Genomic DNA, 72,089 nt, shown 5'->3' on the forward strand with positions numbered 1-72,089 from the left:
AATGACAGAGAGAGCCGATATCCCATATTCTTCTCTTCAACAAGACCTACAATTGGTCTATAAAAATTAAATAATTAATTTTAATAGAATTAGTTTCTTCTATGATTCTTAAACTTTATCTCAACTCCAAATCGTACTATCCTTTTAAAACTGTACTTCTAAGTCCGATTAAATTTGATTATGATTAGAATTCGGTGCAAATTAATATTAGTCCAAGTTTTAAGTTACAATTTTATCCAACATAGAATTATGTTTTGAAGGACATAAAAGTCGATCAATTTATTGAGGGTATTTTTGTCGTTCAACATTTAGCGTAAAACAATCGTACTTTTATAATAACTAGTCTCACTTTGCGAGTGTACCATATATCAATAGAAATTTAATTATAAAAAGTTACATAAATATCATTTAATAATATATTTTAGTTATTGAACAAAAACTAAAAAAACAAATGTAAGTTCCTAACAGTAATGAATACTGATCCAATTTAGCTTATAAATAAATAAATCCTGCTCCACAAAAGTCCTTATATCATTCATTGTGATTTTTTGAAAACTTTAGGAATATCTTATAAATATATTTTTTTACCTAATACTGAATACAAGTAACAAGTTAATACTATGATAACCAAATTAACTTTATTTTCTTTTTTTGATTCTTATGAAAGCAAAGTAATGTACCATAAGAGTTATATCAACTTTAAAAATAGTTACATGATGATTTTCAAAAGAGTTGAATGGAATTGAATTGTTTTTCTAATTAGTTCATCCAAAGAATTAATGATTTATTCTCAACAATAAAAAAAAATAATTTATTATTTTCGTGTTGGGGCTTATTCGTGATAGCACTCCTTTGCTTCAACAATGTTTTTTTATTCATCGACTTTTTGTTTAATATTTGAAAATTACATTTAATAATTAGAATAAATATTTAATTAAGTATAAACCTCTCACCTCTATTAGTAATAATAATACCTAGAAGCATAAGAGCAATTATCACTTATAGCCATTCGGAAAAAACTAATGACAATCGGTAGCCACAAAATAAACCATACAATTAATAGCCCAAAATCAATTACAAGAGCTAGCCCAAAACCACCGGCACTCTCCCCCCTTCAAATTTCAAACTTTTCAACTCCGTAACCACTAGATGCACCCCAGTTAAAAAAAATCAACTACATTTCCCTATTTTCACTCCTTTTAAGATAGTTTTTAGATAAAAGATAATTGGATCGATACTGATTTGCCTTAAACAAAAGTTGAGAGCAATATGAAGCTTTTGAGTGAACAGCCACCAGTAACATCCCGGAAATATTTTTATAGGGTGGAGAATACGGTGACGCCTCAGGCGGATAATCCAGTTCTGTGTGTGAAAACGGTAACGAACCGGATTCATCTATTTGCAAGGTTGTTTATAATGTCAAAAGCCCCAAGACAGTAAATAAAACGAGAAGAAATAGTCGCCGAATTTAATGGAGGGTCGCCGGTGTTTGAGTTTCCGTCCAGATCTAAAGCCAACGAGATCGAGCACAGTGGGTTAGACTGACTGATTTTGATTTCGATTTCAATATTTGCGGTGAGGTCGAAGTTGGAGCCTGACCACCATTAGTATTAATACTACAACTGCTGAGATTTGACAAATCTTGTATTCAATTCTTGAAACCTTCAACTTAAAGACGAGAAAAAAAATCACTCTAAATCAAGTAGTAGTCCCAAAAGTTTGACCAATGTAGAGGTAGACCCCACGTCTTACATTTTTAGACTATGTATTAGACTGGAGAGCATTTCTTTTGAATATTGATATATTACAAAATATATACAAAATAGACTGTCACTATATAAAAATTATACAAAATAGACTGTCACTATATAATTTATATGCAATAGACTGTCATTGTATAAAATATATACTAAATAGACTGTCACTATACAAAATAGACTGTCACTATACAAAAATATACTAAATAGACTGTCATTATACAATTTATATATAATAGACTGTCACTATACAAAAAATATACAAAATAGACTGTCACTATACAAAAATATACAAAATAGACTGTCATTATACAAAAAATATAAAAAATAGATATTTCGATCTATTAGATATAATATATTTGATCCGGAGGGCCATTTCGTGTCAATAGTGAAAAATATGGGCTATTAAAATTTTGAGGGGTTATAGAAGGTCATTTTCTCGAACGTTAACCTTAGAACTAGAAGCGTCCTACAAGAAAGAACGAATGTAACATATTTAAATGGAAATTGTTGTGAACAAATATAGGACAAAGTGCAGCAATAGCCACTTTTAAGTTCGCTATTTAAAATATATCCACAATTTACAACGTATTTAAAGATTAGCCAATTCACCACTTAATGTCCTGTATTTTTTAGCTGCTAATTTGAAATTCAGAAATAAGTGTCATGAATTTCTGAACTACTAATTTAAAATTTAGGACATAAAATTCGAACTTCTGGATATAATTTTTGAACTTTAGGACACGATGTCTTGAATTTTGAATTTTGAGGTTTAAACTCTAGGACGTCGTGTCCTGAAGTTTGAGCTAAAATGGCTAATCTTTAAATACATTATAAACTGTGAATATATTTTAAACAACATGCTTAAAAATGGCTAGCTCGTGTCATTTCCACACAAATAAAAGGAAAAGAAAATGTAGTACTCCTATTACCCCCAAACAATATTTGTTTTGAAGCCCTAATATTAGATTTTTCTACAAAATTCATATATAGGAAGATTTAATAACTAATATTTTAGTAGATATCAAAGTCCTAAATATTATGATTTTTACCTAATTCAAATAAGGAACAATTTAATAACCAAAACTTTAGTTGATTTATCCTAAATATTAGAAAAATAATTAAATTACGATTTTATCTAATGTGAAGTCTATTTTTAAGGGTAAAAAAGACGGACAACAATTTGCTAAGGGTCTTCGTACTTTTAATATAGTGTATATATATATATATAAGCATGAACACAATATTGAGAGACTAAAATAGACTTAAAATTTCAATAAGCTTATCATAAATCTGGTTATATTGGTAAAAAAACACTAAACTAAATATGAAGGTTTTAATAAATACGGACACTAAATTTCTTAGGTAACAAGAAAATCATCGTTGGGTTATAACATTATTTCAAATAGGTCCCAGTTTGCAATATTTCAAATTTGAAAAACGATGGAGTTTTCCAAAATAGAACTTTATATCCACTCCTAAATTTAATTAGTTTGAAGCCTCCAGATTCCATCACTCTCCGTGACATCCACTTGCTCTAAGAATTTTTTTCTTCTTTTCACTATTTTGTAGACGAGGCGTGATGGTAAAATATCCATCTATATATATTGATTTTATTATATTAACTTATAACTATTGATATTATTATAACTACAATCAGATATTAACCATAACTCTAATAAGTTGGTTATTAAATGTTGAACGATTATTATATCCTTTGAAAGCTAATTTATTTATTCCAAAATATAATTTCATATTGAATAAAATGATAATATTTGAGATTTTTCCTAATACCCAGAAAATAGTTTGACCGTTGAATCACTTGTTGACTACTTATTTTTTTGGGTTTAAAATTAAGCTCCAAAACATGAGCATCCTTCTATGTATCAAAATATTTTGGCCAAATGGATACGCAACCACTTAAACTTGTCCTAACTTTTTGTTTAGATACCTAAACTAAGTTTACTATCTATCAAACACTTAAACTAGATAAGAACTGTACCAATTGAACACAACCTGTTGACATGGCAAGTCATGTGTATCTCACTTAACATGGGCGCGTAATGGCCACAAAAATATAATTTTTTTTTTCTAGCTGTCTTGTTATTCGTATTCACAGTCATTTTCATCTTCAAAGCCAAAATTCTTGTAGGAGAAAATAGAGTTTCACCGGAAAATTTTTGGATGAGCTGTAATCATTTTTTCTTCATGTGTTAAGAGACCCAAATCTGCCTTCATTGTCTTCGCCAAAAAATATTTGAGACACAACAAATGCGGATTCAAATTTAATTAGCCCTCAAATTAGAACTTGACAACTTTAAAATATAGACTATAAAAAGTCATGCTCTCAATGAGCTAGATAATGGCAAGAAAGCTTTTTAGGAACTCACGAGCAAGCTCCAAACGCCAAGTAGATCAAACAAAGCGGACACTGATGCAGCCAAAGCTATGAGCTAGAGAGCTCAAAGATGAGAAATCTGACAAGCTCCCAATTGGTTATGGGTTATGACATTAGCAATGAGCTTGCCTCATTTTTTGGATACAAGATGAGCATGAAGAAGTTTTTAAAAACACCTATGGAAGACGGTGGTTCAGAAACCTTTATTAAAATAAATGTGCGATAGGTCGTAAGCTTAGTTTAAGTGTCTAAATGAAAAGTTGAGACAAGTTTAAGTGTCTCCAAATGTATTTGGCCAAATATTTTTTAACGGAAAGTTCAAGTTCATTCATTATTGTATATATAAATAAGGCTTAGGTAAGATATGGTTACAATGCATAAGTATAAAACTATAAGTACATACTCCCTTAAAAGTTAAAATTATTAATAATTTAAAATATTTAAATACTATTTACAAAAAATATGGTCAAAGAAAATCTTGTTTAAAAACTATTTACAAAAAAAGTAATATGTTTATTTTTTTTTAAACAGAGAGAGTATTTCATACTTCTAACTAAATTAAATTGATCACTTTTGCACAATCAGATGACCATCAATCATTTTAAATTCAAGTACTACAGTAATCTAATAATATTGATTTTTAACGTTTAAATGATTGTTGTATTTTTTCACGTGAATTGCGTTATGAAAATTCTTCTTCCCGGATGTATATGCAATTTTCTCATTAATTGAATTTGTTATTTTATAATTGATTAAATATTTATGTGCCATTATTAACGTGCAACGCACGTTCATAGAAACTAGTCTCTATAAAAATACAAAAAAAGAGATAAAATAGAAAAATAGTTTCTGCACCGAAATACTTTTACAGCTAATTGGATTGGATAATTGACTAATTGAGTGGTATGTATCTAGTAAAACTAACCATATAATTAGATATTTCTATAGGAGCTACTCTCTGTACAAGTTAAGTTACAACACCTCGCCATATTAGGCAAGATTCTTCCGACCGATCTTTTTATGTTATATTTTAGTTATATACTACTAATTTTTTGGGTGATGCACACAAATAACCATCAAAGTGAATAATCTGTAATTTTTGTTCTCGCTTGTCCGTCCTTCGCTTGCTCATGGACGATATTTTTAACTTTTTGACCTTGAATTTCTATCCATGAGGCATGCAGGGTCAAAAATTAAAGGCCACCCAAAAAAAATATCATATTTCAGTAATTTTTTATAATTTTTTACCTATAACAATAACAACTATCATTATAAAGATACGATCTTTCTAAAATTACCTCTATATAGAAGCCTTACATAAATATTTATTTATTTATAACAAAAAATCAATCTACTAATTATATTTTATTGGAGACGAAACTAGAATAAATTTTATAAGTTCAAACGGGAAATTTGGAATGTCAAAAATACTTTTTTCTATTTTAGAGTTTAAATTCTTGTACATACAACTAGTTATGGATCTATTAGAAATATATTACTACCTTTTTAAATTTTAAATTAATAATATATAAATATCTTGAGATTTTTTAATACTTTATTTTATAATATAAGAAAATAAAAGATTAATCTAGGTGAATTTTGTTTATAACGATCAAATAAAAACTAAATATAAAATATTATTACAGGCGCATAATAGCCAATAACATGCAAAAAAAGGTTCAAATGGACGATGTGTTTTAGATAGACCTGATTGTAATCATTGTATGTTAAAGATTAGAGTAGAAATGGCGTGAGCTAGCCACTTTTTAATATGGTATTTAATTTATATCTAGTATTTTTAATATTGAGCAAAAATAGCCACTACTTTATTAAAATTAATACGAAAAGACGTTTTTACCTTTTCTTTATTAGTGCCGTGTAAATATTAAGGACACCGTGTCCTTAACATTTACACTGCACACATGAAGTTAAGGACGCCATGCCCTTAACATTTATACTGCACATATGAAGTTAAGGACATTATGTCCTAAAGTTTAACAACGGAAGGTGCAAATACATGACAGTTTGTCCTTAATATTTATACAACATTCATGAAGTTAAGGACACCATGTCCTTAATATTTACACAATACTCATAAAGTTAAGGACATAATTTCCTTAACATTTACACTACACACATGAAGATAATGACACCATGTCCTTAACATTTACACTGCACATATAAAGATAAGGACATGAGGTCCTAAAGTTTAATAACAGAAGGTGCAAATACAAGTTAAGGACATTATGTTCTTAACATTTACACTGCACATATGAAGTTAAGAACATGATGTCCTAAAGTTTAATAACGGAAAGTGCAAATACAAGACACGTTGTCCTTAATATTTACAGAACATTCATAAAGTTAAGGACACCATGTCCTTAATATTATATAGCACCCATGTCTAGCACATGGGTATTTTAGTCCAGGCGGATAAAAATTTATTAAGCACTGCCTAAAAAGTAAATATATTTTAAACTGTGGCTAAAGAATAAATACATCTCTAATTAGTGACTAACTGTGCACTTCCCCCAAGATTAGAAGTACCATTTTACCATGTTCTTCTCTTTATCTTGGGCCAATCTTGGGCCTCCTCATTTGGGCTATAGTCCGTTTATAAGTGTCACCCAGCCCATTGTCACGCTTGAACCTTAGTTGGCGGTGAAGCGTGAATCTTTTTCTTTCGACTGTTTTCCGCTGTCCCCTCTTTAAACCCTAGTTTTTTTTTCAGTCACTAATCTCTCTCCTCTTGGTTCATATTTGCTCTTGAATTTCTTCAATTTGATCGAAGATGAGGTAAGTTTTACTGCTATTTTATGCTTCGAGTTTGTTCTTTTTAAAGTTTTCATCTTCTCTGCTTGCAATTTTACGGATTAGCTTGAGTTGGATGATCTGGTTTCCCTGAAAACGTAAAACTCCTATAATTTTAGGTTTTTTCTTGTCATTATATTAATTCCTTTAGCAGATTACATATGTTAGACCACGTTCGTTCCTAATATTAGATGGTCTGGTAAAGCAAATTTTCAGACCAGGAAATTGAAGTATTTTATCTATATTTTCTGGACCAAATATGTACAGCTTTTGGGATTCTTGTTTTTTGGCTTTAAAGAAAAATGATTTACTAGCAATGGGATGAAATAGGTCTGAATAGAGTGAATAGATATAGAAGATTCATATACTCTACCTTAGCTAGTTTGGGACCAAGGCATTGTTGTTGTTTTTGTTGTGTTGTTCTTTGTTTGGAGGGTTCCTTTTTTTCCTTTTGGGTCCTTTTTCTTTTGTTTTGATGATTGCTCTGTTTGGACTAGCTTGCGCGCACCTCGATTATTACACTTGGTAGCTGGCTACTTGCTAACTCCCACTAGCATACTGGTAACTCTACCCACAAAGGCTTAGGCAGATGAGAAGAAATCACCTAATCGTTTTTTGCCTCTGCTAGGCTACACCTTTGGGTACAATAAACGAAGACTTCCTTTTTCTTAAAAAAAGTAGAACTTTTCCTTATATTGTGTTTATTGGGTTTCCTGTTGCATGAACTCTTGCCTTTGTAAATAGGGATGGTTGCTTCTCTAGCTCTTTATTATTACTGCTCTTAATTCCTTTTGTTGACTCTGCACTTTATCAAGCTTAAACTTATGTTATCTCATGCAAATCAGTAGTAGAATCCTTTTTTGGCTAGATTAAAAGGCTAACAGGACAGTTGGATTTATATAATGGTAGAAATTAGAAAGAAAAAAAACCTGGTTATTTTCTCATGTTTTGTTGCTGAATTTTGATGTTTCTATATTTTTGCTGATTCTTATGTTAATCAAATATTAGCAAAGTGAAGGTTCCTAATTCGTTTTCCTTTTTTCTTTTGCTCTTTTGCAGTCGGCCAATGGAAGAGGATGCCCCTGTAAGTCAGCTTACTTTGCAAGTGTTTTGCCTATATATAGCTTTCATTATTGATTTCATATTTTTCCCTTGGCTTTTCCCTGTGTCGTTAACTATTATATTTTAGGGCCTGTCTACTGGTTAATTCTTGTTTTCTTTTCTCTCTTCTTTTCACCTTAGTGCCATGTATTCAATTAGATTTTCTTTTGTTGGTACTTGGTAGCCATCATCCTTCCCGTATGCGATACATCTAGTATTTTTTAGAAAGAGAATAGGATTTACACCTCCTCTTTCAGTCGGAACAAGAAATTGTTTGAGATAGTTTGAAGTCATTATTGACAGAGTTTTTTTCAACCTGTCACATTGGCTATTGACATGCCTTAGGTTAAATCATTTGAATCACCACTCTTAAAACAAATGACAAAAACAGTTGGAACTTTAAATAATAATATAACTTCTTTTTGTATTAAAAGGCGGTTTCGGGCCAACTTGCGGACCTTCACTATTACACAAGGTACCTGCTACCTCTCACTAGCACTATTACCTCTCCATAGCACAGTTACAGGTCTCACTAACATGGTTATAGGGTAACTCTGCCACCAAGGCTTAGGCAGATGGGAAGAATCACCTAATATTTTGTCCCTGTTGGTATTGGTATTTAAAAGCTGGTCTCCAAGATTTGTACCCACTTTATTACCCATTAGACCACACCTTTGGGTGCTTCAAATAACAATATAGCTACCAAAAATTATTTGAAGATCCTTTATTGGTGGATATGTAATATGGTGCAGCAATTGGCATGATGGTTATAGCATATAAACTTGAGTTCCTTTCTACAACATCAGGTGCATTAAAAAATGGAGTATGTTATTTCTTCAATGTATTTTCCCTATATATATGCAAAATACAAAGTATAAAAATTTATTGGTTGAAATAGTTGATCTAGAAGACTTTATGTTCTAACCCTGGGTTGCACTCACCTCCATGCAAGTGTTGTCAGTCTTTTCTCGTCTTGCAACATTGGATTTCCTGGAAGCTTGGTTTAAATTTTGTTCTTCTTTAACAGACATCCTATTCTCATTTCTTTTCGTCTTGGTTTGTTCATCCATACACATGACCTTATTGTTCATTTTCCATATGCATAAGTTTTAGCTTCAAAATTGTAATTGGTACATTATCCAGCTTAAGAACATAGTGAGTATATGCCTTTCTATTTTGGTTTTATGGAGGGATGGACCTCGTTGGTCCCCAGTGAATCTGACCTTTGTGTTTGCTAATGGAGCCCCTTTTTTTTGCAGGTGAAAAATGAGGAAGAGGAGTTCAACACTGGCCCACTTTCTGTCCTGATGATGAGTGTTAAGAATAACACACAGGTATCTAATAGACTTTAGCGCCTTTACTGATGTCTTTTTTATGTCATGCTTGTGTAGTATACTAATTATATAAAAATTGACTAAAGCTGATCTAGAGCCTTATTTATGTCGTCCATTTGCTTTCTAAGTCATGTCAGTGTACTTTCTCATTTGTCATAGATCTCAATTTCAGTACTCTAGAACTAAATGCAATCTTGAGTTTTTATGTGAAAGAGCATCAACATTGCAGTTGTCTTACAGATTTCATTCTGGCTGTTTTCTGGTTTGTAGGTGCTCATCAACTGTAGGAACAACAGGAAACTTCTCGGTCGTGTGAGGGCGTTCGATCGTCACTGCAACATGGTGCTTGAAAATGTTAGAGAAATGTGGACTGAGGTTGGTTTTTTCCTGGGTTTTCTTAGTCAATTTGTTTTGGATAATGTGTCTTGGGTCTTGGATTTGTAACTTGCGCCAGAGAGCTCCACTTATCTAAGTTGTGAATGTTTGTTCTTCAGGTTCCCAAGACTGGAAAAGGAAAAAAGAAGGCTCAACCTGTTAACAAAGATAGGTTTATTAGCAAGATGTTCCTTCGGGGAGATTCTGTGATCATTGTCCTCCGGAATCCCAAGTAGAGGTATTGCTGGATCTTTCACGTTTTTATTTATGGCGGTTGGAGTAATTTGAGTTAAATTGCGAGCTGGTTCTTCATTTCATCAGCCCATCTTTGAATTGCAATTCCCTTTTAACCGGCTATTATGCAATCAAGTGTTTGGTACACAAAATGTGAATGCTAAGGAAGTTTTTTGAATTCATTTTTGTGAAATTTATCAACAATTTAAAATGAAATTTGGAACTTCAGAAATGATTTAACGCTATCGTTTGATAAGTGTCATTTTGTAAATGAAATGCTGAGTGAGCTGTCATCTGGGGTAATAATACCATGGTAGGAAGATTAATGGTAGGAAATGACAGCAAGAGAAATTTCAGTTTTTTTTCAAGCTAGGAGTATGGAGACAAAGGTTTTTGGTATTTGGTGAACGTTGAAAATGGTTCATAAATGAGATAATGGTCTTACAAAAATGAGGAATCATTTGTGTAATTTTGGATACGGAAGATGGGAAGCTCAATGGTAGGGACTAGGAAACAATTCTAGGATGAAAATCTGCATGGTGTATTACTAAAAGAGCTCGCCTCATGCAGAAAATGCCCCCTGCTAGTGCGGAATAAGGAATTAGAGAATCGTGTACACACTATTTTCCTTACATTTATATGAAGCTATTTCCGTGAGCATCCTGAAATGAATAATTTCCTATGTGTTTGTGCTTTTCTACTTGAGATACGTTTTGTGAGCGTTACAAATTCATGATTTGTTTTCCGGATGGCCCAATATTGGGCACATCGGTGTTCTGACATCCTTTCATTTTCGTGTATTTATCTGTTTTCCCTGATTTCTTTGTAATGCTAATTACACTTGTGCAATGTAGCTGAACCGGGTTTGTGAGTGATTTGGAGCAAAATTTGTGAAGCAGCTAGGAGGTTCGTATTCAGGAATTTACCTTGGTAGAACATCGACTTGATTACTGGATTGTGCTGTAAGACTTGAAATAGGATTTTGCTGTTCTGCTACGTACTGTTATCTACTTCAGGGACCCCTTGTAAACATTGGAGTTTAAAGTGGTTTCTTTTATGTTGAATGTTATGATCGGCTAATGTGTAGGATACCTACCTTTCATAACTCCAGATACAGTGGTAGGATATACTTAACCATGCTCGAGTTTTGGTACATGCATCGGCAGGAACATGAACTAGGCGAGTTTGAAATGGTGGTAAAGATAACCAAATGCATGAATACGATAAATAAAGCTTAATTTTTCACCCATACCCGTTAAACTGCGTTCTATTCATGGTTGCAAGACAGTGCAGTGGTGGTTTGAATTTATGCATAAGATTCAGTAAAAATATTTATATTAACTCTCTGTTTCCGAAAGACCCTCGTGGTCTTGTGAAAACAACCTCTCTACTCCTTCGAGGTAGGGGTAAGGTTTACGTACACACTACCTTTTTCAAATCCCACTTGTGAGATTTTATTGGGTCATTGTTCTCTGTAGAATTAAAACATAAAAAACTTTGCAGGAGTTAATCGGAGTTTCATATTGTGAATCGAATGATTTCTTACCAACTATGACTATACGTGAATTCGTGTATTATTACATAACTGTTAAAAAGTTAGATAATTGCGTGTATAAGTAGTACATGAATAAGTGCATCTAAACTAAAAATGCTCTTAGATTAGATAATTTATACAGTGATAATTCATGTGTTATTACTTATTGCCTAACAATTTCATATTGTTCATTGTATAACAATTTTTGAATCATTATTACTGCATTAAACAATTCTTGCATAACTAAAATAAATCAAACGGCCCCGCACCTGACAGTATCTCCTAACCATATTACTGATAACATTAGAACTATAAATAATTTTAAGCATTGCTAATAAATTGAACACTCCCATATGGTCCCTCCGCAGTAACGGTAGGTTTAGTACAAATTCTTGTTACACTCTCATTGATGAGTTCGAAGGTGATGATAAGGATTTCACTTGAATCTGACATTGACAACTCCACCTACCAAGATAAAAATCTTCTTATGTAAAGGCTTCCACAATAGATTTCCTTGTAGATCATGTTTAAGTGATATTGGCATGAATGTGAATGCAACCTATCCTGTGTTCAAAAATGAAGATGAAACCTGTCCTATTGCAAATGACTTCTGGGAAAAAATTGGGCCTATTGTGAATGCCTTCTGGGAAAAATTGGGCTACACAAATCTCATTACCATTGATCCTAACAATTGGATCCTCATTATAAATGTACCCAATGTCGCTCTTGACAATAATTATCTCACCTGGGAGGATCTTTTTCTTTTATTTTAGGGAGCATCTGTTTCAACTTCCGTTTCATGTGCACTAAAAAGGAAGGAAGACTGGTTTGACTATAGTAATGCCAAGCATACGAGCAAAGGACTCTACCTACTCCATACTGACGAATGAAAGAAGCTCATCGCGGATGATAGGACAAGCGATAGCGGTTCTATTCTTGCTCTTCCTATTCCATACCATAAACAGACACCTTTGATTCATCGACATTGGCGCTAGAGACTCTACCCCCACCCAAACAATAATAATCAGAATAATACTATCATCCCTATCTTAAGACTGTTTTCCAAAATGCCATGAAATTCAAATTTATCATAGCTAGGGAACCTAATGGAAACATGAAAAAAGCTCATCATAGTAAATGGCTTAAACCAACTGCTGGATGGAATAAGGATGGTGATTTTGAAGCGCGTAAACTCTGATCTAGACTTGGTGAAGTCATCCTCAGAGCAGTTCGGGAGACTTGGTGGTTAGCTTTAATGTTACACATATTGCTACGCCTATCCAAACAGAAATTTTAGCTTTGCAACATGGCCTTCAACTTGCATGGACCTTCAACTATGGCCTTTGGGAATAGAAACTGATTCAACAGAGGTGTTTCAATGTCTTGAATATGATTATCCAACGTACAACGTTATTGTCACGATCCTAAATTCCCTCCGTAGGATGTCGTGATGGCACCTAGTCTCTAAGATTAGGTAAGCCTATCAATGCGGAATAATAATAAATATCTGAAATAAATAAACTACAATTCAAACAATTTCAACTCTCAAAACCCGGTAGAAATAAGTCACAAGTTTCTAAGAATTTATTCCCAATGTCACTATATGTCAAGGTCTAAATAAAATATAAGGAAGCAACATAAAATGATAGAAGGGGACTCCGGAGTCTGCGGATACTGGCAGATATACTTCGAAGTCTCCATGCGTAGGTAACTCACGGACGTCTAGGCTGGTAAAAATGTACCTGGATCTGTACAAAAAGATGTGCAGAAGCGTAGTATGAGTACACCACAGCGGTGCCCAGTAAGTGCCAAGCCTAACCTCGGTAGAGTAGTGACGAGGTCAGGTGAGGCCCTATTGGAATATAATAATGGCATGATAAAATATTTATCAATGTAGTAAAATAAAATGATATTGGAAATGAATCAAATAGTATGTCACATTTAATGACACCAAATAATTGCAAATAATATCTCGTGGAATCAAAACAGAATTTCCTTCAACTTTATGAAAATCACAACAATTAATCGAAAGCAACTATGGCCATAAATCAATATCAACAAGGGCATTGCTGAGGTACCGCCTCGTAGTCCCAAGTTATAAATAATTTCACAATATCTCATTTCCTTATATCACCGCGGGAGCCTTCACAATTTATTTTAAAAAAAATATTTTTTTCCGAAATAGCATCCCGCGTTTTAGCCACCCTTATCACACCGCATGACTTCTAGTAGTCACCCCTACTAGCCACGCGTATCAAGCCACCCTTATCTCAAAGCATGCGTTTCAACACCCAGACCTTATACCACCGCATGCGTATCAATATCACAATATATCACAATTTGTACCTCAAGTGCTCAAATAATTTAACTTGCCAAAATAATTCAACAACAATATTTTTCCACAATAAAGAGCTCACGACTCATGCCAAAATAAATCATCAATAATATTTTGCCATAATAAAGAGCTCACGGCTCATGTCAAAATAATTCATCAATAATATTTTTCCACAATAAAAAGCTCACGGCTCATGTCAAAATAATTCAACAATAATATTTTTCCACAATAAAGAGCTCACGGCTCATGTCAAAATAATTCAACAATAATATTCTTCCACAATAAAGAGCTCACGGCTCCCTCACAATGAGTATAAAAATATTCAGGAGTAAATAATTTAGGAAAATAATATTTCAAAATCTTTACTACGTTGCTTCAATATCAAGTTTAAAAATGTCAAATACTTCATATTAATAATATTTAATTTAAAGAAAATCAACCTTCAAATAATGCACAGAATAAAAGAAACCAAGTTTCAATTAAAAAGGTAAAACAATTAGTAAGAAAAGATTAAACAAATTTGAAGTATATATCTCAGATCAATGATGAAGAATATAACAAGATAAAATAATTTAATAAATGCGCAACAGTGATCTACACAATTTAAAAATATAATCTTTCTCAATTTAGCCCGTGTACACACTCGTCACCTCGTGCACACGACTTTCAACATATTTCAATAACCACATCAATACCAATCCTAGGGAAAATTTCCCCAACACAAGGTTAGACAAGTCACTTACCTCGACTTGCTCCAATTTAATCAAGTATTATACTTTTTCCTTGATTTTCCGACTCCGATCGACTCGTATCTAGTCATAATTAATTCGATACAGTCAACAAAAATTATAGTAATCAATTTCATAAGAAAATATTACATTTTCATTAAAATCCGAAATTAGCTCAAAATTTTCCCGTGGGACCCACATCTCAAAATCCGGCGAAACTTATAAAATCCGATAACCCATTCAATTACGAGTCCACCCATACCAATTTCACCAAAATCCGATAACAACTCGACCTCCAAATCTTAAATTTTTGTTTTTGGAACATTTTGCAAAAATCTTGATTTTTCTTCCATAAATTCACGGATTCATGATGTAAATGAGTATGGAATCATGAAATATAATCAATATAGGATAAGGAACACTTACCCCAATGTTTTCCCATGAAAATCGCCCAAAAATCGCCCAAGAACCGTGCTCCAAAAATTCAAAACGAAATGAATGAAATGACCATTTTTGGTCCTTAAGTTTCTGCCAATCCGTCACTAAAAGTCCATTTTTCGTTACTAAAAGTCCACCAAAAATTGCTCTACCAGCCTTCCTTCAATTGATCATAACTTCATGTACAAATGTCCAAATAATAAATGGTTTAACTTTCTGGAAACTATAATCCAATGACTACAACTTTCATGTTTTGAAAATATTCTGATTCCTTATGAATTGCGAGATATAAGCTTCCAAAGTTGGCTCTACGCACGAAATTTTTGCAACAGAAATTTCCAGCACTCTTTGTCCGAAATCCATTCCGTTTACCTTCCGAAATCTACCCGAGACCCTCGGGACCTTAACCAATTATTCCAACATGTCCCAAAATACCATACAAACTTAGTCGAGGCTTCAAACTACATCAAACAACATCAAAACGACGAATCGCACCTCAAATCAAAATCAATGAATTTTGAACTTTCAAATTCTATATCTTGTGTCGAAACACATCAAATCAATTCGGAATGACTTCAAATTTTGCACACAAGTCATAAATGACATAACTGAGCTATGAAAATTTTTAGAATCGGATTTCGACCCCGATATCAAAAAGTCAACCCATCGGTCAAACTTTCCAAAAATTCAACTTTCGGCATTTTAAGCCTAATTCCACTACGGATTTCCAAATAAAATTCCAATCACGCTCCTAAGTCCAAAATCACCATACGGAGCTGTTGGAATCATCAAAATTCTATTCTGGGGTCGTTTGCACATAATTTGACATCCGGTCACTATTTGAACTTAAACTTTTAATTTTTTATCAAAATTTCATATCTCGGGCTAGGGACCTCGGAATTTGATTCCGGGCATACGACGAAGTCCCAAATACGATAGGGACCTACCAAAACTATCAAAACACTGATCCGAGTTCGTTTGCTCAAAATGTTGACCAAAGTCAACTCAGTTGAGTTTTAAAGCTCTAATTCACATTTTAATTCATTTTTCACCTCAAAAATTTTCGAATTTTTTTACGGACTGCACACGCAAGTCGAGTAATGGTAAATAGTGCTTAGATCACATAATTAATTATTAAATTTAAAGATGATATTTTGGGTCATCACATTCTCCACCTCTAAAACAAACGTTCGTCCTCGAACTGAGTTAGAAAAAGTACCTAAGCTGGTGAATAAGTGTGGATAACAGCTGCGCATATCATGCTCGGTCTCCCAAGTCGCCTCCTCGATCGGATGACCCCTCCACTGAACCTTCACGGAAGCAATGTTTTTTGACCTCAGCTTTCGAACATGCCTATCCAAAATAGCTATTAGTTCCTCAACATAAGATAGATTCTTGTCCAACTGAACCGAACTGAAGTCTAACACATGAGACGGATCGCCATGATATTTTTGAAGCATGGAAACATGGAATACCGGATGACCAGCAAAGAGACTAGGTGGTCGTGCAAGTTTGTAAGCCACCTCTCCAACTCTCTCAAGAATCTCAAAAGGCCCAATATACCTAGGGCTCAAATTGCCCTTCTTCCCGAACCTCATCACACCCTTCATAGGCAAAACCCGGAGCAATACCCGCTCACCAACCATGAATGCAACATCACGAACCTTCCGATTCGCATAACTCTTCTGTCTAGATTGGGCTGTACGAAATCAATCCTGAATCAACTTAACCTTTTCCAAGGCATCCTGAACCAAGTCTGTACCCAATAGCCTAGCCTCACCCGGTTCGAACCAACCCACTAAGGACTGGCACCACCTACCATACAAGGCCTTATACGGAGCTATCTGAATGCTTGACTAACAACTGTTGTTGTAAGCAAACTACGCAAGTGGTAAGAACTGATCCCAAGCACCCCCAAAATCTATCACACACGCACGAAGCATATCCTCCAGTATCTGAATAGTGCGTTCGGACTGCCCGTCCGTCTGAGGGTGAAATGTTGTACTCAACTCTACCCGAGTACCCAACTCACGTTGTACTGCCCTCAGAACCGTGATGTAAACTGCGTACCCCGGTCAGAGATGATAGATACCGGTATGCCGTGAAATCTGACAATCTCGCGAATATAGATTCGAGCCAACTGCTTGGAAGAGTAGGTAGTCATCATAGGATTGCAATGAGCTGATTTGGTCAATCTATCCATAATCACCCAAGCTGCATTGAACTTTTTTTGAGTTCGTGAGAGCCCAACAACGAAATCCATAGTGATCCTCTCCCATTTCCATTCTGGAATCACTAACTTCTGAAGCAATCCACTCGGTCGTTGATGCTCATATTTCACTTGTTGACAATTTAGACACCGAGCTACATAATCCACTATGTCTTTCTTCATCTTTCTCTACCAATAATGTTGTCTCAAGTCCTGCTACATCTTCGCAGCACCCGAATGTATGGAGTACCGCAAATTGTGAGCCTCCTGGAGAATCAATTCACGAAAACCATCTATATTAGGCACACATAGCCTGCCCTGCATTTGTAATACATCTTTATCTCCAATTGTGACTTCCTTGGCATCGTCGTGCTGAACTGTGTCCTTAAAGACAAACAGATGGGGGTCATCATACTGACGCTCCCTGATACGATCATAAAGAGAAGACTGAGAAACCACACAAGCCAAAACTCGACTCGGTTTGGAAACATTCAATCTGACAAAATTGGTTGGCCAAGGCCTAAATATCCAAGGCCAAAGGCCTCTTTGATACCGGTAAATATGCTAAGATGCCCAAACTCTCCGCCTTATGACTCAAGGCATCGGCCACTACATTGGCCTTCCCAAGATGATAGAGAATGGTGATATAATAATCCTTAAGTAGCTCCAACCATCTCCGCTGCTGCAAATTAAGATCCTTCTGTTTAAACAGATATTGTAGATTTTGGTGATCGGTGTAGACCTTACAATGGACACCGTACAAATAATGGAGCCAAATTCTTCAAGGCATGAACAATAGCTGCTAACTCAAGGTCGTGGACCGGTTTTTTTTTTAATTTTATTTTTTATGTACCTTTACCTGTCTAGACGCGTAGGCAATCACCCTACCGTCTTGCATCAACATCGCGCCGAGACTAATACGCGATGCATCACAATATACAGTATAAGACCTTGAACATGTAAGTAATACCAACGCTTGTGTCGGAGTCAAAGTGATCTTGAGCTTCTGAAAGCTTAACTCACACTCGTCTGACCCTGTAAATGGGGCACCCTCTTGGATCAATTTGGTCTTAATAGTTGTTCATAATCAATTACAGAATCGTCATTTAACCTCATGTTAACAAAAATCTCGTTGCAAACCTTCACAATACTGATAACTAGATGCGAGGCATGAAGACTTCATAATTATTTACCCGAATTAACGAGTCACATTTAATGCCACCTAGGCGGGCACCTACCTCGTAGGTTAAAAATTAATAATTACAACACGAATTTGACAACTATGCACAGAGAATTTTATATAAGAATTTTTAAATAAGCCTAACAGGCACGACTCCCTATTAGTACTATAATACAAATTTAATTTCACAAGGGAGAACTTAAACACAAGAATTTTTCTCACAAGGATCTCGTCCTTATATAACTTCCACCGCAGCTCGTAGCACGGTTTAAACATATCAATTTATATAAAAATGTGAGGATCTCGTCCTCAGTTCTGAATCACAAGTAATATGCACATCGCGCCAATTGAAAATTTCTATTTTCTCCTTTTAAATAATTTCGGTTACACCAAATCACAACACATAATGAACCCCACACCGGTAGGGCATATAATTCATAATTAGCAATTAATTATTCGGAATTTACATCAAAATTTACCGAAATGAGTAACAGAAAGTCACATTTAGCCTCGCAGCTCTTATTAGTGACCAACACGAAATGATAGGCGTACTTATCTCCATAAAATCTCCCAACAGGGGTAAACACATGAGTAAATTATAGAATTATGAAGCTCACTCATAAGTGGAGCACAATAGGAAGACTCGTTTCGATATTGAGAACTGAATCAACTTAAGGAAATTATTCTTTTATATTAAATCGAGGTCGTACCTGTAACGATACCATCTGATGTAGCGACCTTCGCCATACCGTAAAATAAATATATCAACGGCTGGGTCTCCACCTCTAGGACGCCTTCTACCCGTCTGTCCTCTACCCCTAACTGGTCGTGTGGGTGGTGTAGTAACTTCAATGGGGCACGTAGCTTGAGTGCTTTGATGAAATATGTCTCTCCCAAGTTTGGGACAATTTTCTCATGATGTGCCTAGTATCACCGTATTCATAACAACCCTTTTACGGGTTTGGCTGCTCATATTGAGTCTATGCCAGATAACTGGAATAACCATTGTAGGAACTCATGTCAGTGGTGCATTAAAAGAACTTACTGGAGCACCCCGAGTAATCTGATGTGCGGACTGGGCTGACTGACTGCCTGAGCCCCCGCCATAATGATTTGTACTTGCAAAGTAGAATCCACTGAATCCCCCAGAACCTCCAGATGTCTTGGTCTCCTTAGTTTCCTTTTTCCTCACCCCGAACACATTCTAATATCTTGGTAATTTGTACAACTAGCAGCAATGAAGTATCAGCTTGTAGCTCCCGAGTCGTACAAAATTTTATGATCATAATTGAGTTCTTTAATGAGTCTATGGAATCACCCTCTGGGTGTAGGAAGCAAAGTAGGAGTATGACGGGCTAATTTATTGAACTTGATAGCATATTCTGACATCGTCAATGGTGACATGACGCAACCGTTCAAACCCTATGCGCCACGCATTATAGAGAGTCCAGAAAACAAACTCTTTCAAAAGCGTTTCTGAGAACTGAGCCAAGTGGGTGGTGTTGCATTGGCTGGTCTGCCCTTTTCATAGGCTTGCCACGGACATTGGTGGAGAATTATCTCTCCCAAGGCAAATTTCTTCTTTTGTTATGCTGACTCAACACTGTTGAGCTGACCAATTTCTTAACAAACTCTTCGATTCTTCTTTGGGGTAACCCTTACCCATATTTATACACAACAATCACAAAAGTAGAGCTCCATACAGACAAATCTTATCACGAACTACATAGTCCAAACTCTCGTCAACAAGTGTACTTACTCCGAAGCACCCCCAAAATCCGCAACAGTGACGTCCACGCTGAGTAGAACTTCTATAAATTTAGAGTTGTTTCTATAACTCCTTTGGTATTGAAGTATATGATTATTAAGGAGGCAGACATACCGCAAGTCCCAACCTTATCCTCTACGAAATCTCAGGCCTTAAACATGTGTAAATTTTAGGGAACCTTTCAGTACCACATATATACATTTCAGGCCCAAAACTGATATAATACATGACTCCACAATCCACCCATTGATAGTGGACGGCATGAAGTCATAGGTCACAACGTCCGATGATCCACAATAATAACCTTCACAGCTCGTATAAATCAACCATACGTCAATGTCCGTTGCACCCCGCACATGATTCACTAGGTGATCTCTCAATACGCCCACATCTTCAGTCGGAACCACACGTTAAGGCAATGTTTGAGCATCTCTGGCTCCCTCGTAGTCCATCTGCGGCATCACAAACCGTCGACGCACAACTGATGCCGAGTGCGCAATGTCATACACGAGTGGATACAAAGGAATATAAGATATATGTTTCAAGCTACATCAATGCCGCACGATTAGGAGACAAAGAAGTGAATATTTCCTAACAGTTCCATAGCCTCTCGAAGATAAGTACAGACGTCTCTGTACCGATCTGCAAGACTCTACTAAACCCGCTTGTGACTCATGACACCTATGAACCTAGTGCTCTGATACCAACTTGTCATAACCCCAAATTCCCTCCGTAGGATGTCGTGATGGCACCTAGTCTCTAAGACTAGATAAGCCTATCAATGCGGAATAATAATAAATATATGAAATAAATAAACTACAATTCAAACAATTTCAACTCCCAAACCCCGGTAGAAATAAGTCACAAGCTTCTAAGAATTTATTCTCAATGTCACTATATGTCAAGGGCTAAATAAAATATAAGGAAGCAACATAAAATGATAGAAGGGGACTCCGGAGTCTACAGACGCTGGCAGATATACCTTGAAGTCTCCGTGCGCAGGTAACTCACTGACGTCTAGGCTGGTAAAAATATACCTGGATCTGCACAAAAAGATGTGCAGAAGCGTAGTATGAGTACACCACAGCGGTACCCAGTAAGTGCCAAGCCTAACCTCGGTAGAGTAGTGACGAGGTCAGGTGAGGCCCTATTGGAATATAATAATGGCATGGTAAAATGTTTATCAATGTAGTAAAATAAAATGACATTGGAAATGAATCAAATAGTATGTCACATTTAATGACACCAAATAATTGCAAATAATATCTCGTGGAATCAAAACAGAATTTCCTTCAACTTTATGAAAATCACAACAATTAATCGAAAGCAACTATGGCCATAAATCAATATCAACAAGGGCACTACCGAGGTACCGCCTCGTAGTCCCAAGTTATAAATAATTTCACAATATCTCATTTTCTTATATCACCGCGGGAGCCTTCACAATTTATTTTTAAAAAAACTTTTTTTTTTTCGAAATAGCATCCCGCGTTTTAGCCACCCTTATCACACCGCATGACTTCTAGTAGTCACCCCTACTAGCCACGCATATCAAGCCACCCTTATCTCAAAGCATGCGTTTCAACACCCAGACCTTATACCACCGCATGCGTATCAATATCACAATATATCACAATTTGCACCTCAAGTGCTCAAATAATTTAACTTGTCAAAATAATTCAACAACAATATTTTTCCATAATAAAGAGCTCACGGCTCATGCCAAAATAAATCATCAATAATAGTTTGCCACAATAAAGAGCTCACGGCTCATGTCAAAATAATTCATCAATAATATTTTTCCACAATAAAGAGCTCACGGCTCATGTCAAAATAATTCAACAATAATATTTTTCCACAATAAAGAGCTCACGGCTCATGTCAAAATAATTCAACAATAATATTCTTCCACAATAAAGAGCTCACGGCTCCCTCACAATGAGTATAAAAATATTTAGGAGTAAATAATTTAGAAAAATAATATTTCAAAATCTTTACTACGTTGCTTCAATATCAAGTTTAAAAATGTCAAATACTTCATATTAATAATATTTAATTTAAAGAAAATCAACCTTCAAATAATACACAGAATAAAAGAAACCAAGTTTCAACTAAACAGGTAAAACAATTAGTAAGAAAAGATCAAACAAATTTGAAGTATATATCTCAGATCAATGATGAAGAATATAACAAGATAAAATAATTTAATAAATGCGCAACAGTGATCTACACAATTTAAAAATATAATCTTTCGCAATTTAGCCCGTGTACACACTCGTCACCTCGTGCACACGACTTTCAACACATTTCAATAATCACGTCAATACCAATCCTAGGGGAAATTTTCCCCCCACAAGGTTAGACAAGTCACTTACCTCGACTTGTTCCAATTTAATCAAGTATTATGTTTTTTCCTCGATTTTCTGACCCCGATCGACTCGTATCTAGTCATAATTAATTCGATACAGTCAACAAAAATTATAGTAATCAATTTCATAAGAAAATATTACATTTTCATTAAAATCCAAAATTAGCTCAAAATTTGCCTGTGGGGCCCACATCTCGGAATCCGGCGAAACTTATAAAGTCCGACAACCCATTCAATTACGAGTCCACCCATACCAATTTTACCAAAATCCGATAACAACTCGACCTCCAAATCTTAAATTTTCGTTTTTAGAACATTTTGCAAAAATCTTGATTTTTCTTCCATAAATTCACGGATTCATGATGTAAATGAGTATGGAATCATGAAATATAATCAATATAGGATAAGGAACACTTACCCCAATGTTTTCCCGTGAAAATCGCCCAAAAATCGCCCAAGAACCGTGCTCCAAAAATCCAAAACGAAATGAATGAAATGACCATTTTTGGTCCTTAAGTTTCTGCCAATCCGTCACTAAAAGTCCATTTTTCGTCACTAAAAGTCCACCAAAAACTGCTCTACCAGCCTTCCTTCAATTGATCATAATTTCATGTACAAATATCCAAATGATAAATGGTTTAACTTTCTGGAAACTATAATCCAATGACTACAACTTTCATGTTTTAAAAATATTTTGATTCCTTATGAATTGCGAGATATAAGCTTCCAAAGTCGGCTCCACGCATCAGAAATTTCTGGCAAAACTGCTCTACCAGCTTTCATTCGATCCGTTATAACTTTCTGTACAAATATCCAAATAATGAATGGTTTAACTTTATGAAAACTATAATCAAACGACTACAACTTTCATGTTTTGAAAATGTTCTGACTACTTATGCATTATGATATATAAGCTTCCAAAGTTGGCTTCACGCACGAAATTTCTGCAACAGGAATTTCCAGCACTCCTTGTCCGAAATCCATTCCGTTTACCTTCCGAAATCTATCCGAGACCCTCGGGACCTTAACCAATTATTCCAACATGTCCCAAAATACCATACGAACTTAGTCGAGGCTTCAAACTACATCAAAACGACGAATCGCACCTCAAATCAAAATCAATGAATTTTGAACTTTCAAATTCTATATCTTGTGTCGAAATACATCAAATCAATTCGGAATGACTTCTAATTTTGCACACAAGTCATAAATGATATAAGTGAGCTATGAAAATATTTAGAATCGGATTTCGACCCCGATATCAAAAAGTCAACCCCTCGGTCAAACTTCCCAAAAATTCAACTTTCTGCATTTCAAGCCTAATTCCACTACGGACTTCCAAATAAAATTTCGATCGCGCTCCTAACTCCAAAATCATCATACGGAGCTGTTGGAATCATCAAAATTCTATTCTGGGGTTGTTTGCACATAATTTGACATCCGGTCACTATTTGAACTTAAACTTTTAATTTTTTATCAAAATTCCATCTCTCGGGCTAGGGACCTCGGAATTTGATTTCGGGCATACGCCGAAGTCCCAAATCACGATAGGGACCTACCAAAACTATCAAAATACTGATCCGAGTTCATTTGCTTAAAATGTTGACCAACTTCAACTCAGTTGAGTTTTAAAGCTCTAATTCACATTTTAATTCATTTTTCACCTGAAAACTTTTCGAAATTTTTTTACGGACTGCACACGCAAGTCGAGTAATGGTAAATAGTGCTTAGATCACATAATTAATTATTAAATTTAAAGATGACATTTTGGGTCATCACAGTTATTATATGTAAATGTAGGTAACTGATGTTCCAGCGGAGAAGGTGGTGGTCAGCATAGCTTTAGGCAAGCAAACCAAGTGTCCCATGATTTGGCAAAGGAAGCTTGTAAGCAGCCCAGTCTAAATCAAGCTTTGAGGTTTGCACTTCCTCCCCATTTTGTGGAAACCCAATTTCTACAAGACAAAGGTGGAACATATTGTGTTAGGTTTATTTTGAATAATGTACTAAGTTGGCTGATTGGAGCATTCCGAGAGTCACCGTGACTTTGGGTACTGCAGGCGTATCGAGGTTGAGGAGGTCGTGGGAGCTATGCGTAAGATGAGTAGGGGCAGAGCGACCGGGCCAGACGAGATTTCGGTAAAATTTTGGAAGTGTGTGGGGAGAGCAGGTTTGGAGTGGTTGACTAGGTTGTTTAATGTTATTTTTAAGGCGAAGAAGATGCCGAATGAGTGGAGGTGGAGTACGGTGGTTCCATTGTATAAGAACAAAGGTGATATCCGGAGTTGTAACAATTATAGGGGTATCAAATTACTGAGTCATACCATGAAAGTGTGGGAGAGGGTGGTTGAAGCGAGGGTGAGGATGACAATGTCTGTATCCGACAACTAGTTCAGGTTTATGCCGGGTCGTTCGACTACAGAAGCTATACACCTTATTAGAAGGTTGGTGGAACTGTACAGAGAGAGGAAAAAGGATCTGCACATGGTGTTTATTGACCTAGAGAAAGCATATGACAAGGTTTCTAAAGAAGTTCTCTGGAGATGCCTGGAGGTAAAAGGTGTGTCGGTTCCCTATATTATGGCGATTAAGGACATGTATGATGGGGCTAAGACTTAGGTTAGGACAGTAGGAGGCGACTCTGAGTATTTTCCGATTGTAATGGGGTTACACCAAGGTTCTGCGCTAAGTCCGTTCTTATTCGCCCTGGTGAAGGACGCATTAACACACCATATTCAAAGGGATGTGCCATGGTGTATGCTATTTGCCGATGACATAGTTCTGATTGATGAGTCGCGAGCCGGTGTTAACGAGAGGCTGGAGGTTTGGAGACAGGCTATTGAGTCTAAGGGTTTCAAGCTGAGCAGGAAGAAGACGAAATACCTGGAGTGTAAGTTCAGCGCTGAGCCAGGGGAAGTGGGCGTGGATGTGAGGCTTGATTCACAGGTCATCCCGAGTAGAGGCAGCTTCAAGTACCTTGGTTCGGTTATCCAGGGGGGAAGGGAGATCGACAAAGATGTCACCCACCATATTAGGGTAGGATGGATGAAGTGGAGGTTAGCATCTGGAGTCCTGTGTGACAAGAGAGTGCCACCGATACTCAAAGGTAAGTTCTATAAAGCGGTGGTTAGACCAGCCATGATGTATGGGGCTGAGTGTTGGCCCGTTAAAAACTCACATATCCAGAAGATGAAAGTAGCATAAATGAGGATATTACGGTGGATGTGCGGGCACACTATGATAGATAAGATTAGGAATGATGATATTCGGGAGAAGGTGCACGTGGCTCCCATTGATGACAAGATGCGGGAAGCGAGGCTTAGATGGTTCAGACATGTTCAGAGGAGAAGCCCAGATGCTCCGGTACGGAGGTGTGAGCGGCTGGTTGTGGAGGGCACAAGAAGAGGTAGAGGGCGACCTAAGAAGTATTGGGGAGAGGTGATCAGGCAGGATATGGCGAGGCTCTAGATTTTCGAAGACATGACACTTGATAGGAAGATGTGGAGGTCGAGTATTAGGGTTATAGGTTAGGAGATAGTTGAGTCGTGCCTTACTTCGTACTATTGTGGGACTAGCCATGTAGGGTTTTTGTCTAAGATAGCTAGCGACAATGTTGTGTCTTACTATTTCGCTTTTCAGTGCAGGTCCTATTTACTAGCTATCGCTTTTGCTTTGCATCTTTCTTCTAGATTTCATGGTGTTTTTATTTTTCTTATGATTGTTGTGATAATATTAATATTGTCTCCCTTTGCTTTGCATCTTTCTTCTGGATTTCATGGTGTTCCTATTTTTCCTATGATTACTGTTGTGATACTAATATTGTCTCCTTTTTGTCCTTTTGTCTTTTTATTTTTTGAGCCGAGGGTCTTTCGGAAACAACCTCTCTACTCCTTCGAGGTAGGGGTAAGGTCTGCGTACACACTACCCTCCCCAGACCCCATTAATGAGATTTTACTGGGTTGTTGTTGTTGTTGTTGTTACTAAGTTGGCTGAATTTGGAAACTAACAAGGCTACGAAATGCAATATGGCTATTGGTTACTAGTATTAATAACATTAGTAATCCAATTTCTCAAAAAACAACAAAAAAGGCAGTACTCTGCACTGCCCCGACAGTATTAGTTTTTTGTTTCAAGAGGTTAACATCCGCTCTGTGCTATCAGAAGCTAGATGCATTTCCTTTTAGCATGTATTAAAAGTTATAACGCCAATACTAATAGAGATTATAGGTTGTAAAGTTTAGTTAAGACGAACTCATTTGGTTGTCACAATCCCCTCATTTGATTTCACTTGAATTCTTCAAGGAGAGCTTTGCCTCAATGAATTACTGTCAACTGTGTTTCTAGTACACTTCGCAAACAGCCCCAATAACGACAATCAAGTCCCACTTTAAGTGAAAAAATAGGAACCTGTTTATTCTTACGATAATAATGGAGGTTGCTCGTCTACATCAAGTGTTGAAAAAAGGACAATAGAATTACAAAATTGACAGGAATATAACATGAACAACTATTAAACTATTCAAAGAACTAGGGGGCTCAGTCTACTGCTGCCTGCACTTTTGCTGAACTAAATGAGCATAGGAGTCATCTTTCGCCGCGGTGTATTTCGCCCCTGACCGAGTTAAAATACCATAAACAATATCCAAATACACTCTCTCTATTAAGCTGAAGAAGCATCTTCTTTGTGGTCACCAAAAATACGTTGCCTAAAGTCTTGCACCATCATAGGCAGTCCTTTCCTGAGAGCCACTTTTGGTTCCCAACCAAGTAACTCTTTAGCCCTTGAGATATCAGGCTTCCTCTTGTGTGGGTCATCCTCTGTGTTTGGTCTGAACTCAATCTGAGCATTTGGATCAATGGTTTCCTGGACCACCTGCACCATAAATGATACGTGTCACCAAAATGTGGTAAACTGACAATAGGATTTTTAGGTGATCTGGTAATGTGAAAAAGATTTAATATTGTCAATTTATACAAGTTAAACTCTTGATAATACCTACTTAGTTCAATCATTTTGATTAGCTGATAAAGTCTAGTTTGATAAGACCTAACCAAGCTGTAAAATGTCAATGCGAAGAAAATATATCGTAAATCTGGAGAATCCAAGACTCAACAAGAGGACTTGGATGGTTGGAAAATATGTCATGCATACTTTAGCAAGTTCAAGCATTGTGAATTCGCCAGGGTTTCCGAGGTTGAATGGTCCAACGTGTTCTCCTTCCATCAAGCGCATAAGGCCCTCAACCTTCACAAGTAACCAAAATAAAACAAACTTTAGATTCATACTCTTAAAAAATTAAAACTCAAGATTATAACCCACGGTTTTTCACTTTTACTACATAATTGGTCTCAAGAAACAACCGACTCCTACTATATCTTGTAACTCTATACACACTAAAACTTACCAACGTCCAACTTTGACAAGTTAAGAAATCTATACTCTACGCTAAGCGAATCTCAATCAACCTCAAGTTTGCTAAGGAGTTGAACACTACAAAGAGTGGGGACAAGTAAAGGTACAAGAGAATAAAAGAAATAGTTTCAACATATATGCACTAATAGCAAAAATTATTTTACATCATCAGGTTAAAATGACAACTAACTGTATATAATAACTCTAATTTGATAATCTAGCAAATAAAGTAAATCCTTTTTGAGAAAAACTTACAATAAAGGTAAATATATGATAATATAAAAATTATTTACATTGTCAGTTAAATCCCGTCTTCTCAACAAAAAAATTATTTAACTTCTCCAAAACAGTTAAATCTAAAACAATTGCTGGTCCCAGCTCTGGCTTCTAGTTGAACATGGCATGTGCTTCCACACTACAATTTTTATCCTTGTAACAGGCCCGGGACCCTTTAGGTCCAAGATATTAAAAATGGTTTCTTTTCATGTCGTATAATGTATGGTGCATTCTAACAAAAGAACTTTTCACGTTGATATATTGAAAACAATGTTTATTTAGCAAAACCAGTTTGCATCTAGATGGCAACGTCAATTATTAAGGAATCTTCCATTTGAAAGCCACTTTGAGAAGCAAGCAGTGAGGCATTAATACTGGAAAGGTAACAACATAATTAAATAAGCAAAAAGTAGGAAAAACAGAAAAAAGTAGAGTGCATTACCAGATCTGAAACAAATTGGAAACTTCTTGTCTGCTTCCCATCTCCATAAACCGTCAAAGGCTCCTTCCTTAAGGCCTGTACGCAATGTGAAATTATGGTTTACAAGAATGCAAATATCATATTTGCTTTTTTGCTTGCAATTTAAGAATCCATTAAAGTTCAACATTAGATTTTTATATTTGGGTAGGTGGAGAAGTTCACCTGAGCGACAAAGTTGCTGACAACGCGACCATCATCAATGCACATACGAGGTCCATAGGTGTTAAAGATCCTAGCAATCCTCACCTGCAACCACATGCATACATCAACATAATTTTAGAATAGCAAGACAAGTTTGATTAACATACACTTTAAATTTTTTTTCACAATCAACTCATCTAAAAGCCAATTACATGTAACTTTTTATATCAAACATGGACTGGTAACCTACAAAATATGGTAATCGACCAAGTATGTGTGCAATAGAGAAATACTACATCTGTCTCCAGAGATGTGGTTAAACTTTTATATTTTTGCTTATTTCTGAGCATTTTTTTGTCCATGTAATGCCAGAAAAATTACAGTTACATTATCTATGGAGTCTAAACTATCAATAAGTGTAAACTTCAATTATAAAAGATAACTTAGTTAAACTTCATTTTAACCTCGAATATGGATTGAAAATGGAAGGAAAGTACGAACCTCGACGCCAGCACCTCTGTGGTAGTCCATGGTCAACGTTTCAGCCGTTCGCTTTCCCTCATCGTAGCAACTTCGGACACCTGTTATTCACCTTTCTTGGTCAGTACACCCCACTACTCACACATTTGTAACCATTCCAGATTTACATTAGAATATACACACAAAAAAGAGAGACTAAAAAGGGACCGATACACAAAACATTCCTTGTTCATCCGGGATCCGAAGAAGGACCGCACAATCTGGCTAATTTCACGGCTTAAACTCGTGACTTATAGGTCACACGGAGACAACTTGACCGTTGCTCCAAGTCTGCAAGACAACTTGGCTTTAAGAGACTATTATCCTAAATTATCATATCAGCGGGGAATTCATGTTATAATTCAACTGCATTATTTATTTTTTTATGATGGTGATGTTCGAGCCAATTTGTTCATATACCAGGTACTATCTCCCAAAAGCACTTTATCGGATAATTCTACCCACTAAAACTTAGGCCTATGAGAAATTATCTAATGATTTTTGCTTTAGTTGAATTTGAATTTGAGACCTGTTGATTCTCTGGCTTTATCAACTAAATCACACTCTTTGGGCGTAATTCCACTACACCATTCTGTACGAATCTTAACAACTGCTAGTCCAATTACATTTTTTTCCCACTTCCTTTATGGTAAAACTATTCATGTTTCATATTTTAAAATTTTGAAAAAAAGAAGAGAGAAAGACAAAAATATAGTATATAATTACTTACTAATTTATTTTATTCTAGGACAAATCCTAATAATAAAAGACAGAGAGAGAAGATTCAAGAGAAAAGGGCGCGCCAATTAAATGAAAAAGGAAAAGATAGTTGGAATGAAGCGGCCGGACCCGCAAATCACGGTTGAACAGTTGACAAAATTTAATTTCCCGACCGGATCTAAGGAAAGAGAAGTTCATTAGTTGTCATCGTCGTTGAACACGTGGCTCCACATTCATACGACGCACGACTCGGTTCCTTAAAAAAGTCTGCCAACGCTCACGTTAGTCACAACCCTTGAGACCCAACACTAACGTGAGCCGTACCCCTTCATGTTCATTGTTGTGTCCCAGACACATTACCAGATTTCATTTCACCAGCAAAAATAGCTATCATTATTGTAATAAAAAACAAATATAAAAAAACGAAATTCGTTTAAAATAAAAAAGAAACTTACCGATGGGATTAACATTGCCCCAGTATGTCTCTTTCTGTGGATGTTCTAATGGATCACCGTACACCTCGCTGGTGCTCGTTAGCAAAAACCGCGCACCGACTCTTTTAGCTAATCCCAGCATGTTCAATGTCCCCACCACATTAGTCTTGTAAAATTACTTCGTCAAGGATTAACATAATTTTAATCCAACATTAATAATATTACAACGTATAAAAAATTGAATTAGAAACCATAACACAACACAAATTAATATTATGAATAGTAATGACGAAAATAAAAAGGATATAATAGTCTTGACGGGGTTATGCTTGTAATGAACAGGGGAAGCAGGGCAAGCAAGGTGATAGATCTGGTCAACTTCAAGCAAAAGTGGCTCAACGACGTCGTGTCGAATGAGCTCAAACCTAGGGTTACCGAAATGGTGCATAACATTCTCTTTCCGACCGGTGAAAAAGTTATCAACGACGATCACGCTATCACCTCTAGCAATCAAACGGTCCACAAGGTGGCTACCTACAAAACCGGCACCACCGGTCACTACGATCCTCAAACCCTTACGTTGCAAGCCCAACGGGATCTTCCCGCCCGAATTGAACGACCCGAATCCGGGTCGGTTCTGGTAGATCATACGGTGAGCCACCTGAGACTGAGTCGACTCGGAGGGTAAGTAGGAGTCGTAGATCGCGTAATTTAAGCTGCCCGAACGAGACGAGGGCAAAAGGGCGAAGATTAAAGAGGCGATAGCAATGCCTACAAATAGGAAAACGATGCGTTGTTCGCGTAACAAGTAACGAACGGGTCGAATTACACTCAACCATGGCTTGTCTGGTTTCGGAGTGTAAACGTCGGGAACCGGCTGTGATTCCGGTCCCCGGTAGATCAATTCAGAAGCCATAGTTATATTATGGGTATTTTTATTGACCTCCCTTTCTTCTCTCAAAAACTTTTCTGTACTTTTTTTTTTGTATATGCAGAAAGAGAGAAAAAAGCTGGCCTTTGGATAGTTTGTGGAAATTGGAAATAAATATAGCTGGGACAAGAGGATTTTTCGCCGGGAATTCTCACTCACACTATGGGCTGGCGCGTGGAGCTGGTTTTTGAAGTTACTCTGACTTTTTTATGTTGTTTTTATTAATAGGGTCACTGTTTCGTACTGTTTTTAATAGCCACCTTTTCGTACGTTATGGTGTATTGTGTAATTGTTTTTTTTTTTTTTTCGTGAGGAGTGGGATTCAATTTTGAATAAATCCACCAAAGATGGCTTTACTTTTCTGAGATTTGGATTCATTTGTTTTCTATTTTTTTTTTACTAATCTCGACAAAGTTAAGACTATTAATTTCATGGAGAAAAATATTTTTCAAAATTACAAGTATAATACAATAAAAATATGATCATTTAACTGAAAATAAAATGTGTGTCCTAGCGGTTAATAAAGTGATTAAAAATTATGAAAGATCATGATTCATATTTCAACGGAGACCAAAAAAAAATATTAGGTGGCTTGCCAACAAAATTATCTATGTTGATAGCAAGTATTCGACGAAAGTTATCAGAGCGTGTTTAAGTTTGCTTGGATAACAGTGTTGTCAAAAAGAATTTTTGATCATATAGTCCGAATTTTTTAAGGTAGAAGATGAACTATAAACATGTAGAAAAAACTTTCCGAAAATCTTTTTTTGGGAGGGGGATTCTTAAAAAGACGTGTGTGGTTGGTTATTCGTTTCTACGAAATCAATCCCACCAAACATTTCTCAGTTTCAATTTTTTGTAATCAACAGATTTGGTGTATGTTCACAAGTTATGGTACCTCATTTTCTGTAATTGAAGAATGTTTAGTTCATAAATAAAGTTTGAAAAAAGGGGAATGAGCAAATGAATTGGTATTGGTAATTATTTTTGGCTACATTGAAAAATAAATTACTTAAAATCTCTTGTAAGCTACATTGTTGGTTTGAAAAAACTTCATATACTTGAGCGGGACATCCCAAATTATCAGAACTGCTTCATGTTACATAAATGAAGTACTATAAATTACTAAGTTTCAATTTTAATTTTGTTATCAAAGTAAGTAGCAACGTGGTACCATTGACACTCCAGCCCATTTACAGCACACGTATATGGCTTTTCCCAAATGAAAGAATAATCTTTGTATATGTATATGAATGAAGTTGAATGTCGGAAGTTCATTGATTATAGATTTAGGACTATGTCATTGCGGCCCAGTTGAATTTTCAAAATCAGTATTAAAATCTGTTTTAGGTCAACTAACTTCAATTAAAATAATTAAAACCCACATTTATTTTATGTTTCCAGATTCCGGTGCACCATTCAGTATTTTAGATCCAACTTATAAGAGGTGCAAATACTCATTTAATTAGGGATCCATGTACAATGCATCTTCTTAAATGTAGTTAATAGAGGCACCTTTACCTGGGTTTTAGACCAAATCACTTAATTATGATTAATTATATATACTTTATTAAATTATTTAATCATGATTATAGTTTTCCCGGTGGAAATATCTATAGAAAAAAGAGGAATGACCTGTAAAAAGTGGATCTAACTCTTGTGAATACGGTAATATATCTTAAAAATAATTCCACTGCATGGTTACTTTCTTCTGAATGAAGGTGCCTTGCTTTACTAAAGGGTACTTAATATTAAGCAGGAAAACAATAAACATAGGAAGTAATTAAGGAGGAATGTACTCTGCTTTACTAAATGCGTAATAAAAAATTAGACGTTGTGGATATTTTGTTAGCTAATAAATGGATTATGATATTAATTAATTCCTAACCTTAGTTTTTTACTAGTTTCGTGACTATACCTACAGGTAGTAATTTCAGATAAGCTAAGTCAACCTTTCTAAGTGTCATCTGCAGTAGCGTTCGTTAGATCTAATTATGGTTCCTACGTTCATATTTCTTTGGTGTTTTAAAGTATATCCCATTGTTAATCCTCCCTTTTTAAATAGACATTCGTAGCTTTTGTAAAAATAAAATATTCGATTTAAGTGATCTCCTTGACTTGTTAAAGCACACTTATTAAATTTCACGTATTGTATGACAGGTTCGAGGAAATTTCAACATTATTTTTATAATATTTTTAGTGTTTAAACAATTATAGGCTAGCACCGTCTGTTCTTCAGTCAGAGAAAGATCATCAATACTTTTGGCCAAACAACTGTACAACTAGTAACATTAATTATATACTGAGATGTGAGAAGTAATTAGTTTATGCCAAATTGCAAAGAGACAAGCAAGGTTACTAGAATAAGTAAAATAAAGAAAGCTCGCCAAAAATGGGCCTTATTCTCTCTTTCACATGTCCCAAAAATAATGGAGTACTACTACTCAATATATAGTGAATACTAATGAAATAAACAGCTAACAGCTGTATGAGAGTTAGACAAAAGAAGAGTACTTAGGTTTTACCTGACGGAACTACCAGCTATGTCTATTTATAAGTAATTTATTATAAAAATTGATTAATTCATAAAATATTATTAATATTAGTCAAATATTAACAATATTAGCCAATTAGCAATTTGTAGCCAAAAAAGGTTAATTTTTTGTTTTCTTTTGAGTGAGTGTTATTAGAATATATTGGGGTACATCTTAAACAGTTTGAATATCAGTTTTGGAATGATTTGGTGGAGTTTCGAGGTGGTTTGAATTGAAAATTCGAAATAGAAGATGAACATGAAAAAAAATAATGTGTCACATTTTTGTATCACATGTATTTAATTAGTATCAAATATGTATCACATGTATACCTGTATGTGATACATGCGTGATACATGTTTGAATACATGTGTAGCAGAAGAATTTTTTGAACTCGATTTTAACTACGAATTTTGATATCAAATCAGTCCAAATCACCTCCAATCTTTCTCAAATTTTATATATTGACTCATATATATGTTTTCAATGAATTTCAACCATACACATTGAAAAAGGTCATTTTTTGTTTAGATTTTTGGAATCTTGTATATATATATATATATATATATATATATATATATATATATATCTTGTATTTTATCATCTTGTTTGCTATCTCATCCATAAAATTTTCTTTCTGTCTTGCATGTAATGTTGCTAATCACGCTTAAAAATATGGAAGAAGATATTTACGTGTAATTCTTGTAGAGAAAGAACTTTATTTATTTGAGTTTTCAATTTTTATATATGCTTGACTAGTTTTGGTAAGTCTATGATCAATGATAGTGACATAGCCAGGAATTTCACGAAGGGTGTTCAACCTTTGGATAAGTAAATAAATTTTTTTATGAATGGGTGCACCGAATTTTTTAATAATAAAATACACAATATTTAGCTAAATCATAAAAACGCTTTAACATAATTAACTATTGTATAAATCAAAACCGATATAAAGGAATCAACAAAAAAAATATTACTACTGAAAGCATAATTTAAATATATTATTACAATTGTACTCGACGAGGTCTCATCTCTTGAAATATTTTTATAATAACCTCATTAGAAATAGTACGAAATACTTTTTTTTCTACATAAGGCACTATGCAACCGTCCAAAAATTAATCATCCATTTGATTCCATAAGTCATTCTTGATAAACTTCATTGCAGAAAAAACTCTTTCAACGGTTGCAGTGGCAACTGGCAGAAGCAAAGCAAGTTTCACTAAGCAGAATACAAGAGGATAATTAATATTCTTCTTTGTCTCAATTAGTTTTTTTGAAAGTTCACTAAGTCCACCTAAATTGGAGAACCTTTGATCAATATCACGTACATCAACAATATAATTAGCAAGTTGATTCTCAAGGACACCCAAATTAAATTCATCAAAGTCATAAGGATATAATTTAGCCATTCTCACTATCTTCCTGATGTCAAAACTAGAAAATGAATCAACTGGATTCAAGAAAGCTACTCCATGAAATAAATTACTTGTCACCTTATTGAAACGGTCGTTAAGTTCTTGAAGTTGCCAATCAATAATCTTATAAAACATATCCACACGATAATGATGTAAAGTAGTATGATCAACAAGTTTACGTTGTGATCTTCCAGAGTTAGCATATGGCTCATCAAAATTGGGTATTAGAATATCATGCCTGATACAAAATGTAAATACCTTATTTTAAGTGGATCCCATCCATCAACTCTTAACTCTTGAAGCCTTTGTTTTGCTACTTCAATAAGTATCATGACATTAGCAATATCTTGCTCCTTTTTCTGAAGCGATTAAGATCAAATGTGATTCCCAAAATATCTTTCATAAAATGAAACATGAAAGCAACCTCAAATTCAAATTATGTCTCAAATTCGTATATACATCCACCAAATTTTTTCTTATTTAAAAAAAAAAAAACAAATATATGTTCAGGAATGATGAATCGGGTCATCTAAGTATCAGTTATTTTATTCTAGTTGTAAATTATTTAAGAGATTTAGAAATATTTAGTAAATTTTCAATCTCTAAAGACTCTAACAATAAAATTTAGATTATAAATTGAGCCAAAAAAAAAAAAAAGAAAGACAGAAGAGTCTAACCTGAAATTGAATCAGATTCAGAGTTAGAGTGCAAGATTTCACGGGCATCCGACAATAACGCAGCAGGCTAGCAAGGCAAAAAGTAAGGGATGGTCTTTTGTTTCTCTCCTCTGTGTTTTTTCTTTCTATTTTGACAAAGTTAGGTTTAGGTCTAGTACAGAGCTTTTAGAATTTTTTATTAAGTAACTTTCAATTAAATAATGATCTTTAATATTTGTTTATTGAAAAATTAAAAAAGAAAAAGAAAGTCAAAGTTTGGTTGGGATTTGAAAAAGAACGACACTTCTACTTTGGAAAGGAATACGTGTCTAAAGGTTACACTTATATTACTTCTTGACAGTATAATAATATAAAATAAATGGGCTGTACCAAAAGCTTGCATTGAGATTCAAACCTACAATCATCAGAATATTTTGCACACCCTTCACCATTGCGCTATCTCACCCGATTGTGTCAGGGGTGTGCAAGCTATTGTATATATTAAAATAGAACAATATTTTACTTATATGCGTAATGTAATTTTCCGACGAAGGGTGTGTGTCTTACTACCCTTAGAGCACTGTAGCTACGCCACTGATCAATGGCTAAAGGTTGATAAGTTAGAATTTATTTGGGACATTTATATAATATTCCCTTTAACTAATCTGCAATAAGAAATTAACAAGGAAAGTGATGTGTGACTTGCAATTACCTTAAAACAGCACAAGATCGCTTAGTTGTTATTAATGAATATAATGTGTCTGCCGCCCAAAATGGAAGCCCGAAAGCTACTCAAAGGCGAACATTTGGTGGAAAAAGAATATGAACATTGACATTTGGTGGAAAAAGAATATGAACATTGAGTAATTTGAACGCTCATTTTTCTTGAAAAAATCAAAACATATATGTACATCCATCCCCAATTCCCCATTTCTTCACCCACCCCAACCATATTATATTCTGATACTCCTGGTTATTACCTTCATAACATTGATTGAAGTTGCAACCTCCTAGTTACCTTAAAAACCACCTTCGGGCGAAGCTATAGTCGTCTAATAGTTTGTTTGACCAAGTTTTTTTTTCCCGACCAAAAGTGATTCTTTTTTAGCTAAAATTATTTGTTTCTAAAGTTAATGTGTTTGGCCAAGTTTTCAGAACGAAAAAAGATGTTTTTGAGTAGAAGTAAACAACAATAACAACAATAAAAAACTCAGTTTGATCCCATAAATGAGATATGGGGAGGGTAATGTGTACGCAGACGGACCTCATAGAGATAGAGAGGTTATTTTCGATAGACTCTCGGCTCAAGGAACAATGAAGAAAAAGCAACCAAGCAGCAGAGAATATTCGCAATAATGTAACATGGTAACGGACGTGAATGCCATGGCATACATAATAAAAAACCATAAATAGGAAATCACAAAAATAATCCTAGTACTACTGAGTAGAAGTAAAAGTAGTTTTAGAGAAGCAGAAAAAATAGCTTATTCCCAAAAGTACTTTTGAGAAAAAATGCACTTAAAAGTACTTTTTAAAAGCTTGGCAAAATACTAATTACTGTTCAAAAGTAATGTCAAATGAAATACAAACTACTTCTCACCATAAATAATTTTTTAAAAAGAATTTTTGAGAGTTTGTTTAGCCGGATGCCAAAAACTATTTTTTAAGTACCTTTGTTCAAAAGTCCTTTCCGAAAAAATAATTTTATAAAGTAGTAGTTTGTGTTTGGCCAATTCATTAGTAGTGCTTTTTGCAACCAAATTGTGTTTGCCAATCATTCCAAAAAGTACTTTTGAGTATCAAATTACAAAAAATGACTGTAAAGGTTCAATTTGCAAGTAGTATTATTTAAATAAGATAAATAAATTCGAATATTTATTTTAATAAAAATATAATTTAAAGGTTTCAATCAATATAAAATATAGTAATTTCAAAGCGATAATATTACAGTATCTAATATACTTGTTGTTTACATAATGATTTAAATATATTAAAATATATCACTCAATATAAATTAAAAATCTACTATTATAAATCACTATATAAATGAAGATATCTATTTATAGTAGAGAGAATATTCCAAAGAGAAATAGGAGAACGAGAATAAAAAAGAGAAGAAATGTATGGTAAAAAGAGAAAAAGAAAATAGAAATGTTAAATTATGAGGGATAATTTGAAAAATATAAATTTAATGTAAGGATATTTTGTCACGCCCCAGACCTGGGGAGGCGAGACCGGCACCCGATGCCTCATTTGAACGAACGTACCAAACTGAGACGAAGGGACTCTCAACATATAATGTGATACTTTGGCCGGCAATGCCACATTGCACAATAATTTGTGAAATAAAATATAAAACTGAACGGAGACTAGTTCCAATTGAAAATCAGTATAAAGATAGGTCGGCAAACCCGTCATAACCACTACATGTGACAAACCAAAAGAATATACATACAAGGCCTACAAGGCCAACATACTGCACTGACTGACAGGATATGTCTACAAGCCTCTACTAATGGTTGTACTGTGGTCGGAACAGGGCCCCGACCTACCTATATAATCTCTATGTATATATACAGTATGTACTCAAAACCTTAGACCCGACAACTCCGAATGAAGTGAAACTTACCGATCAAGCTAAACTCGGACAATACCTACTGAGTAGGTCTACCCGCCTGTCTATATGAACCAGCAAGCATGAAATACAGCGTCCTCCGTAAAAGGGATGGCAATACGAAATAATATGCAGAGTATGTAAGGAAATAAAATAACCGAAACTGAAACTGAATTGATAATATAATAATTGAAAGTAACCGGGAGCCAAATATGATCTGAAGATATGCTTACCTGCTAATACTGACTCAACTTTCTCAATATAGTAAGTAAATAACCGGCCGACCCTATAAGGCTCGGGACGTGTAACTTCTTTATCGTATTAGGCTCGCTCATAAGTTCTCGGTCATATTAGGATCGGTAACGCGGCCATTCTGGACTCGCTCATAGGCGCTCAGCTACAGTAGATTCGATATATAATTTACCATCTGATTTGAGGTTGCCTAATTAGGGCCTACACCAATTATAGCTCGGTGGTAGTAAAAATACTAATACTCTCTATATATAGAGACCTTCTACTCTCTTGAATAAAATAGACAATACTTAACTGAATATAAAGTACATAAATTCCGGAATACGAGCTTCTCTTTATGTCTCGTTATCAAACGCATGTTGTTACTAGATCATGATAAAATGAAGGAAAGATTTAGCCTTAACATACCTTATCCATGAGATAAAACCGTTGCACAAGTCCTCGCACCTCTTACAGATGGTAATCTATATTATACAAAGGATTGGTATCAATATCGACTTCATATTCTATAGGGAAGTTCATTTAGTCATCTTATCAAACAACTTACGTGCATAACTTCATAGGGTCGTTTATAGTTCGAATTTAACATGTTTTAGCAATAATCTTCATCTTCACTTCTCCTCATTCCAAAAATGCTATCCATATCTTTACAATTTCATTTTGTATCTTAAGTCATGTAAAAACATTCCACACAACATAGCTCAACTTCAAGTTTCATAGTTACTAGCTTCTTCAAAATCCTCCAACAAAATTCGACCCAGCACTTGTACAAACTTAAGATTAGATTAAAGAAGATGAAACTTACCTCAAATATACCAAGAAACCTCTGTTCTTTAACTTACCTCAATACCAAGTCACTTCCTAAATCATCACAACGAGAAGAAAAGGGAGCTAATGGTAACCACGATATTCTTTACGTCGAACTTACATAATTTATCATTGGATTCACTCTAGGATCACAGGGGAACTCTTGGAGAGCATCTAGGAGGGTTTAGGAACTATTCTGGTCGAGAAAATGAGTTAAAACTAGTTTTGACTTAAATGCGAGCTGGACTTTTCCACCGACTGGGGGTCCCAAGAGAGATGCTTGTGCAGTCTCGCGAAAACGCAAATATCTTTCTACTCTGACATCGTATCGATGTACGATTTTCATGGGTGGATCACCCGGTAATTCTTATTATATTAAGAGAAAAGTTCTGCTACATTTAACCTAATTTTCAGCGCATTTATGAACGTAACTTGTGATGACCTTTGCCAACTTTTGTTTTACAACTTGCTTGAGTTCAAGGCTTATCATACGACTATTATATAATTTAAATACCTTAAAATACGACCTCTTTAGGATACTAAATGCTCCTAGTTTTACCTCAAAAGTATGGGTTGTGACATCTTTGATTCGTTTAGCCTCCAACCCTCATGATACTTCCTTAACACTTATTTTAACCTATCATTATCTTCGTAAAGGTCCTTAAACTCTCCAAGTCATAATGATTCACTTAAGACATTTCAAAATTTTCAGTCATTTGCCTTATTTTTGGTCCACCTTTTCCACTGTCATTTAAAAAACAATATTGCTCTTGCTTGTTTATTCATTCATTTGCTTATTTTGAACTTCCATTATACTTTCATGTGCCTAAACTCCTCCCAAATGTGTTCACTTTGCGTGACATATGCATACTTTTTAAAGATGTTCTCCTTCTTGGTATATAAACACATTCATTAATTCATTATCACAAAGAATTCACTTGTTGAAGAAACTTTCTTAATGTGGAATAATATAAATTATACCACTCTATTTTCAGTTCAAATACACCCCTAAAAACACACCGATTGAGTTGAGAGTTATCTCACTTGGTAAGTTTTCTACCTTTTATGATTGAGGTGAAGGTTTCAAATCCCATCAATAACGTAATATTCTTTTTTTTTTTTCCTTTCCCCACTTCTGCTATAATAAAAATAATTTTATAAAAAAAGTGCTAATGAAATTAAATAAATACATTAATGGGACTTTCAAACCTTCATGGCAAGTTAAATACATTATAAGAAAAATTTTGAAGACTCGAGGTAACTTTTTATTTCAACATTGTTTCAGGAAAGTCAATGGAATAGCGGGCTACTTAGCCAATTTGGGTGAACACACAAAGCAGAGTTCATTCTTCACACAGGATTTGGCTCTCCTTTTGGTAGCTAAAAACTTTTTGAAGAATGACATTAATGGTTGGTCAAGCTTAAGGATTAAAGCACAGGCAAGACACTTTTCTTTTGATTATGGATAATTGTGATACAATAGTAAGTCAGCTTAACTTTTTTGGTACAATATCTTAGAGTACAAAATGTGAAGGAGTTGTACTCCTCAACATTACTCATCATCAAGCATTGGAAGCTAAGGTTTACGTCCTTTTTCGTGTATTCTTCATTTGTTATATATATTAGTAGGGGTTCAGCCTAACCCCACACTGATAAGGTAACTTTTTTTATAAAAAAAAATAAAATAAAAAAGAAGACGAACTTGGACTTACGTTGTTACACCCTGCACCTTTCCCCTCAGTTAGAAGAAATTGATAAGGCATTTTTGCACAACCAAACGGCCGCAACACATTTTGGGGACAATGAGATAAGTACATTTCGCTGGATTTTGCCAGCTGTCCCACCGGCACAGTGGCCGTTGCGGGGCGACCCATTTGACACTTGGGCGGTGGAATTCCTAGACCTGATATAAAAAGGCAGTATATCTTTCTTGTGATGACCCAAAATATCATCTTTAATTTAAACAATTATTTATGTGTTCTAAAACTTTAAATAAAACCATTCAGCTTTCCTCGACTTGCGTGCAAGGTTCAAAAAAAAATTCGAAAAGTTTTTATATGAAAAATTTATTAAAATGTGAAATAGAGCTTTAAAACTCAACTGAGTTGACTTCGGTCAACATTCTAAGCAAACGGATACGGATCAGTATTATGATAATTTCAATAGGTCCATATTATGATTTGGGACTTGGGCGTATGCCCAGAATTGAATTCGGAGGTCCCTAACTCAAATTATCGCCATTTAACGAAAACTAGAAATCTAAAGGCTAAAGGTTTCCAAAGTTTGACCACGGATTTGACTTTATTGACATCGGACTCGGATTAAGATTCTGAAAATTTAAATAGCTCCGTTATGTCATTTATGACTTGTGTGCCAAATTTGAAGTCATTCCGGATTCGTTTAATATGTTTTGGCAGGAGTTTTGTAAAGTGAAAAGTTTAAAAAATCAAAAGTTCGAATCGAGGTGTGAATTGTAATTTCGATGTTGTTTGACATGAATTGAAACCCCGAGTAAGTCCGTATTATATTTCTGAACTTGTTAGAATATTCGGACGAGGTCTCGAGTGGCTCGGATGAGTTTCGGACGAGCCATTGAGCAATTGGAACCTGTTGCCCACTGCTGGTTCTGGTGCGTCGCACCTGCAACATTTTGTGCGCAGGTGCGTGGTCGCTCCTGCGGAATTCCAGTCGCTTATGTGACATTGTACAGCCCTTCCGAGCTCCACTTCTGCGGAGAAATGAGCGCAGGTGCGAAACCGCTTCCGCGATGGGTGATCCGCTTCTGCGAGGCAGACCGCTTCTGCGGTCACTGGAGCGCTTCTGCGATGTCGCAGGTGCGACATTTCTGGGCGCAGATGCGGCCATTGGACATGCTGCCCTGTTTTGCAAATGCGAGCTTTGTCTCGCAAATGCGAGTCCGCATGTGCGAAAATATAGTCTGCATGTGCGAAAATGCTGGGCGGAATACATCAAATCGGGTTTTTGCCATTTTTACTCATTTTTTTGTTTTGAGTCTCGGATTTAGGCGATTCTAAAGGAATTTTTCACGATTTCGACTTGGGTAAGTATTCTATATCCGAAAGTGATTACATTTCATAAATCCATGTCAATATTCATCGTTTATTTCGGACTTAGATGGAAGAAATTGGGATTTTTATAAAATTTTTCAAAAATGTAAAATGAAGATTTGAAAGTCAATGTGATGTCGGAAGACGATAATTTTTGTATGGTTGAACTCGTATCGGAACGGGTGTTCGGTTTTCTTAAGTTTTTCTGGGATTCGAGATGTGGATCCCACTGTCAATTTTTAAAATGAATTTCGAATTTTAATCCGAAAAATTAGTAAATTCATATGGAATCAATTCCTACGATTTGTATTGAGTATATTGAATTGTTTATCACTAGATTTGAGAATTTCGGACACGAATTCGCGAGGCAAAGGTTTATTGAAATCTTGAGTTGGTTGCAAAGCGAGGTAAGTGTCGTGGTTAACCTTGACTTGAGGGAGTAGGATTTATTTGTCTATTTACTACGTGATATAATGTGCGGGTACAACGTATATGTGAGGTGACGAGTACTTATGCGTTGTGGTTGAGTCAAAGCATGCTGGAGGAATTTATTTTATTTTGAATAATTGTTTAATTAATTAAGATATTCCTGCTTAAGTTTATTATTGATTATTTAATCATTATTCATGAAATTTTTATTGATTTAATTATTGTTGAATATGGTGAGAAAGAGTGTAAAAACACGAAGGGTGATGCCGTGCCATTTTTATTATTTATACTATCATTGTCATGGTGAGAAAGAGTGTAAAAGCACGAAGGGTAATGCCGTGCAGAAGAGAGTTAAAGCACGAAGAGTGATGCCGTGTCATTTTCAAAGAGTGTAAAAGCACGAAGGGTGATGTCGTGCCAGAAGAGAGTTAAAGCACAAAGGGTGATGTCGTACCAATTATTATTATTATTATTTATTTATCAAATTATAGGAGGAATGAGAGTAAAAGCACGAATGGTGGTGCCGTGCCATTTTCATAATATCCGTTGCTCATTTTATTGTTGATGAATTAATTGGCTGCTACGTGATATTTCTCCTGCTAAAATTTTTATATCATTACCCTTCGCATGTTCCCTCCCAAATTTATAAATTATTATTTATTGTGTTATTGTTGTTTCGTATTTGTATATACTTGTACAGGTTATTTACGTACGTGTCTTGTCATAGTCTCGTCACTACTTCATCGAGGTTAGGCTCAACACTTATGGAGTACATGAGGTCGGTTGTACTCATACTACATTCTGCACTTCTTGTGCAGATTTTGGAGTTGGTCCCAATGACGTACCATAGACTTGCTCGGATTTAGCTACCTAAAGGAGACTTGATGTATAACTGCACAACGTCCACAGTTATGAAGTCCCCTTCTATCTTATCTTAGCTGTATATTTTCTTTCAAACAACTTGAATTTTATTCAGACCATTATTCTATTATCCTAGTAGCTCGTGCATTTATGACACTAGATTTGGGGATGTATTTTGATGATTCGGTTGTTGTGGTCTTCCGCACTTTATTTCAGTAATTGACTTCGCTTAAATTGATTTGTTAAAAATGGTTAAGATTTTTCTAACGTTGGCTTGCCTAGCAAGTGAAATGTTAGGCGTCATCACGGTCCCGAAGGTGGAAATTTTGGGTCGTGACAAGTTGGTATCAGAGCACCATGTTACTTAGGTCTCACGAGTCACGAGCAATCTTAGTAGAGTCTGAAGGATCGGTACAGAGATGTCTGTATTTATCTTTCAGAGGCTATGATGTTTAGGAACAATATTACTTCTTTCTTATTCTGTCGTGCGTTTTTATTCTATCATCGATGATTGAACCATTCTATTCTTATTCTTTCGCAGATGGTGAGAACACGTAATACATCTACCGACGGATAAGGACCAGAGCCCCCGGTGGAAACTATGACCAAGGGTAGAGGTCGAGGCCGAGGTCATGCTAGAGGCAGAGGTAGAGCTCAGTATAGGGATCGAGCAGAAGCACTTATTGTAGAACCTCTACTGGATTTGGGAGCGGAGGTTCCAGCTCAGACTGTACATGTTGGACCAGTTCAGGTCCCGGAAGGATTCATAGCTACTCCAGTGCTTCAGGATGCTCTAGTCTGTTTGGTGAGTCTTATGAAGGGCGTGGCCCAGAATGGTACATTTCCAGTGGCACCAGCCGTCTCACAGGCTTGGGGGAGGTGCACAGACTCCTAGTACTCCCGCTCCGAAACAGATGGCTCCCCAGTATCATGCTCCAGCAGCCCCACCAGTTGGGGTAGTTTAGTTAGTTGTTGCGGCGCAGGCCGGTGATAGGCCCGCCATGTCTTCCGAGGCTTTATTGAGGTTGGACAAGTTTACTAAGCTCTTTCTAGTTCACTTTAGTGGTACACCTTCTGAGGACCCACATGATTATCTTGACCGCTGCCATGAGGTATTGCGGAACATGGGTATAGTTGAGACTAATGGGGTCGATTTTGCTGTATTTCAGATGACGGGTTCCGCCAAGAGGTGGTGGAGAGATTATACGTTGACCAAACTAGTTGGATCGCCTGCATTGACCTGGGAGCAGTTCAAATGGCTATTTCTAGAGAAGTTCCTCCTTATCACATTGAGAGAGGATTATCGCAGGCAATTTAACCGTCTACACCAGGGCAGTATGACTGTTACTCAGTACGAGACCCGTTTTGTGGATTTAGCCCATCATGCTCTCCTTTTACTTCCTACTGAGGGAGAGAGAGTGAGAAGGTTTATTAAGGGACTCACTCACCCTATGAGGCTTCAGATGGCCAAGGATACCAGAAGTGAGATTTTCTTTCAGGCGGCTGCTAATGTTGTGAGGAGGATCGAGATGGTTCTTGCACATGAGAGAGGGCAGGGGTCTGACAAGAGGCCTCGTCAGTTCGGTGGGTTCAGTGGTGCCTCGTCTGGAGGAAAGGGTAATTTTGGTAGAGGCCATCCTCCCAGGCCGTTTCATTCAGCGCTCCAGGCATCCCACAGTGCTTCAGGTGGTCACGGCCCTCATATGTCTCATTTTGACCAGCTAGCTTATAGTGCACCACCAGCTCCTATTAATGCACCTCTGATACGGAGTCATCAGAGTGGTTATCCAGGTCGACATGGCCAGTTCCAAGGTCAGCTGTCACAATAGCCGAGGGTCTGTTATACTTGTGGTGATCTGAGACACATTGCTAGATTTTACCCTCAGACATTGGGCAACTCACAGCAGCAGGGTTCTCGTGCCATAGTTCCGGCATCGATTGCTTCACCGCCTGCCCAGCTAGCTAGGGGCAGAGGTCAAACAACTAGAGGTGGAGGTCAGGCCGTTGGAGGTGGAGGCCAGCCAGTTAGAGGCCGTTCCAGGGACGCGATTCATAGTGGTAGAGCCGAGCCCCAATTTTATGCTTTTCCAGCTAGGCCCGAGGCTGAGCCATTCGATGCAGATATCACATGTATTGTTCCAGTTTTCCATAGAGATGCTTCAGTTCTATTTGATCCAGGATCTACTTATTCATATATGTCCTCCTATTTTGCTTCATATCTGGTTATGTCTCGTGATTCTCTGAGTGCTTCTGTGTGTGTGTCCACACCGGTGGGAGATTCTGTTGTGGTAAATCATGTATATCGTTCGTGTGTTGTTACTATTGGAAGTCTCGAGACTTGCGTAGATCATCTACTACTTTACATGGTAGATTTTGATGTCATCTTCGGTACGGATTGGCTGTCACCTTATCATGCTATATTGGATTGTTATGCCAAAACGGTGGCCTTAGCCATGTCGGGGTTACCTTGACTAGAGTGGAAAGGGACTCTTGGCCATTCTATCGGCAAGATTATCTCTTATGTGAAAGCTCGGCGTATGTTTGAGAAGGGGTGTCTACCTTATTTGGCTTATATTCGCGATCCCAGCGAGGAAGTTTCTTCTATGGATTCAGTTCCAGTTGTCCGTGAATTTCTAGATGTATTTCCTGTAGATCTGCCGGGAATACCACCCGACAGAGATATTGACTTCTGTATTGATTTAGCTCCGGACACTCAACCCATTTCTATTCCACCATACCGTATGGCCCCGCCGGAGTTGAAAGAATTGAAGGAGCAGTTACAAGACTCGCTTGATCAGGTATTCATTAGGCCTAGTGTTTCGCACTGGGGTGCACCGATATTATTTGTAAAGAAGAAAGATGGTTCAATGCTGATGTGTATAGATTATCGATAGTTGAACAAGGTCACTATCAAGAACAAGTATCTGTTGCCAAGAATTGATGACTTATTCGATCAGTTTCAGGGTGCCAAGGTATTTTCAAAGATTGATTTGAGGTCTGGTTACCATCAGTTGAATATTAGGGCATCCGATGTCTCTAAGACAGCCTTTCTGACTCGGTATGGGCATTACGAATTTCTAGTGATGTCATTTGGGCGGACAAATGCCTCAGCAACATTTATGGATTTGATGAACCGGGTGTTTAAGCCCTATTTGGATTCTTTTGTGGTTGTATTTATTGATGATATCTTGATTTACTCCTGCAATCGAGAGGAGCATGAGCAAAATCTTCGAATTGTGCTTCAGACTTTGAAGAATTATCAGTTATATGCCAAATTTTCAAAATGCGAATTTTGGTTAGACTCAGTTGCCTTTTTGGGTCATGTTGTATCACCAGAAGGCGTAAAAGTGAAACCTAAGAAGATTGAGGCAGTTCAGAATTGGACTAGACCTACTTCAGCTACAGAGATCCGGAGTTTCATGGGTTTGGAAAGTTATTATTGCCGGTTTATGGAGGGGTTTTCATCCATAGCATCCCCACTAACCAAATTGACCCAGAAATGTGCCCCATTCAGATGGTCAGACGAGTGTGAGTTTAGATTTCAGAAGCCCAAGACCACTTTGACTACAATGCCAGTGTTGGTATTACCCATAAATTCAGGATCTTATACGGTATATTCTTATGCATCTCGCATTGGGCTTGGTGCAGTAGTGATGTAAGATGGCAGGGTGATTGCATATGCGTCGCGGCAGTTAAAAGTTCACGAGAAGAATTATATTGTTCATGACTTAGAATTGGCAGTTATTGTTCATGCGCAGAAGATTTGGAGGCATTACCTTTACGGCGTCTTGTGTGAGGTATTTACTGATCATCGTAGCTTACAATATCTGTTCAAACAAAAGGATCTCAATTTGAGGCAGATAATATGGTTGGATTTGTTGAAGGACTATAATATCACTATTTTATATCACCCCGGAAAGGCCAATATGGTGGCCGATGCTTTGAGTATAAAGGCTGTGAGTATGAACAGTCTTGCTTATATTCCGGTTGGTGAGAGGCTGTTAGCTGAAGATGTTCAGACTTTGGCCAATCAGTTCATAAGGTTAGATATTTCAGAGCCCAGTCGGGTTCTAGCTTGCCCAGTCACTCGATCTTCCTTGTATGAGCGTATCAGGGAGCGACAGTATGATGATCCTCATTTATTTGTCCTTAAGGACACGATGCGTCACGGTGATGCCAAACATGTTGTTATGGGGGAAGATGGAGTTCTACGGATGCAGGGTCGTATTTGTGTGCCTAATGTGGATGGACTTCGTGAATTAATTCTTGAGGAGGTGCACAGTTCCCGGTATTCTATTCATCCAGGTGCTGCCAAAATGTATCAAGATTTGCTTCAACATTATTGGTGAAGGATAATGAATAAGGATGTAGTTGCATATGTAGCTCGGTGTCTAAATTGTCAGCAAGTCAAGTACGAGCATCAGAAACCTGATGGTTTGCTTCAGAAGTTAGAAATTCCTGAGTGGAAGTGGGAGTGTATCACTATGGATTCTGTTATTGGGCTTTCACGAACTCAGAGAAAGTTCGATGCAGCATGGGTCATTGTGGACAGGTTGACCAAGTCTGCACATTTCATTCCAGTAACAGTTACCTATTCTTCATAGTGGTTAGTGGAGATTTAAATCAGCGAGATTGTTCGCCTTCATAGTGTGCCTGTGTTTATCATTTCTGATCGAGGTACGCAGTTCACTTCGCACTTCTGGAGGGCTGTACATCGTGAGTTAGGTACGCGGGTTGAGTTGGGTACAATATTTCATCCACAGACAGACGGACAGTCCGAGTGCACTATTCAAATATTAGAAGATATGCTTCGCACTTGTGTTATAGACTTTGGAGGTTCTTGAGATCAGTTCTTGCCACTTGCGGAGTTTGCCTATAATAACAGCTACTAGTCGAGCATTCAGATGGCTCCATATGAGGCATTATATGGAAGACGGTGTCGTTCGCCAGTTGGCTGGTTTGAACTGGGAGAGGCTCGGTTGTTGGGTACCGATTTGGTACAGGATATCGTGGATAAGGTCAAGATTATTCAGGATCGACTTCGCACAGCTCAGTCTAGGCAAAAGAGTTATGTTGACCGTAAAGTTCGTGATGTTGCCTTCATGGTTGGAGAAAGAGTATTGCTCCGGGTTTCACCTATGAAAGGTGTAATGAGGTTTGGAAAGAAGGGCAAGTTGAGCCCTAGGTATATTGAACCCTTTGAAATTCTTGAAAGGGTGGGTGAAGTAGCCTACAAGCTTGCGTTACCACCTAGTTTATCAGCGGTCCATCCGGTGTTTCATGTGTCTATGCTCCGAAAATATCATGGTGATCCGTCTCATGTGTTAGATTTCAACTCAGTCCAATTGGACAAGGATTTGACTTATGAGGAGGAGCCGGTAGCTATTCTAACCCGGCAGGTCCGACAGTTGAGGTCTAAGAGTTATCCTTCAGTTCGGGTGCAATGGAGAGGTCAGTCGATTGAGACAGCTACCTGGGAGTCCGAGTCGGACATGCAGAGTAAATATCCACACCTTTTCACCAGCTCAGGTACTTTTCTAATTTCGTTCGAGGACGAACGTTTGTTTTAGAGGTGGAGAATGTGATGACCAAAAAATATCATCTTTAATTTAAACAACCATTTATATGTTCTAAGACCTCAAATAACACCATTCAGCTTTCTTCGACTTGCGTGCGCGATTCAAATATTTTTTCGAAAAGTTTTGATATGAAACATTTATTAAAATGTGAAATAGAGCCTTAAAACTCAACTGAGATGACTTAGGTCAATATTGAGCAAACGGACCCGGATCCATATTTTGACAGTTTCAGTAGGTCCGTATTATGATTTGGGACTTGGGCGTATTCCCAGAATTGAATTCGGAGGTCCCTAACTCAAATTATCGTCATTTAATGAAAACTAGAAATCTATAGGCTAAAGGTTTTTAAAGTTTGACCACAGATTTGACTTTATTGATATCGGACTCGGATTGAGATTCTGAAATTTGAATAGCTCTGTTATGTCATTTATGACTTGTGTGTCAAATTTGAAGTCATTCCGGATTCGTTTAATATATTTTGGCACGAGTTTTGCAAAGTAAAATGTTTGAAAAATCAAAAGTTTGAATCGAGGTGTGAATTATAATTTCGATATTGTTTAACGTAAATTGAAACCCCGAATAAGTCCGTATTATGTGTCTGGACTTGTTAGAATATTCTGACGAGGTCCCGAGTGGCTCGGATGAGTTTCGGACGAGCCACCGAGCAATTGGAACCTGCTGCCCACTGCTGGTTCTGGTGCGTCGCACCTGCGACATTCCAGTCGCTTATGCAACATTGGACAGCCCTTCCGAGGTCCGCTTCTGCGGAGAAATGAGCGCAGATGCGCAATAACTTCCGCGATGGGCGATCCGCTTATGCGAGGCAGACCGCTTCTGCTGACACTGGAGCGCTTCTACGATGTCGCAGGTGCGACATTTCTGGGCGCAGATGTGGCCATTGGACATGCTGCCCTGTTTTGCAAATGCGAGCTTTGTCTCGCAAATGCGAGTCCGCATGTGCGAAAATATAGTCTGCATGTGCAAAAATGCTGGGCAGAATACATCAAATCAATTTTTTGCCATTTTTACTCATTTTTGAGTTTTGAGTCTCGGATTTAGGCGATTCTAAAGGAATTTTTCACGATTTCGACTTGGGTAAGTATTCTCTATCCGAAAGTGATTACATTTCATAAATCCTTGTCAATATTCATTATTTATTTCGGATTTAGATGGAAGAAATTGGGATTTTTATAAAATTATTCAAAAATATAAAATGAAGATTTGAAAGCCAATGTGATGTCGGAAGACGATAATTTTTATATGGTTGAACTCTTATCGGAACGGGCGTTCGATTTTCGTGAGTTTTTTTGGGATTCGAGATGTGGATCCCACTGTCAATTTTTAAAATAAATTTTTAATTTTAATCCGAAAAATTAGTAAATTCATATGGAATCAATTCCTACGATTTGTATTGAGTATATTGAATTGTTTATGACTAGATTTGAGAATTTCGGACACGAATTCGCGAGGCAAAGGTTTATTGAAATCTTGAGTTGGTTGCAAAGCGAGGTAAGTGTCGTGGTTAACCTTGACTTGAGGGAGTAGGATTTATTTGTCTATTTGCTACGTGATATAATGTGCGGGTACAACGTATATGTGAGGTGACGAGTACTTATGCGTTGTGGTTGAGTCAAAGCATGCTGGAGGAATTTATTTCATTTTGAATAATTATTTAATTAATTAAGATATTCATGCTTAAGTTTATTATTGATTATTTGATCATTATTCATGAAATTTTTATTGATTTAATTATTTTTGAATATGGTGAGAAAGAGTGTAAAAGCACGAAGGGTGATGCCGTGCCATTTTTATTATTTATACTATCATTGTCATGGTGAGAAAGAGTGTAAAAGCACGAAGGGTGATGCCGTGCAGAAGAGAGTTAAAGCACGAAGAGTGATGCCGTGTCATTTTCAAAGAGTGTAAAAGCACGAAGAGTGATGTCGTGCCAGAAGAGAGTTAAAGCACGAAGGGTGATGTCGTGCCAATTATTATTATTATTATTATTTATTTATCAAATTATGGGAGGAATGAGAGTAAAAGCATAAATGGTGGTGCCGTGCCATTTTTATAATATCCGTTGCTCATTTTATTGTTGATGAATTAATTGGCTGCTACGTGATATTTCTCCGGCTGAAATTTTTATTTCATTCCCCTTCGCATGTTCCCTTCCAAACTTATAAATTATTATTTATTGTGTTATTGTTGTTTCGTATTTGTATATACTTGTACAGGTTATTTAAGTACGTGTCTTGTCATAGTCTCGTCACTAGTTCATCGAGGTTAGGCTCAACACATACGGAGTACATGAGGTCGGTTGTACTCATACTACATCCTGCACTTCTTGTGCAGATTTTGGAGTTGGTCCCAACGACGTACCATAGACTTGCTCGGATTCAGCTACCTAGAGGAGACTTGATGTATAACTGCACAACGTCCACAGTTATGAAGTCCCCTTCTATCTTATCTTAGCTGTGCATTTTCTTTCAAACAGCTTAAATTTTATTCAGACCATTATTCGTATTATCCTAGTAGCTCGTGCATTTATGACACCAGATTCGAGGATGTATTTTGATGATTCGGTTGTTGTGGTCTTTGATGTTTGGCATATTTCGATATGTGTTGATGTTACTTTACCCATGTTTTAACCGCTTTTTGATGCTATTTGATCTTTAAAATGCCCAACATGGTTTAATTATTAGTTTTATGACTAATTGAGTTGTGTGTGATGAATTAGGGTGTTTGGAGTACAAAAATATAAAGAAAAGGTGCTCTAGGTAGAGGAAGAGGGGTTGGATTTCGTGCACCCTTAGCAGTGAAGTCGGCCCATAGCATCCGCCATAGCATCCGCACCTAGGCAAAGCTGAGAAGGAGGAACAAAGGGTGGATGCGACGCATCCACCCTAACATGCGAAGCTGAGAAGTGGAGGACGAGGTGGATGCGACACATCCACCCCAGCATCAATCCCTGTAGCCAAGTCGGATTAGGAATAGGAGAACTTTGGCCCACGACTTTTGTACGCAATATATAAGCTAAAAACGCCTCTTTTAGGGCATCTAACATATTGGGAAGGGGAAAAAGCCACGACAAAGCTGTGGAGGCCGGAATTCATCAAGTTCCATCTTTCTCCCACCAAACTTAGTAATTTTTATGTTTCTTTATATGATTTGTTGTTTGGCTACCATGTCTATATGGAGCTAAACTTCACGTTCTAGGGTTGTGGTTCTTTCATGACTATTGTTATTCGGATATTGATTTTGACTTCTTGATTTATCATATTAGTTTATTTATTCAATCTTGCGCTTAATTATTTAATTGCTTGATCACCAATTGAATATTATCTACGAATCTAGAATTGAACTCGAAAGTGGGAATTCTATATTGCATATAGGATTGAGTAGGGCAAGTTCTTGAACTCGGGCATCGGGGAACGGATTCGTGGTTAGGATAGACATATACCTAATTGCCTTGCTTGGTTGATTTACAGGAATTATAAATGCGTTCTTGTTGATTCTAACTCCATAGACATATAGGCGTTAGGTTAGCTTGAACAGGCGAGTAAGAACTCGACAGATTCTTATGAGCAATATTAATCCTGTCAACCAATAAGCTAGATAAATTAGTCGGTCAATTCAATTTAAGAATACAATATGATTGTTAGATAGCCCATAACCCTAGATCGTTTTCATTACATTGATATCATAAAAATCTGCTCTTTCTCTGTTCAAAGTTTATTATTTATATTTTTTTATTTAATTAGTTTAGAATAAAATATTTTTAGGTTTAATTCTTGTTTAGATAATTAGGATAGTCTAATTTAGTTAATAGTTAATCATAAGTCCTCGTGGGTTCGACATCCGACTTTTAGTCACTTTATTACTTGACGACCGCGTATACTTGCGTGAGTGTGTTTGGTCGCAACAAGTTTTTGGCGCCGTTGCCGGGGACTTAGAAATTTGCTATTTTTCTAGATTAGACATTTTTTTTATCTATTCATGTTTTTTTATTATTTTATTTTAGTTAGTATTTTTTATTTATTTTAGCATGGCATCTTGGAATAAAAATTGTTCGAATGATGGTTATTCTTATTTTGATGATCCTTGTCCATATTGTGGAGGACCCCACTGGTGGAAAAATTGTCAGAATGTTCCCAGGAGCGAGTTGTGCGCACAATCTCAATCCTTTGAGTGGAATATTTATAATATGTGTGGTGGTCAAGATGGCCATTGGGATGGTTGTCCTAATTTTGTTCATCCTTCTCTGAGCCCTTATTATGATCTTTCTAATGATATTTCTGAGTTTGATAGGGGCAATGAAGTGCAGGATATGGAGCCTGATGCATATATTAGGGATATTCTGAGGCAAGTAGCAGAGCAACAGGATGAACTCAAAAAAGATATGAAAAGAATGAGGGCAGCAATCACAAGAATGAAGGCCAATATGGAAGAATTGAATGAAGAGAGCGAGTACCAGCAAGAGAAAATTTTTGAAAAAGAGGAGATTTTGAGCCAAACTTGGCTGGCAGAACAGGCTGAAAAGTTAGAAATATATGAAGCTCAACATGAGGAACTTACTGATGGGATGAGACACTTTATAGAGGGAAGATCTAAACTGGGACAAGGGATCTATAAATTTGTCACTACTATTCACGACTTGCAAGATAAATTAAATGCAAAGGTTGTTGCGTCTATCGCCCAACAAAATAGTAATGAGTTGTCAGAAGCTGAAAAGGAGCTTATACGCCAAATTGAGGAGCTAAAAGTGGAGAGCCAATCATTCGAGCATATTTCTGTTGATGATGCCCATGTTGAGAAAAGTACACTAGAGCCATGCGAGGTAGCAGATAATGTTATATTTGAAGACTCTAATGTGTGCACATATGAGGATATAAATAGTAATACAATTCTAAAGTTGGGGCGTGTTGGTCCTCATTCTAAACATTTTTCGACATTGTATTTGGATGATGACATGGAAATCGAGTCATCTAAGCCTTTGGAGGAGTCAATGGAAGAGGAACATGATGCCTATATTTTTGAATTTGTCATGCCAAAAAGCAAAAAATACATTCCTCATCTAAAGGCCGAGAAGTGTAGAGTGAAAAATTTATTACTTGGCCTGGTTATCTTTGTAGCCCCACCACTGGAGCATAGCCGCAAACTGGATGCCATGTTAGGGGCTCAATTCATAAGTTCGAGGTGGAGGCAAAAAGTGGTTCACGTCGTGCCGCTACGTTAAATCAGGCGCTTGTTGGGAGGCAACCCAGCGTTACTGCTTTCTTTTATTTTTGTTTACTTTTTATTTTATTTTATTTTTATTATTTTGTAGTATTTATTTTTGTTTTGTAGGATTATGAGCATAGGAAGCAAAGCCATTAGAAGAGTGCAAAAGCGAGCTAGATGGTGAGGACTAAGTGTGGGGTGCCCACACAAAGGACGATGCCTGGGGAAGTCTGAGTACCTCGTGAGCCGCTATTGCTTCGGCCTTTGGCCTACCAGGGAGTCTCGTTTACCCTCTTATTATTTATAATGTGCATTGAGGACATTGCAAAATTTTAAGTGTGGGGTGAGGAGATCGTTTGGATGAGTTTCTGTGCTATTTTAGCTTAGTTGTAGTACTCATTCTTAAGTGTAGTAGCTTTTGTGAAAAAAAAAGAAAAAGTAGAAAAATTGGACTTTTCCCGACGATTGATCTCCTAGACAGTTTTCTTGAGGGATTAAAGTCTAAACAAAAATTCAAAATATGTCTTTTAGCTTTCTTTAGGTAGTAATAATCCCCTGTGATTTTTCTTTGTGCCTCGGTTCTTTTCCATGGGATGTAGTTTGAACCGGGTAGTTTTTTTCTTTCCGAGTAGATTAGGAATTTAGGGAATAAAAGGAGCAAGAATGATGAACCTAGGCGCCCTTGACTTGTTTGATAGTAACATATTTATACTTTCGCATGTGTAGTATCTTCTGTATGATTTGAATTTATTGATGATGCCTTGTTAAATTGGATAGCATGTTTTGTGGCGCCTATGTCTCGTTTACATGACTTATGTTCACCTTGTGTTTAATACTTAATATCTCGTGGCTCCGTGAATACTTGCATTGCTTGAGAGTCGGAATGTGATCGTCCTTAGTGAGTCATGTGCCATGTGTGGTGAGGTTTTTTGTGTTGTCCATGTATTGTACTTGTGTCTAGAACTTGCCCGGTATGTGAGTTGAAGCAAAATTTTAGGTGATGCTCGGTTTGAAAAATGATTTTAGGATTTCTTTGATCTTTTTGAGCTTATTGCTTATCACAAATAAAATCTATCCCTAGTTAACCCTTTTGAGCCTGTAGACCTTTTATTTGGTACCCACATTACAAGCCTATACCCTTTTTATTCTTAATTAATATTGTTTTGATCCTTTTACCTCTTAAAGCACTTTAATTGTTAGATGAGCGCTAAAAGAAGTAAGAAGGGACTAAGTGTGGGGTGACTTTTGAGTGGAACCAATGAAAAAAAGAAGGGTGCACTTATTTTGTAAAATAATACACCACTAGCGGAAATTGAAAGAAAAAAAAAAAGAAAGAAAAATATAAATGAATAAATTGTTATCTTGTTCTTGCTAGTGGGTATGAACTATAGTGCTTAAAGAAAAAGGGACTGTTTTGGGGGTGATATTGTTTGTGAAATTGAAGTGGGGTTGAAGAAAAAAATGCTTAAAGTAATTTTGTGATGTATTAAAGTGCTTAGGAGGGTGAGTCACTATTCCTTAAATATATCCTACCCGTCCCTTAGCCCACATTACAACCATGAAAAGGTCCTAATTGATTTTAGATCGAGCGAGCTTACATTAGTAGAGATTTACATTAAGGGCAAGCCTATGGTACCAATTGCATGCATGTGACTTCTTTGTGAGAGTGAGCGATTTTCTTTGATATATGTGAGTCATTAAAATATATTTGATCATGAGATTCGAATGTGTGGATTGAACTCGCTCTCTTGTTCTTGTTGTGAGGGCACATGGTTTCACGAGGGATAGGTAACGTTATTAGACTTCTCTATGATGTTGGTTGTTCAAGCCATGAGTGCATTGTGACATTGAGTCGGTTTTTGAGGTTAGGATTGTTGTGAGCATGTTGTCTTTGTTCGAATATTTTTAAAGAATGGCATAAGTAAAGGGAAGGGTATGTGATGCATAGCCTAGAGCCTAATTGTTGCAAATAACCACGGTCATAGGTGCAGTGTGCTTTGAATGATAAGAGCTTAATTTTGTTTCGTCTACTATAGGATGGTTTGTTCGAGGACGAACAAAGGTTTAAGTGTGGGGTAGTGATGTTTGGCATATTTCGATATGTGTTGATATTACTTTACCCATGTTTTAACCGCTTTTTGATGCTATTTGATCTTTAAAATGCCCAACATGGTTTAATTATTAGTTTTATGACTAATTGAGTTGTGTGTGATGAATTAGGGTGTTTGGAGTACAAAAATATAAAGAAAAGGTGCTCTAGGTAGAGGAAGAGGGGTTGGATTTCGTGCACCCTTAGCAGTGAAGTCGGCCCATAGCATCCGCCATAGCATCCGCACCTAGGCAAAGCTGAGAAGGAGGAACAAAGGGTGGATGCGACGCATCCACCCTAGCATGCGAAGCTGAGAAGTGGAGGACGAGGTGGATGCGACGCATCCACCCCAGCATCAATCCCTGTAGCCAAGTCGGATTAGGAATAGGAGAACTTTGGCCCACGACTTTTGTACGCAATATATAAGCTAAAAACGCCTCTTTTAGGGCATCTAACATATTGGCAAGGGAAAAAAAGCCATGACAAAGCTGTGGAGGCCGAAATTCATCAAGTTCCATCTTTCTCCCACCAAACTTAGTAATTTTTATGTTTTTTTATATGATTTGTTGTTTGGCTACCATGTCTATATGGAGCTAAACTTCACGTTCTAGGGTTGTGGTTCTTTCATGACTATTGTTATTCGGATATTGATTTTGACTTCTTGATTTATCATATTAGTTTATTTATTCAATCTTGCGCTTAATTATTTAATTGCTTGATCACCAATTGAATATTATCTACGAATCTAGAATTGAACTCGAAAGTGGGAATTCTATATTGCATATAGGATTGAGTAGGGCAAGTTCTTGAACTCGGGCATCGGGGAACGGATTCGTGGTTAGGATAGACATATACCTAATTGCCTTGCTTGGTTGATTTACAGGAATTATAAATGCGTTCTTGTTGATTCTAACTCCATAGACATATAGGCGTTAGGTTAGCTTGAACAGGCGAGTAAGAACTCGACAGATTCTTATGAGCAATATTAATCCTGTCAACCAATAAGCTAGATAAATTAGTCGGTCAATTCAATTTAAGAATACAATATGATTGTTAGATAGCCCATAACCCTAGATTGTTTTTATTACATTGATATCATAAAAATTTACTCTTTCTTTGTTCAAAGTTTATTATTTATATTTTTTTATTTAATTAGTTTAGAATAAAATATTTTTAGGTTTAATTCTTGTTTAGATAATTAGGATAGTCTAATTTAGTTAATAGTTAATCATAAGTTCTCGTGGGTTCGACATCCGACTTTTAGTCACTTTATTACTTGACGACCGCGTATACTTGCGTGAGTATGTTTGGTCGCAACAGTCTTCCGCACTTTATTTCAGTAATTGACTTCCGCTTAAATTAATTTTTTTAAAAATGGTTAATATTTTTCTAACGTTGGCTTGCCTAGCAAGTGAAATGTTAGGCGCCATCACGGTCCCAAAGGTGGAAATTTTGGGTCGTGACATTTCTTCTCTTTCATTCTAGGAGATATCGCCAACTTTAGCTCACCCAAAATGCTCCTAAGCTCTCTGTAAGAACTCTCAAATGATTCAAGGTTTAACCAAAGGCGAGCCTAGTGAAAGCTAACGAAAAGAGTCTCGCGATCATCACTGAATCAGGTGTCTTCTTGTTATACTGATACTTTCATATCCATGTATTTATTTTGATTAACCGACTTTATGGCCTACACTCTTTTGTTGTCTCAAGGCCTGTCACCTCTCGTCTTTTTCTTCAATTGACTATAGACTCTGTAATACTGTCATCTTTTTGATCTACCGTTGTCATTCATGTATCACATCTTACTCATAATACTTTATTAACTCTTTTCTTATTTCTCTGCAAACATTTCTGTCTATCACTTTATTCTAAAAACTCGAACAAGACATTCTTTTTCTTTTAGCTCCCCTTTTCTCCATCCATTGGCTCTTCAAGTTGCCTAACATTCTTTCTTTACTAGGGACGGAAGTCATACTAAGATAATATTTATCCCTTCCAGGCTTCCAGTGCCTATATTTGTAGTACTTATATCTACTTGTACTATTTTAGAGTTGCACCATCTGGGCATCCACATTTGATCGTGTGTATGTAAATGTGGGTTATGACTCTATTGGCAACAATCGCATATATATATATATATATATATATATATATATATATATATATATATATATTAAATGTTCAAAGTTATTTTCTAATCAGTTGTGAACATTTCTTTCTTTTAAGATCTTGATATCATACTTAGAGACTTAGTTGGCCCAAGGTCGCTTCGTCCGGGCCTTCGAGCGTCGTGTGCCGATCACACCCGAGGGAGGAGGGGGTGTGATATACGTTATCTTAATTAAGTCCACACCTTTATTTATTTAATAATGGCTGAGTTTCCAAATATTACACAGGAAGATATTTATACTCTACTTGCCAATGAATTTGGATATTTGCCTATCTTAACTAGACAAAAGAAAAGGGAAACTAGAAAAGGAAGATGGGAGGAAGTACTGATGGAGAATTGACATGGCTAACTTCTTGGTGGGAACCATGCACTTCCTAAGAAACTCACATGGGAAGGGGCTTCTCTTTTGCTTCTCTTTTAGTATTAATTTTGTTTGTTTTGTATTTTCCTGATATTTAGGTGCTCCTAACACATGGAATTTTGCTATTTCAATTTTGTTAAAAAAAAAATGGTAGGTGAATTTGATGCATTATATGTCAAATCTACTCACTGCAAAATACATAAATTCTTGGTAATTTTAGAAAATTTGCTGTCAATAAAGTGTATTGTCACGTGTTTGCCAGATTCACTCAAGAAAAAAAATCTAATTATAAATAGGACGAATTTATAGGGAGACTATGGGGACGTGGACCCATAGTCTCTTTGTAAAATTAGATATTTAATGTACATATTTTTATAATTAGTATCGTATTTGTTGACACTCATACTCCAAAAAAGCTGAATATATATATATATATTTTTTTTTTAATAATACACCCATTTACTAAAAATCCTAAACAGTTGCCTCGTTCTACTTCTATTTTAGTACTCCAAAATTATCTCACTTACCAAAAAAAAAAAAAAAAAAAAAAACCCTCTACTAAACCATTTCACCTTTTCTCGTGCCCCAAAAAGAAATAATACAACCGGCGGAGCTAACATTGATGGTGCACGTTCTACCTAACTTAATCATTTCGGTTCATATCATACTCATTATGTTCACTTTTACTTGATATGTATATTAAAAATATATTTTTATTTTTACTTGTTATTTTACGCATATCAAAAAAAGATAAAAAAAATTTCTTGTTATACCCACAATATTTATTACTCATTTTAAATCATTTTCTCAAATCAAATAAAATATGCATCAATTAATATGGGTATCATGATAAATTATGCACTTCATTTATTATTTTTTAAGGGGCGTAAAAAGTCAAAACGTGCCAAGTAAAAGTGAACGGAGGGAGTATTTATCTTAAAAATTTATTTAATATATACAAATTATTAATTTAAAATCCATTAATTTAAAAAGTATTACAATTTTGAATTCATAAATTTGAATCCTAGTTCCACATTTGATAATAAAAACACTATGCAAAAAATAATACTCGATATAAGTATCAGTGATTGACTTCTCGAATTCTGTATTAACTCGAGATGTTTTATGCACCGTACTACCTGTACGGTAAGAAGCGCTATGTACTGCAACAAAGTAACAACTATTATTATTATGCCACAACACAAACAAGTTGGAATCAATACAACCTATCCTAAACTAACCAAAAAGCGAACCCTCCGTAGTATATAACAGCATGTGAGTTTTAAGACTAAAGAATCTTCCAAGAGTAGAGTGCTGACTTTTCTTCAAAGTTGACGAGATCTGGGCATGTCCTCTGCCAAACTTAACAAGATTGATGCAGTTCAGCAGTTGAACCAGTGATGAAGCCACATCGCCTCAACAATAAATATTTTTTGTCATAAAACTGTAATGTATATATAAATCAATTATTTTTAATTTATCGTAATGAATATTCTAGTTACATATATCACTGGTTCGAATATATTTTATTAGCGACTCATGTCTATCTCGAGCACCAACAATGTCATATCACCAACTCCAAGAAAGTAATGACCAAAAAAAAATTAATTAAGAATATTGTAGTATTCAAATTCCATTGTAACTAGGATCAATTACATATATTACAATATGGCCATATCTTCTTACTAATACCACATATTTTTGAAAAAACTATCATATTTAATAAATAGTTTCCTCCTTTGGTAAACTATACAAAAATAGGAATAATTTTCTAAGGAGAGAAAAACGCAGATGTGACGTCGCCATCGATTATGGAAGTTAGTCCAACAGGTTAGGAAGGATTAGACCAAGCTTCCGGTGGACCCACCAGAAAGAGGCCTTATAGTTGGGCCAGGAGGGGGCCCAATTAAAGCAGTGTGGGCCCACTGAACACGACAAAATTGACTGAACTTCAAGTTGAAGGAAGAGGAAGGGAAAGCCTCTTTCTTTGCCTTCCACGTGGCTGTTAACATTTCCCCACGTTCACGGCCTCAGTTGCAACCGCACTCGTAAGTTATAATAGCACGCGCTTCACTCGCCCACCTTTGCAATTTGAACTCCGAATTTAAACCACTTCTTTCAACTGCATTAACAATTTCGGACCGTCCATTTATTACGATGGTCTTGTTGATTAAACAGGAAAAACAATTATTACCGATATTCATATAAGCTCAATGAATACATAATATATTTTTTATTTACATTTTAATCAAAATAAATTAATATAATTGATAAAAGCAATAAAGTGCGATAAATTTCTTACTAAGTATTAAATAGTGTACCTCTTTTAGTTACCATCACGAATAATTTATTTTTATATTTTTAATAAACTCAATTTATAGTTTAGTGATACTTGTGAAATATTTTTCACACATATAGGTATGAAGTTTTCTTTCTCTTTGAGTACGGGTGAAACCGAACCCATGGAACGCCTCGGGTTTCGATGAAGTAAACGGAGGAAGAGACGTAACTGTAAGGGACCAGAATCGAGACGAGGAGCCCCTCAAGCTGGGGTCCGGGCAAAACGCCTGCCCTCGGGAGTATCGGGGCCACGACCCCAAGATCGGTTTGAATCCCAAAAATCTCGGAGAGCATGACCAACAAAAGGCTGTGATATCCATGACCGGCCTGATATCACGGCGCGAATCTTAGCACGTATCGGCAGAAAATCGGTGATTAGTTGAACAAAAGATTTTTACCTTTTGTGAAATTGTACTTAGGGTAAAACTCCCATACTATATAAATGGGGTTTGATTATTCACTAGACATACTGTAACACGCATATCAATGCAATATATTCTTACTTTCTGTGTTACTCAAAGTTCTTACTTTTGTTCATCAATTCATCAATAACGTGAGCCCGGGATCGAAGGCAGGCATTTCATTAAGCTGTTACCAAGTCTGGGATCACTCCTCTTGATTGGTTTGATAATTTATTACGTTCTTTATCTGATTAATCTAACGCAGTCTATCATTTGTATTGAATTAACCCACGTATCCTTAAAACTACTTATAAATTTAATTGTTATCCGTTTTAAGGGTAAACACTCTTATACTTTATTTTCAAATATTTTTTGTCTCTTTTATTGCCTAATCCTTTATGTAACGAAAAATGTTGTTTACAATATTGGCTACTTAGTAGTAATGAGAGTATAAATTACATCTCCTCTAGAAAGAAATGAGAAATGAGCCTTTTAATACGAAAAAGAGAAATATTCATGTATAATATCAATGAATATTCAAAAGGTTAAAAAATTAATGGTCAATCACTTCAATCCATAGAGTTACAATTAGCTTAAGAAACTTTTACATTTTGAATGAATATATATATTGGTACACCCGATGTGAGTAATGTATGGGTCAAAATATGTCTCTAGAGTGTTTAAGTCGAGATAATATTAAGGGAAGAGTTCTCGAATCGTCGTTATTCGAAATGACCTAAGAAGCAGCAAAGTCTCTGGCCGAAGTGTCGACAGGAGCCGTAGTCAAGATGTCAATAAGGGTCGAGGTCGAGGTCAAATATCGGTGATAAGAACTGTAACAACTAGTTTTTCAGGTGGAACATCCATCTATTTAGTCCTTTATTGGGTAAATAATTCCTCATATTTACTTAAATATCATTTATTGTTATTCATTGCTATTAAATGCTACATTATTGCTCATGCTTTTAAGAACAGTTATTGCATGGTGTTATCAATATCTCACTGAACCCATCTAGTGTGTATTGCACCTTTGAAAGCCTCATCTAGAGATATTATTGTTAACTAAGTTTAATCCTTAATTACATAAATTTAATTATTTGAACCAAGATCCATATTTTTTGGTCAAACAATTTGGCGTCGTCTGTGGGGGTTTCTTAGTTAAACTTTTAGTTTCTCTTATATCTACAACCGCCATGGGCCATTAACATAAAAAAAAATCCCCTTTCTTTGAGTTAACAAATCCCAACTTGGCAGGTAACCGAAAAGAAAGGATAAGAATAACAAGTGACCTCACAACCAACCTCATGAACGTCATCAACGAAAGCTGCGAAACAGCAGACGAGGGTGCGGCGCCCAATGCTTCTCCTAGACGAGATGGGTCACCGCCCCCTCATTGCAGCATAACAAAGTCCCGTGGTAAGAGAGCCTCCACGTCTGTGGAGGAAGAGACGCCCCCAGTTATAAAAAATCTCCTCAAAGTGTGGCTAACTGACACGCTAACAAGAGTCCTCAATAAGCCCGCTCGGGAAATGACTACAGGAAATGCAAGGACTTGCACGATACAACAAATAGGCGAGCAATGCAACAAACTCCCTCCAACGACAGGTATTACTCACAATGTCATTAATAGTGCAGGTGACAATACCCTCGCATCCATTCTAAAAAGGACGGAAGAAATGGAGAATGAAAACAAGGCGCTCCGAGATCAAATGAAAGAACATTAGGAAAGGGTCGATAAAATACTAGGCGCTCCTAAGCTATTGCCGAAGAGGGACGCCGACCGGTTTGTCGAATAGCCATACAACGATGATGCAGCCCCACATGCCATACCAAAAACCTTTAAAATATTGCCCTACCTTAGGATATATGACACCACAACCAACCTTGAAGATCACGTGACTCATTACGTCACCTTCGTAAAAGGTAATGATCTCGCTAAAGAACAAGTATCTTCCATTTTGCTGAAGAAGTTTGGCGAAACCCATACTGGAGGTGCGTTAACATGGTATTCGCAGCTACCAGCACGCTCTATAGAGACTTTCGAAGAAATGGCCCACAAGTTCGTAACAGCCCATGTCGGAGCCAAGAAGGCCGAGGCAAGAGTGAATGACATATTTGCTATTAAACAGTTCGTGGGAGAGGGACTAAGGGACTTCCTCACCTGGTTCAATCGAGTGAGGATGACTCTGCCAAACGTATCTGAAGGGATGGCGGTCGCAGCCTTTCAGAATGGGCTGAGTAGAGATGGTTCAAGAGCAACCAGAAAAATATTGAGTCGGTTGATGAAGTATCTGCCAACCTCTTAGGACAAAATCATTAATGCTTACTGTGCCGAGGTCCGTGTAGATGTGGATGTCCTCAACGGACCAACTCACCGACTAACCTCGGTACAAGCCGAATCAAGAAAAGATCGAAGAGATCACCCAATTCCATGACCTAACAGGGAACAATATCAACCATATACCAGGGGGACCGTTGTGCCCTCCCCTCGCTACGAAGAAGGTCCATCTAGACCAAGGACGGGAACTCATCGGAGCGACCGTGGTATGCTGCCCCTATTATTTGCTCACATTTTTTATGTGTCACCTACAGAGATAGTCTACGCTCTAGAAAAGCTCGGACCAAAAGTGAAGTGGCCGTTGAAGATGAGATAGGACCCAAACACCATAAAGTCTGATGCCCTCTATGAATTCCACCGGGAACAAGGACACAAAACTGAGGATTGCATCGCCCTGAGGCAAGAAGTCATAAACATGTTACTTCAAGGTCATCTCAAAGAGTTACTGAGTAACAGGGGAAGAACCAACTTCTCCAGAGGACGCGAAAACCAAGGACTGCCAAAACCACCCTCACCAGCTCATACCATCAACATGATCATCAGCGGCTGGCGCTTCCATCAATAGCGTGAAGTTCACCACTACCCACAAACTCAAGCGATCTATCACCCGCGAACTGTATGACGAACTCGAAGAAAGTATCATCTTCGATAAGTCGGATGTCGATGGTTTGACCTTTCCTCATAATGATGCCCTCGTTATTACTTTATGTATTTTGGATACTGATGTTAAATGCATTATGATAGATGATAGGAGCGGCGAGTGCATTATCCATTCCCGAGTGCTTACCCAAATGAGACTCGAGGATAAGATAGTGTCACGCTGCATCACGCTAACTGGTTGTAACAATGCAGTTAAGAAGACATCCGGGTAAATCACAATCCCCGTTCTTGTCGGTGGCATAACTCTGGAGACAACGTTCCACATCATGGACCAGGCCACCGAATACAATGCCATAGCGGGATGACCATGGATACATCCCATGAAAGCCATCCCCTCTAACTTATGCCAAGTAATTAAATTCCCAACTCCATGGGGTATCTTCTATATACGAGGAGAAAAACGCACATCACGAGAATGCTACCGCATTGCCTTAGACGGCATGGATACCCAACAGAGAAAAGACAAAGAAAAGGAGGCATAACAATAAACAAGGTCGAGGTCGGAGCAAGAGGTAGCAGAGAACGTCATCAGGGAACCAGATACGGTAGAAGATGCTGGTTCAACCATAGAAGACCTCGACCCCGTTCAGTTGGATTTTAACGACCACAACAAGAAGGCTTATATCGGCTACAAACTTCAGGAACCGGGTAAATTCAGTTAATTCTTAACAATTAACATAGATTTGTTTGTTTTCAACCATGCAGATATGCCGGACATCCTAAAAGAAATCGCTACACATAAATTAAACGTTGACCCACTCCACCCTCCAGTGAGGCAAGTCAGGTGTAAATTCAACTTCACAATTAAAGACGCAATGCACGAGGAGGTGGAAAAACCATTGGAAAATGATTCCATCAGGGAATCGAAGTACCCCAAATGAGTCGCTAACGTACTGATGGTCAAAAAGAAGAATGGAGAGTCGCGGATGTGTGTGGATTTCACATATTTGAAAAAGGCATGCCCGGAGGATTCGTTCTCGTTGCCATATATCGAACAATTCATCGACGCAAGGGCCGGGCACGAGCTGCTAAGATTCTTGGATGCATACTCATGCTATAATCAAATCTATATGGAAGAAGAAGATCAGGAAAAAACCATGTTCATCACCCACCAAGGAACATATTGCTACAGGGTCATGCGTTTTGGACTAAAGAACGCATGAGCTACTTATCAAAGGTTGGTGACAAAGATGTTCATAGACCAGCTCGGCAAAACAATGGAGGTATATATAGACGACATGTTGGTCAAGTCCAAAAGGTGAGAAGATCATATCAATCATTTGAAAGAAACTTTTGACATACTCTGATGGTACAAAATGAAGTTGAACCAGGAAAAATGCGCATTCGGTGGAGCCTCAGGAAAGTTCTTGGGTTTTCTGGTATCACAACGAGGAATTGAGGTCAACCCCGACCAAATCAAAGACATCGAGGGGATATCAGAACTCTTGACCACCAAGAAACAAGTCCAAAGGTTGACCGGTCGCATCACTCCTTTATCGAGGTTCATCTCGCGGTCGTCGGACAGGTGCCATAAATTCTTCAGCGTACTCAAGAAAGATAGCAACCTTGAATGGACTTCCGAATGCGTCCAGGCCCTGCGATAACTAAAGGCATACCTATTGTCTCCACCTCTACTTTCAAAGCCCGAGCTGAAAGAGCATCTCCTAGTCTATATGGCCGTATCTGAGGTAGCTGTAAGCACAGTCTTAATTCGGGAAAACAAAGGTACGTAATCTCCCATATATTACATTATCAAAACACTCATTGACGCCGAGACGAGGTACCCACACCTCAAAAAATTGGCTTTAGCCTTAGTCGTAGCTTCACGAAAGCTTAACTATATTTCCAATGCCACCCCATCTCGGTCTCACGACCTTCACCCTCAGAAGCATTTTACATAAACCCAAACTATCGGGAAGGCTGGCCTAGTGGGCCATCGAATTGAGCGAGCACGATATCACCTGAAGTCGAAAGAGAGGTCATCCAAACTTCCCTCCAAACACAAGCCCTCTGGGTCCTATACCCCCAAGTGATTCGCCAGTCCATAAGGTGCCCCGATATGACTAACAATGAGGCCGAGTATGAGGACATAATTGCAAGTCTAAGACTAGCACTCAAATATGGAGCAAAATAATTGAAAGTACGTTGCGATTCCCAGCTCGTAGTCAATCAAGTCACAGGGACTTTCCAAATCAATGAACAAAGGTTGCAAAGGTACCAAATCGAAATTTGTAAGCTACTGCCCGAGTTCAACGAATGTCAGCTCGACCAAATCCTATGGGCACAGAATGTCGAGGCAGTTGGCCTCGCAAACTAGCCGCTGCCACCCAAAGCATCACAACCGAAGACCACCTCCTCAACTCATCACTAGACCAGGTCGAGGTAAGAACCATAAACCTAACTTGGGATTGACGCAATCGTATTGTTACGCATTTGCAGGACGACACACTCCCTAGCAACAAAAAGGAGTCCAAGAAACCAAGAATGCTAGAGGCCAGGTAAAATATCCTCAGTAACGATCTATACAAGAGGACCTATGGCGGCCCTCTAGCGAAGTTCTTGGGCCCGAACCAAAACCAGTGCGCCCTTGAAGAAGTTCACGAAGGCCATTGCGGGGCTCACTCCGGCAATCGGGCACTGGTTAGATGCCTCATACGGGTAGGATATTACTGGCCCACCATGAAAAAGTATGCTGCGGACTTTGTTAAACAATGCGAGCAGTGACAAAAGTACGCCCCAATGATCTACCAAGCAGTTGAACACCTCCACTCTGTCACATCCCATTGTCTGTTCATTAAATGGGGAATGGATATCGTGGGACCCTTACCAGCAGGGTGAGGTAGCGTACGCTTCCTTTTGGTTTTAACTGACTATTTCTCTAACTAGGTGGAAGCAGGAGCATTCGCTCAAATACGGGAACAAGAAGTAATCACCTTTATATGGAGAAACACCATCTGCTGATTCGGCCTTCCCAAAGAAATCAGTTGTGAAAACGGACCCCAATTCACAGGAAAGAAAATTTCTGAATTCTTCGAGAAATGGCATATCAAGAGGATACTCTCGAACCCATACCACCCCTCCGGTAATGGGAAAGCAGAATCATCCAACAAGTCAATACTAAACATCATGAAAAAGAAGCTCAAAGACGCTAAGGGACTGTGGCAAGAAATACTACTAGAAGTATTATGGGCCTACCGAACAACTCCGAAAACAAGCACAGGAAAGACGTCCTACTCTTTAGTCTACGGGACTGAGGCAGTAATACCAGTAGAGGTCGGAGAACCCAACCTAAGGTACTCCCATGAGAGCGGCTTGAGTAACGACGAGAGCAGAAGACAGGAACTCGACGAAGTCGATGAACGAAGAGACGTGGCCTACATAAGAATGGTTGCCCAAAAACAGCAAGCAGAATGATATTACAACCAACAAGCGAAGGTCAGGCTGCTCAAAGTCAGGGACTACGTACTGAAAGCTAAAACTCAAGCGAGCAATGATCCCAGAGAAGGCAAGCTAGGAACAAATTGGGATGGTCCATATAAAATCACAGCCGAAGTAAACAAGGGTTGTTTCCAGTTAGAGTTAATGGAAGAAAAACTACTACCAAACAATTGGAATATCAGCCACCTCAAATACTTCAACTTCTGAGAGAAAAAGCATCTCTCAAGCCGTTCTCTTTTTTCCCTCACTTGAGTTTTTTCCCATTTGGGTTTTCTCAAGGAGGTTTTTAACAAGGCGACGAAGGGAACATTTCAAGTCAAAGTACACGAAGGTAGGGCCATGGTTACTATTTCATTGCTCGACCTCTCATTACTATCCATATTGACCAATGAAGGGACTAGATAAATCGGGACTGGGACTGGAAGGCCAGCCAACACCCAAAAAACTGTAAATTTCTCCAAGTATGTAACAAAAGCAACAATGTCAAGGCAATAAACTTTACACTTATCAGTACATATTTCTCGCATTCAGGTCATGTTCGCCCTCGCTTGAACTAACACCCATCGGCTCTCGGCTATAATTAAATTCAGTTTATGTTCGACCTCGCTCGAACTAATATCTACCGGCCCTCGGCCATAATTAAATTTAGGTTGTGTTCGACCTCGCTCGAACTAACACCTACCGTCCCTCGGCCATAACTAAATTAAGGGTTATGTTCGATCTCGTTCGAACTAACACCTTCCGGCCCTCGGCCATAACTAAATTCAGGCTATGTTCGATCTCGCTCAAACTAACACCTACAGACCCTCGACCATAACTAAATTTAGGTTATGTTCAACCTCGCTTGAACTAACACCTACCGACCCTCGACCGCAAATGAAAGGTTACGTTCGATCTTGCTCGAACAAACAACAGAAGCAAAAAATATGCAAGTACAGAAAATAAACCACAGGAAAGGAAACAGATACAGAGAACAACCTTGGCATTTCATACTTAAACATTTTTTACAAAGCCCAGGAAGATGCCGGCAAAAATACACAAGTTTACAAAAAAGAAGAAGAAAAACTACTGATCGCCTCCATCATGATCTTCTACACCTTCACCACCCTAATCATCAATGCCCGGGCCATCTTTAACCCTCTCATCACCATCACCTTCACACTCAGGGTATGCAATATCATACCAGGCATTCTCTCCAAGCTGGTCTACGCCCCCGCCCCCTCGTCATCACTGCCTCAGGCGTGGCGGGATTATATTCACAAGCGACCCGAGCCTCACGGACCTTAACATAAACTTCATCAAGAGAGACCTCAGAAACAGACCCCGCCTTATGCAAAACTCGAAGCATGTCCAACTGAGCCTCGACGTGAATCCATTCCTCATACAGGTCCCGATAAATGCTGGGAAATTCTGAAGTACGAGAAGAAGACGGTTGTGCAAGCAGTTGATCCTTCTCAGCCTCTAAAGCGGCCACATGATCATAGATCAGGGAGTTGTCTTTCTTCAGCTCTCTGATCCTCTCCTCTAGTCCATCCCCTTTTACCTGTGCCGAGGACTAATCAATCTCCCGTTCGGCCCGAAGAGTCCTATTCGCCAACTCTAGCATCTCTGATTTACTTCGAGCCTCCAAACGGGAAGACTCCGCCTTCTCAAGCTCACTCTGCTTCTCGGTGACTTTACCATTAAGGACATCCATTTGAAGCTGGCATTCTTCCAATTGCCCAAGCATCTTGACCACTTGTGCCTGAAGGTCACCACACTGGGGCATCCACGGCCCTGCTGACCTCAAGCTCCTCTTCCCTACTCCTCAACATCTCATCAAGGATGCTACACTTCTCGATGACTTTCACCATCTCGTCATCCTTCTCCTTCAACTCATCACGAAGAGCTTGCATATTGCCACCCTCACTAAACCACCTGCAAAACTCCTGGTACTTGCCGCGGTACTCGAAATATTTGTTTTTCAACCTCACAAATATTTCCCTATGCTTATCCTCCCTTCGGGCGCTTTCAATCTCCAAATTCACAGTCTGCAATCACAAAAAGGAAAGAGAAGTAAGGCAAACATGAAAACGCCCCTACTAACAAAGGTAAAAAGAGAAGGACAAAAATACTAAGCACTCACCATGAGAGCAAGACCGACTATACTCATCGACAAGGTGACGTTGTCCAACTCTCTGAGGGTCTTACCCTCTATTTCGGAGCAAAGAGGGCTAAGGGAAGGTACCACGTTCTCCATGTTCTTCAACAAGTCGCGATCCATAGGGATCGCAATGGTCCTCGTAGACCCCTCCAACCTTATCTCTAGTTGGGTAAAACCCTCATCCATCATCTTCAGGTCACCTGCGTCAACGTTCGACCCTGACTCATCGCCTTCCTCGGCTACATATTTACCTATCTTGTTGTTCGTCAAAGAAGTATCAGCGGCCGACGGGGAAGTCGATGCCTCCTCTCGCATCGAAGTATCGAGAACATCAGCAGTTGATCCCTCCACCTCCGCCACCATAGAAGGCATATCCACTTCGGCTACCTCAAACCTCGGAGTCCCGGACTCCACCTCGATGTCAACCCCAATGACAATGGTCGCCGTCTCGCGAAGTGAAAATTCACCCGCCACTAAGTCAACAGCCTGGGAGACCCCGTCGCCGGCATATACAAATCTCCTCTTACGGGGCATCAAGTCCCCCTCGCCCGGCACAAGTTCATTGTCTTCATCTATAAGACGATATATAGGAGAGGCTGAGATCTCCGTGGATGAAGTCCTCACGGCTGCGGAAGGAGCAGGACCAGACGCAGTAACAAGAGGGATTGAGGTGCGAGCAGAAACAACCACCGTCATAGATGGAGCGAAAGCCGAGGGCGAAACAACCTTCCTTTTTTTGGAACGATGGGGCGGGAGCTCTCGACCTCCTCGAAGGTCCCCTGGCCAAAGCTAGAAAAAACACAAGAAAAAGGGGAGGTCAGCAAAGTGAACGGAAAGAAAAGAAACCAAGACTCCAACAAAAAAGGGACTTACCAGTGGAAGGGGGAGCCGACCCAAACATCTTGAAGAAGCCCGACCACTCACGGATCCCCCGATGTGAGGGAAGAGCCGACTAACCTAGTCTGAAATGTCCCCAACCATAGGAGGAGGCGAGGTCTTGGCTGTGCAAAAAAGAGAAAGGACCAGAAATCAAAACCCACAACCAAGCAAGGGAGAAAAATAAGACACATACGATTAAGCAAACTAATTACTTACGAGTGCAATTCCAAACCTCAGGGAAACCGTCGACGTTAACCACCACGTCTTCAGTTCTGACGAAGAAGTAGTTTAACCAAAATTGGTGATTAGCCTTATCGTCCATCTTCACCAGCAGGCACTTGCCTCCTCGG

The 72,089-nt window shown here is 37.4% G+C and overlaps 2 protein-coding genes and 1 long non-coding RNA gene across 4 annotated transcripts; 1 reads left to right on the forward strand and 2 right to left on the reverse strand.

The window, feature by feature from the left end:
* Positions 1-6,801: 6,801 nt before the first annotated feature.
* LOC104104823 (uncharacterized) lies at positions 6,802-11,074 on the forward strand. The gene is made up of 6 exons (XM_009613007.4): positions 6,802-6,951; positions 8,026-8,050; positions 9,327-9,401; positions 9,672-9,776; positions 9,896-10,014; positions 10,865-11,074. Exons 1-5 carry the CDS (start codon positions 6,947-6,949, stop codon positions 10,010-10,012), a joined length of 327 nt encoding a protein of 108 aa, XP_009611302.1. The 5' UTR covers positions 6,802-6,946; the 3' UTR covers positions 10,013-10,014; positions 10,865-11,074.
* Positions 11,075-26,956: 15,882 nt separating this feature from the next.
* Positions 26,957-31,470, reverse strand: LOC104115432 (UDP-glucuronic acid decarboxylase 2). 2 transcript variants are annotated; one of them, XM_070188039.1, is made up of 7 exons: positions 30,861-31,470; positions 30,576-30,722; positions 29,383-29,462; positions 28,903-28,986; positions 28,702-28,776; positions 27,723-27,815; positions 26,957-27,443 (listed from the first exon to the last, which is right to left on the reverse strand). In XM_070188039.1, the coding sequence occupies exons 1-7, from the start codon at positions 31,468-31,470 to the stop codon at positions 27,231-27,233; spliced, it is 1,302 nt and encodes a 433-aa protein (XP_070044140.1). In that variant the 3' UTR covers positions 26,957-27,230. The 2 variants fall into 2 exon arrangements, with proteins under 2 accessions (XP_070044140.1, XP_070044143.1); XM_070188042.1 differs by having other exon boundaries at positions 30,576-30,718; positions 30,857-31,470.
* A 3,529-nt stretch (positions 31,471-34,999) lies between these two features.
* Positions 35,000-35,827, reverse strand: LOC138910741 (uncharacterized). Its single transcript, XR_011415880.1, has 2 exons — positions 35,696-35,827; positions 35,000-35,217 (listed from the first exon to the last, which is right to left on the reverse strand). It is a non-coding gene; the product is annotated as an uncharacterized lncRNA (long non-coding RNA).
* Positions 35,828-72,089: the final 36,262 nt, after the last annotated feature.

Source organism: Nicotiana tomentosiformis, chromosome 1 (assembly GCF_000390325.3).
Source record: "Nicotiana tomentosiformis chromosome 1, ASM39032v3, whole genome shotgun sequence".
NCBI lineage: Eukaryota > Viridiplantae > Streptophyta > Magnoliopsida > Solanales > Solanaceae > Nicotiana > Nicotiana tomentosiformis.

Bases quoted from the DNA above. Each gene is read 5' to 3' on its own strand.
- LOC104104823 (XM_009613007.4), top strand. The intron at 8,051-9,326 runs GTAAGTCAGCTT...TTTTTTTTGCAG, and splicing joins CAATGGAAGAGGATGCCCCT to GTGAAAAATGAGGAAGAGGA. The intron at 9,402-9,671 runs GTATCTAATAGA...TCTGGTTTGTAG, and splicing joins GTGTTAAGAATAACACACAG to GTGCTCATCAACTGTAGGAA.
- LOC104115432 (XM_070188039.1), bottom strand. From the start codon at position 31,470: ATGGCTTCTGAATTGATCTACCGGGGACCGGAATCACAGCCGGTTCCC. The intron at 30,723-30,860 runs TATCCTTTTTAT...AGTAATTTTACA, and splicing joins TAACCCCGTCAAGACTATTA to AGACTAATGTGGTGGGGACA. The intron at 29,463-30,575 runs GTAAGTTTCTTT...GGTGAATAACAG, and splicing joins GGGCAATGTTAATCCCATCG to GTGTCCGAAGTTGCTACGAT.